The sequence below is a fragment of the Panicum virgatum genome, chromosome 9N (genome assembly GCF_016808335.1).
Source record: "Panicum virgatum strain AP13 chromosome 9N, P.virgatum_v5, whole genome shotgun sequence".
Lineage (NCBI taxonomy): Eukaryota > Viridiplantae > Streptophyta > Magnoliopsida > Poales > Poaceae > Panicum > Panicum virgatum.
Window position 1 is genome coordinate 25874117 of NC_053153.1, and position 72089 is coordinate 25946205.

The window sequence follows — 72089 nt, forward strand, 5'->3', positions numbered from 1 at the left end:
CTCTGTTCTGAGTGAACTCAGAAGTTCCGGATTGACAAACCCGGAAGTTCCGAGTTCACCTACTGTCTAGTCCAAATCTGGAAGTTTCGAATTTGAAACCCGGAAGTTTCGGGTTTGGCAGACAGTGAATTTTATCCGCTGCGTTTGAGTGAAAATTTGTAGGTGCGCCTATTCACCCCCTCCCCCCTCTAGGCGACATCAAGGTCCTCTCAACTCTCCATACCTTTGGTGTTGTTGTCGTCGCCTGATGGAGTTCCTGACGATGACACCTTCTTCCGCCATACTTTCTTCGTGGCGGGTTTTGTTTCGATCTCTTTCTTCTCCGATTCCAAAAATTTCTTACGCTGGATCCTCCATTTCCCATTCCTGTGGTTATGCACCCTGATTTTATCATGAAGTTGTAGACGTTCTACGAATTCGACGAGGGCATCAATTGATGGGTTTGATGGCTCCTCCAGCTCTTTCTTGGATTTTCACCAGTTGACTGTCTTGACCTGGGAGCATTGTTCGACCTTCGGTCGGAAGGCGAACTTCTCCATCTGCCCATTGATGTTGAGCTGGATTTTACCGGCTCCCACATCAATGTGAGCATTCGCCGTGCTCAAGAATTGCCTCCCAAGGATAAGACGGGTCTTGGTATCGACTTCCATGTCAAGAACGACGAAATCAACAGAGATGAAGAAATTCCATATTCTCACCGGAATGTTCTCCGCAATCCCCACTGGATAATAGACCAATTGATCCGCTAGCTGCAAGCACATGGCGGTCGGAGAAAGCGCAAGATGGTTAAGTTTATCATGAACTACCTTGGGCATGATGCTGACGCTTGCTCCAAGATCACAGAGAGCGTGTGTGAAGTGTTGGCTCCCGATTGAGCATGTGATCGTGGGGCATCCTAGATTCTTCTTCTTCTCCAGGAGAGGATCGAGTATAGTTGCGTTACACACATTTGTGAGTTGCACGACCTCGGTGGTGGGCAAAGTCCTCTTTTTTCCAAGGATATCCTTGATATACTTGGCGTACATCGGAACCTGCATAGCGTCTAGAAGCGGTATGTAGACATAAAGCTTCTCAATTACTTCGACGAACTTGCCGAATTGTTCGTCGACCACCGGCTTCCTTATCTATTCCGAAAATGGTAAGGTAGTTGTATCGTGATACTCCCGTAAAGTTCTAGGGGGTTCCATAGTTGCTTCCTGGCAGCAGTTGTGTTGGAATCCTCGGCCTCCTCCTGTTCTTCGTCTTCAATGGAGGTATTGCTAGCAGTTTAGGTCTTCCGTCGAGATTCTACATCTTTAGGAAATGGTGGCTCCTACATGGACTTACTAGTCCGCGTAGTCACCGCACTAACATTTTCCTTCGGGGGGACTTCCGGTTGCCCGAGCAGTTATTCCGAGTTAGTGTTAGGACAAGATGAGGCTAACTGGGCTACTTGAGTTTCCATCATTTTATTAAAGCTCAGTTGATTCTTAATAATAGAATTGAGCCCCTCTAGTTTCGCGTCCATTGATTCAAAAATCTTGTCATTAGCAAGAAATTTTTTACTAATGTTGTCATTGATTCGTTTTTGGCCGTACACTAGATCTTTTAATGTAGGTTGAAAATTGTTATTAAAGTTCATACCTTGCTGTTGGCCAAAGGGGAGGTTGGGCTTGGAGTTCCAACCCTGTTGGGGATGAAATCCTGAATTGTTGGAATTGTTCGTTCCAACGAAATTCCCTTCCTCCTGAGTGAGCGGGTAAGAGTTGCCCATATGTCCGATCTCTCCACAAGTCTCACATGTCATGCGAGATTCCATAATCTGGCTGGCCTCCTGGTGCGGAGACTGCAGCCTTTTCATGAGAAGGTCCATCTTGGCGGCGAGAATATCGACACTACCGATATGGTGAATTCCCTTGTGGGGTTGCTGCCTATCTCCTTTCCAACTCTGGTTGGCAGCAATCTTCTCCACCAGCGCCTTCGCTCCAGTGATGTCGAGCGCCAGAAAAGAACCACCCGATGTTGCATCAATGTGATTCTAGGCTGGCATGTTCAGGCCATGGAAGAAACTCTGAATAATCAGCCATTCTTCCATGCGTGGTGTGGGCATGCTGCGATGTATTCCTGAAATCTCTCCCAGGCTTCTAGGATGGTTTCATTCGGGAGTTGCTGAAATCGGGAGATCTTGCTCCGAATGGCATTCGTCTTGCCCACTGGGAAGTACTTGGTCAAGAATGCATTAGAACAGACATCCCAAGTAGCGAAGTCTGCTTTATTGGAAACAATCGAAGACGGACGTTAGCCATCGTAGCGCCTCTGTGGTTGATGGTACTACTCACTTCCAGGAAATTCTGGAGATGAGCGTTGGCATCCTCAGATGCCTTACCGCAGAAAGGATTTGCTTGAACCATGTTCACCAGTCCAGACTTGAGCTCAAAGCCATCATTGCCTTGGTCACTGTTCATTCCAGTAGCGATGTGGCTGCTGGATGGGACATAGTCCTCACGAAGAGTCTTAGCCATGGGTGTTGCTGAAGTGGATGAACTGGGATTCCAAGTGAGTCTCTTCTGAGGTGGGACGACGCGGCATCTCACAGTTCTCCCAATTCTTTCTGGATTCGGATTGAAGTTTGATGATAGATCGAAACTGGCCATGCACTGCTCTGCATCAATCAGAAGAGAGAGAGAGAGAGAGAGAGAGAGAGAGAGCACAATGGTAAACCCGCTAAAACTAGCGGTGATAAAACAGTAAAGTTTATCACACAATTCTACGATAACTTAGCCAATTGCTTCCCCGACAACGGCGATAGAAATACTTGTTGGTGTCTCTTATGCTCAATATGAAATGGTATTTCATAAGCGCACAGAATCACTAGTGTAGCACTTCACCATGGAGTATTCTAGGGTGTCATGAAAATCCTTAGGGAAGCACTATGGTAAAGTATATCGTAAATCGTAGTGACAACCTCTATTGATTATATCGACCGACTAATTCAGTAGGGGTAAGCCAGATAAAACGATAGGATAAATGGCCAAGCAATGATTGTTTAACACAGGAAACTCTATACCTTAGAGAGGTTGCAGCTGGGAGGACAACAAGTGAGAAAGTACACCTGATACACTTCTAAACTACTGAGCTAGCCTCGCTAGAACAGACCTAAACTTCTTCCTTGATGATGAGAACCTTGAGCTTATTTTGGCGGCCTCAAAGAAGGACTCAGATTGGGATGAGAAGGGAGTCCAACGACAGTTGGCAACTACTGCTATGAAAACACCCAAACGTGGTTGACTACAAAGATCGGACAAGGCTGTCACCACTTGCCGACTACCATTGTGATACCGTGGGTTGGAACACACTTTCTAGCTAGTACTAAGTCAGACACCACGTCTCCACTCGTACTAAGATTTCTCTTGAGGCCTTCCAAAGAAATCCCCCTCAACCAAGCAAACTAACTTGAGCTCACTAGTCTGGGCGAGAAAACCCATAAGACAAGCTCTGACAAACAAGAAGGATAACTTAAACTGAACTAGAGGTAAAATACTTCCGCAGACAAGTACTCGTACTCGGAAAGGTAAATAATGACTTGCGGAAAGTAAAGCTGACTCGAAGTAAATAAAGAAGATTACTTATAATAATAAAGTCAAAGGAAAAGATACAAGAGCTTATACCAAGCTCCGATGACGACTGTCGATCCCTGAGACAAGCTCGACTCGACTCTAACTCCCAACTACTAACCTACTCTAGAAATGAGAGAAGAGAGAACTACTTTTGGTGTGTGTTAGAAGTGAGGATGGGATGCCTATTTATAGTAGTTCAAGGTCGGTAGGCCTGGTACTGCAGGTGTACGTTACCCTTGCTTGGCTTCGACTTCAGGCGAAAGGGCATCACCAGAGGCTGATAGGCATAGTTATTAGAACCGGACCGGCAATCAAACCGCTAGCATGCTCGGTTCACTGGTTCATTGGTCTGACTGGTTGAACCAACGGTTCAAAACGGTTCAAATAGATTAAGTTTAAGCATACAACACACGGCACAAAGTGGTGCATTGGTAACTTCCATGGCTGGAAACGAAGCATATGGGTTCAAATCCCCTGTCCGCCCACTTTTGCCCATTTAATATCCCGCAGGCGCCCCTCTCCCTCGTGTTCCTCTCCCTGGCTCGGCTCAAGGCCGGTTTTCTTTGGTTCAATTGAATAAAAACCGTCCGGTTTTCCGTAAAAACTGCCGATTCAATCGGATATTCCTCGGTTCGCTTGCAGACTGATCTCTTTACGTGGACCGAACTGACGGAGTCTTCGGTTCCCGATTCAACCGACTGGACCTGCCGGTCTGGTCCGGCCCTAATAATTGGGCTGACAAGTGGGGCCGGGGAGCCTCCCCTAGGCCGACCAGCCTGGGGGTGTTGCCATCTGGCCACCGCCTTCAGATGGATGCTCCTGATCCCTCCTGGATATCGGTTCCATTGGTGCTTGGTCCAAAGACAGTTTTCTAGGTCAGTCGACCCGGGAGAGGCCGGACGGCCTACCTACGGAGCCCGTTGGCCCTCCGTTTTGCCGACGTTGTAGATCAACACTCCACATTACTCCAGGGATGGGTATCACCGATGTTTGCTTCTCTGGGCACCGACTTATGGGTCCTTTCGGTTGATGCCCATGCCTTTCGGGTCCACCGAATGAATCATGGGCCAATCCCTGGTTTAGGGGCATTGTGAGCATGTCACGGTTCTCCTGTAGCAAGGATCCACCCATGTATGTTGAGGTCTTAGGGCGGCCGGCACGGTCGAGGCTGGACGGCCTGGATTTTCTCCGTTTTCGTCCATTTTTGGGCTGTGATCTCGCAAGTCCAACTCATACAAAACTTGTGGAACTTATTAGAATTAAATAAAATATGCATGAAACATAGTGCAAAAGCTCATTTTATTCCCGAGAAGTTGACGGTCGGAATGTGAAATAATGGTCGTCAACAGTGATGTTGCTGGTTCTAGTTCTGCTACTGCTGTTGGTTTTAGTGCCGGGCTTGGTGTTTCTTCCTCCTTACATAGGAGATTATCTGATAGTTCTTTGCTGCATGCCGCTACTTTTTTATGCTACTCTAGCTGCTACTTTGAACTGTCTGACTACCTGAAAAGTGATACTGTTAACCAATTCGACAATTGACTTCAACATTTTAAACTGGTGGCATGAGCATAAACCACTACAACGAATCACAGCAACCCCAACAGCCGAGCACTGTCGGAAAATATAGGGAAACTGTCGGGACTGTTATTTCTTGACAGCTAGCTGTCGGAGATTACCTGTCAGGGTTGCTCTATCGGGAATAGAAATTAAACTCTGACAGCCTTGTCGGTGCTGAGTTTTTCCAACAGTGAGGACTGTCGGAGAAGCATTGTCATATTGACCAGGATGGGTGTCGGCAGAGACTGTTCCATGACTGCACTATCGGATAATAATGCCCTCTTTCCCGATAGCCATCACACCATTTTGGCTGAAACAAACAACGAGAGCAATGTTGGATATCTATTCCCTGACAGGGCCCCTGTCGTGGAATTGTTTATTGTCCTCTGACAGCATTGTTGCCCATACAATTATAGCAAGGCCCCGTATCAAAAAAACTATGACAGCACTGCCATAAAATGGTTTTGTATCATTGAACTTTTTATATTTCCAAAATATCCATATATTTGTATCAAATTGAACTATCAGCTAATGGACACCTAACACAGAACATATCATAATAATCATACATGTTCATGTAACATTGCAGATATCAAGCAGTATAGAGATATCATGTCCTTGCATCATTAGAGAATAAAAGCAAAGTTATGTTTGTAGTCTTTCACAAGTAAATAAAGAATTTGAAATCTAACATTTAAAACAAGTGATAGATAAACGACTAATATTATCTACGGATAAGTTCCAATATGACTAAAATGTTACTGCATCCTATTAGAAAAAATCATCTCCTCCATTGTCAGTTGTATCCCTGTCCCTCATGTGGCTGCTGTGATAGTTTGTTGTAGGAGTCCATTGGTCTCTGATGGAAGGTCCCCACATTCTCTCCAGTACGTTTGTAGAACTTCGTTGCATTGATTCCTGCAAAAAGAAAAGCCAAGAGCTGTGAAATCATTAAATCTTGTGCACTGATGAATGAATAAATTCAAATGACTTGACAAAGATTTGTTATTATTACCGGCTGAAAAGTGTTCTGCCGGGCTGAATACCGGAAGGTATTTCCATCCATTCTCTGTAAATCTACACTAGCAGAATTGTTTCCACTACCATCCTTCACCAAAAAGAAAATGCATTGGTGCAATTTCTTACCAGTACATATGTGGGACAATAATGAAGTGTAGTAAAAACATAACAATAGCACATTGTAACCTGTTGATAAGGCATTGGAAAAGCTTGTCCAGTAACATGTCCAAATGAATTTCCATTCATTTGATGTGGCACAACATTTACAGAGTTGATATCCATGCCGCCCTTCAGACAATATTTAGAGAGTGGTGCAAGATCTTTCAGATTTATGATAGGTGACACTCAAGATATTTTAGGGTCAGACAATGCACTCCTTCACTATTAGCACTTGGACGAGAAAATGCTAGATTGACAAATTCTTGTGCTTTTTAGCACCAATTTGAATTAGGACCACTAACACTCCAATCATCATACATCCACCTACGATCCCTGCTCATAGGTGCTTCTGTTATTTGCAAATCTAACATTTGGATGAAATTAATAATAACAAATGTCCAATGTTGCTCTATGTGCATAAATTGTAAAATTTCCAAAATCTAATACGCAACTAATTAATCACAGCATTGGAATATCTTAATTAATAAAAATAATTCAAAGGTAGCAGTAAGCTTAAGTCCAATACAACTGCATTATGGTGGGGAAGAAAACCCAAACTCTATCCCAGCTAGTCAAAATGCCACTAGAATCTGAAGTTATGCATATGCCAAATTTGTACTAGTAAAAAAAAACACAATTGTGTGGCAGATTTACTCACATGCTGCCCAGCGACCTTCGAGTGATCAAATTCAGAGATGGGGTCAACAGGTATGTGCAGTTGATATCTGCCTGTATTTAAGAGTAAAAGTTACACACAAACAAACTATCGAAACTTAGATATGTTGATGCACATATTTAATTCATCACTGTTAGAAGAAAAAGAAATCTAATTAATGGAGATTTTGTATATTCACAAGGATCTAATAATACCTCGCTACAAGAATTCACCAAATGCCCAAGAAGAAAAGGATTCGATCAAACAATTACTTCAGGAATGCACCTAAACTCCAATCTGTATGTGGCTGTGACGGACAATGGAAGGAAAGTGCCTCCTTGCAATCAACCCAAGCGAGGGAAAAAAGCAGCGCCTCCCTACAATCAACCCAATCGGGACAAAAAAACTGAAGATGATCTCCTCGCAGGCGCCACCAATGCGAGTCAGGGCAGAATCAAAGGGTGCGACGGTGGGAGTTGCGATTCTAAGAAACCCTTATGTCCCTTACCTCGAGGACTTCTGGGGGGCGGCTCAGGGAGGGAAACGAAAATTTCCTTCACATATACGGGGGACAGCGGTTAGTATCCCTAAACCCTCGGAGCACAACTCTTAGGGATGGAAACGAGATTTATTTTGGCGGGGAATAGAGGAAATTGGTGCTCCATTGCCCTGTATCGCTAGCAATTGGCGCCATCCACAAGGATATGGGTGTGGTTTCTCCCGTATCTCTGCTTTTGCTAAAGTTTTTTCACCCCGAATCTGTGAGTTGGAGTCCAAGTTTAATAATATGTTGCCTGGGACATTGGAGTCGGATCTATCTTTCCTGTCTATACAGCTATTAATAATTTTCTAGAAGGATACATGGTTGCATAAAACATATAGGTGAAACAGTTTAATGCAAAAGGAATATTATATTGTCTAGTGCGATAGGATTTGTATCGCTCAAGTAAATTTAACCAAAAATTCGTGTTAAATTCATGCGTTACAAATAGTTTGTGAATCTTGCAATGATAATTTCAATTCAATCATTCAATCATTTTTCAAACATACTAAACCTTCACACACGCGCACGCATCTCACACACGCACTCACTCACACATAGACATGAGCAGTTATTTTTCATGCTGGACCACGTGTTAGAGATAGATCTCCGAGTATCACAATGAAACTATCTGCAAGGAAGATAGAAAGTCAGACTCCAATTAGGATTCATATATAATCCTACAAGAACTCTACCCTAACTACTAGCATGTAATCGACTAGTATTCCACCCTTGGAGTATATAAAGGATGGCAGGGGTACTTAAATCGGCAGAATCAGCTCAAGCCTAAGCTAGGGCAACTCAACACCCAAGCGTAGAGCGCAATATACAACATTGCAAATATAACGTAGGATATTACGCTTTACGTTCAATTTCCAAATACGGCAATTCCTCACCAAACAATCTCCTACTTTGAAGTATCCCTAGGTAAGCTGGCGGTAAAAATAACGACACCACACCCTAGAGGTTTCACTCTATTTTAGTTGAAAATAATTCAAATAATAAATAGTCGGATCGGGCTGGGGCTGGCCTGAAATTATTTGGAATCTAGTTTCCTCTTACTAGGCTCAGCCCTATAGCAGGTGTGGACAGGCTAACATCGAGCAGTTTCAGACTGGGTCCATAGACCGCCAAACCAAATTCTAAAATGTTCAAAATTAACAAAAAAAATGAAAGTTAAGAGTTCTTCATCACATGAGAATTTTAAAAGATTTAAAAAATATATAAATATCATGGTTTAACTTTTCACTTAAAACATCTAAATATACAAAGTAGATTTATAAAAGCAACATTAAATTCACGAAAATATTCTAATAGGTTCAAATTAGGTCTAATATAGCATATTTGGAATTTCAGCTTTACTAATTAAGACACAGATGTAAATAAATAATAAAAATTTTAATGCTTAGATAATTTAAGAGTAAATCCTCTTTGGTTTGGCCTGACTAATTGGAATGCCTGTTCATCTTGTTAAAATAAAATAATTTCTATGTCGAGGTCACCGACATTGGCTCCGTTCGGCTGGTCTAAATCCGGCTGCTGGCTGCTCTGGCGGGCTACTGCATGGCTGCTGCTAGCTCCAGTCAAAAGCAGTTGCCAGCAGGCCAGCCGAACACAGTGATTATGATAGCGTCGTGGTGAGGGTATCGGGCTCCAACGATAGGTTGCTTGTTCAATCCCCTCCGGAAGCACATGCAGCCGATTTTTATTTTGTAAGATTGAATCAAAGGTTTCTGTAGCTTCCGTAACTCAATTGCAATTCCAGATAATGTGGCCATAGATAATCTTTATCCATAAAAGGGTGTCGAGGCCATAGATAATATGAAATTAATTAACCTTGAAGAAGGGTATCGAGGGCAACTACAACAGGCCTGTCAACAGTGGCAGATCTACAGGGGGGCTAGGGGGGCTCTAGCCCCCCTACCACCTGGGACACCCTGGAGCCCCCCTAGAATTTTTTGCGCCATCAATGGAGGAAGGGGGTGCTCAGGACTTCAGGAGCTCGAGGAAGAAGAAGCTTCAGCCCCCCTATACTTTATTCCTGGATCCGCCCCTGCCTGTCAACAGTGGCGGATCTACAGGGGGGGCTGTAGTCCCCCTACCGCCTGGGATACCATTGTCACACCCGGTTTTAAAAACAAAACCGAATGCATAGCTATATGTATGCCAGGATCAAGTTTCATACATATTGAGACATCATAAGTGAATAATCAGTAACAGTATCATGAAAAAGAGAAAAAAACAAATAAAAGACTATCAGAGTTATACAGCTTATCCTGGAAACGAAGGCTTCATACTTCACAGGCAATCGACTGGGGGTTGCGTACGCCTAGAACTCAGCATCATCTTCAAAAAGACTTCATAAACCTTCTCCTTCTGAGCAGCAATAAGCAAGGGTGAGTACACTTATGGTTGGTACTCAGCAAGGCCACAAGAAATAACCAGAAAATGATTTAATTCCATCTTTAAGTTTATTAATCATGTGAGGGTCCAAGCCGCTCTTGACCGTGAGCACGGCTAACCGGTTAGTTTTAACTCTGCAGAGGTTGTACACTTTCACCACAATTCGCGTAAAAGTTCCGAAGAACTTTGAACCCAACCACGCATATGTGCTGATCAGGCACAATACCACACTTCCGAGGTGTGATTGCATAGGGACGCTACGAGGCCTTTACAAAGAATTCCTATATGTATGTGTTGGTCCCTGCCGTGCGGTCCCTCAGAAGACGCAGCTTCCTTCACCCGCTCCACAACACAAACTCATAACCACCAAGCGGAACAACCCCAACACAACATATAGTTCATCTAATTACTTAGCCAAGACCAGAGCCCATTAGTATTGTGGTTGTACGGTTTTCTTGGGTGGTTCTCCATGTTCCAATTAAATCATATCATCTTGTGAATAAAGCATAGATAGAAAGATGGTTAGGGTCACTTGCCTTTCTCCAACGAAAAGCTACTCTTACTGCTCTTCAGCTTTTGCTCACTTGGAACTCTTGATCTTTAACTTCGAACAACGATCCTTCTACTCGGAACAATCTTCGGGCAAACATACAAAGCAAACAACAAGATACATCTAAGAACAATACACCAAAACAAAGAAAGGCTTCAAAAGAACATACTAAAGGATAGAGCTCGCAGCTAAGGTTATGAGAGTGCAAGAAACACGGAAAACGGAGCTAAAACGGCGATTCTATGGAATAAACGATGCTTCAGGGATCTAGTCGCGATTAACTAAAAGGTTAAGGACTAACAGAAAAGATTTGCAAGACACAGAAAACTGTGCTCACAGAGGATAACAAGGTCATAAAACTATCGCACACGTTGCAAGGATCACGTGAGCGTGAGAATCGATGAAAACGGAGTTAAAACGTGAAAGATGTGGCTAAAACAAGGTTCTAGGGGCTTGTTTGTAAAGAAACAGAGCTTCCAGGGGCTAGATCTGAAGAAAACAGGGGCTAAAACGAAATTAAACCTAAACTACAGGGGCTAACATGCAAAAACACGAGTTCTGGACTACGGGCATGATTTTTCTAAAGATCAGGGGTTTTACTGTAAAGATTTGGACCAAAACCTAATTAGTTTTGTATAGAACGAGACCGCGGGTTGATTTCGGAAAACGTAGAGGGCTCTTTTGCAAAAACACCAAGGCTGACCGGTACCTGGCTTGTTTGACTCGGGTAAGATCTAATCTGCACCGTTGGATCTAGATCTGACGGTGTGGAGTAGGTCAGAGCGGCTCGGACTAGGCTCAGCTGGGTCGGCGGCTCGGCTTGGACGGCTGGCGGCTCGGAGCGCGCGACTTAGGCGAGCGAGACGGCTCGGCGGGTCCGGGCGGGGCCGGTAGCGGCGCACGGTCGCCGGCGGTGAGGGGCGCGGCGGCGGGTCACCGGAGCAGATCGGAATCGGCCGTCCGGGGCTCGATTTCGAGCGCGGCTAGGTTGGAAAGCGAGCGCGCAGCACGACGGACTCGAAGGCGGAGCTTGCGCGGGGTAGGGGCGAGCAGAGTAGGCTTGCGGTGGCGTAAGGCGGAGGGGCGGCGCCGGCGAGCACGCCCGGCCGAAACGGAGCGAGAGGGAGGGAGAGAATGGCCCTGCGGGCTTCACTACCTGGGTGCGAAGCTTCGGGCAGCTTGAGGTCGACGGAAACCACGCGGCACGGCGGCGAGGGGCGGCCGAGGCGCTCCGGCGAGCTAGGGTTTCACGCGAGGCGGCAACGGCTGCGACTAGGGGATCAAAGGGGCACGGGGAGACGCTTTATAGGGCGGGGCGGGGCCACCTTGGCGTCCGCGCCAAGGCGCGGACGGCTCGGCGAGGAATCAGGGCGCGACCGGACTCGGGGAGAGACCTGGTCCGTCCCGATCTAGGGGATGACCCCGACAGGCGGGCCCCGCCTGTCGGTGGGCTGCGGGAGGGGGAGGCCGGGACGGGCCGGAGTGAGAAGGTGGGCCGGCGGTTGAAGTTGGGCCGCGGGAGAGAAAGGGGGAAAGGAAACGGGCTGGGCCGGCTGAGGCGTTTTGGGCCGAAAGAGGCTTTTTTTTTCTTTTGCAAGAGATTCAAACAAATTCAATTTGAATTCAAATTCAAAGAATCCAAATTCAAATTGAACCACAACATTAAAACAATGCAAGGGTAGCATGAGTGCAACACACAATCCAACTTCATTTTAATTTTTTTTAATTCAAACAAACTTTATTTATTTTTACTAAATTCCCTGTGAAGAAAAGAAAATGTTGAGAAAATTTTAAAACTATGAGAAAATTGTTGTTTTATTTTTAATTTTAATCACATCCTGAAATTCAAAAATTTCAGGGTGTGACAACCATGGAGCCCCCCCAAGAATTTTTTGTGCCATCAATGGAGGAAGGGGGTGCTCAGGACTTCAGGAGCTCGAGGAAGAAGAAGCTTCAGCCCCCCCTATACTTTATTCCTGGATCCGCCCCTGCCTGTCAATTGTAAGAACAGAATACGCAATAGCATTGGCACAGCATGATTCATGGGGGGAGGTGTGCGGTCAAGGAAAACAAACCCGACAGGACAGTCACACGTGTTAACATCAACTACAACAGTATTGTCGATGGTATTACAAGTGAGAGGCCTGTTGCCTACTATTTTTTTGTACGTGATAGCACTCTTGCATATTACTTTGGCTCTCGTAGAAAATTGCACCTGGTGTAGTGAACTAATATATCCTGTTCTTTTAATCCTAGCTAGTGATGTTATGACTGTGCCTATTTCTACAATATCAAAAGAATCTGCTGTTAGCACAACTGGCAGGATCATTGAGGAGCGATGACAGCGTCTACGCCCTGAGATGATGGAGATGCTGGCTCTGGTGAAGGATTGGGAGCTAGGAGATGCAAGACTTTGTGATGCAGCGAAGAATCAAGAACTTGAAGATTCTTTATTTCCAGAATTTGTATCTTGCTGAAGAATCTATGTAGTAACTGTTGTAATGGAACAATTTAAACCATTATAATGGAACAATTTAGAGTTGGCAGTACTCTTTTCCTTTATAGGGTTATCTCCTCATGAGGTGGGAGGTATTAACTACAAAAGGTTTTTAATGATGCAGCAAATAGTAACAACTCAATTTAGTCTATGTTGTTCTCAATATGTTTGTTTGAATTTTTGGATGTGTATGTTTGAAAGTTTGGATGTGTAAGTTTTAATCTGTGAAAATTTAATCATTTTGCTTGTGAAATTGAGATAGACGGTGAAATTTTGAGATTGTGATGTGATAAAAAGGTTGACGAGCCTTGGGCCAGCATGGCACAAGTAGGATTTCAGGCCCATCCGGCATGGCCAACAGGCCTTTGTGCCTTGCCTAGGCCGTGGCCTCGGCACGTGGGCCGGCACGATTACTAAATCGGGCCAATCGGGCCAGGCCTCATGTCGGGCCAAGTCGGCCCATGCCGTGCTGTGCGGGGCGGTCCGAATGACCAACTATAATCCCATGCATGGTGGTGGTAGCGTGTATGCATGTGTGTAGCTGTCTCGCTTATCCTGAAAGTCTCCCTTCATTTGGCCGTTTGCAGACACACAGAAACAGATAGCGTAGTGGGCGCTCACGAGCTCAAGCTGCCGCCACGCTAAGATGTTGGCAACAGCCGCAACAGCTGCTTTTGGGACGCGTTTGCATGCTAGTCGTCAACGACGGACGGAACGGAAGGCAGAGTGCCCTCAATTTAAAATTGGCTTCAGTCAAATACTGCTGGCTGCCGCACAAGAGAATTCTCGGCATCTTGCTGCTCAATACTTAGAGAGATGTTACGGTGCTTGAAAGGAACTACTGATTCCTCCCACTGCAATTTATCTGGAGCGTTTATTTTAACAACATGTGCTTTATTTTAATCCGGGGTAGTTTAGTCATTAGACCTCACCTGCTCCGAAAGAGAGAGAATAGGTAAGGATGTCTCGACTAGTGCAGCTGCGAAGGGATGAAAGATTTCTTCTGCCTTGTTTATTCGGTCCGCATCACATGAAACCTCTTACCACCGTACTTACAAGCACCGTAACTAGCGTCACACGCAAATGGAGAATGTGACTCCTAAAACCCCCTTAGTACTGGATCCGGACCCGGTACTCACAAACCGGGACTAGTGCCATTGGTTATTACTCCCTCCGTTCTAAATTCCTAGTTCGTTTTGGTAAATTTAGATATACAAATTATGTTATATATACATCTAGATAAACACTATGGGCACGTTTGGCAGAGCTCCGGCTCCTCTGGTGGAGCGGATTCTCTGGTGGAGCTGGAGCCGTTTTGCAAAACGTTTGGCAAAACAGCTTCACCGGTTGGATTGAGGTTGTAAAATGTCTAAATTGCCCTTCTCTTTATTTTTCTCTTCTTTTTTCTTCTTTTTTCCTTTTCTTTCTCTTCCTTTTTTCTCCTCTTATTCTCTTTTTCTTTCCCTTTTCATTCCCCCCCCTCCTCTACTCTTATCGATTCACTCCCCTCCCCTGTCCTCGTCACCTTCCTCGCGCCCCCTCTGCTCCTTGCGCCTCCGTCCATGCCTCCGCAGCACTCTTGTAATGAACATGGCACCATTTATGCCATTTCGAGTGATTTTGGTGATTGAATGACAACGCAATCAATGAGACTAATATGATTGTTAAGATGACCATTCTCAGGCTTTTAGGTTCAAGTGATGACAAAGACAAAGAGAAGATAGGCAAAGTTAGGCCCGAAGGGCTGCCCCTACGGGGGTTCCGCTACCCGGTTAGCGGATGGGGGTCGAGGGGGAGCCGCCCCTCGCGGGTCTCAGGGCAGCTCCCTGAAAGCACCGGAAGAACCGACGCATGAGCATCGGTGCATCCGATGGTTGTCAAAAAAACCGACGCCATGGTATTTTGGTGCAGAAGGGAATCGAAGCCAAGTCAGCTTATAGGCACCGGATGAACCGATGGTTCAAAAAGGGACATCGGTGCATTGGGCGTACTGTGTTCCAGAGATGATGCAAGTCGCGCAAGAGCCAAGTCTTCAGCACCGGTTGAACCGGTGAAGCATCGGTGCATACCATCGGTGTAATGACGTCAGCAGAAGAGGAGAATGCTGCGAGTGACCGGTTTAACCGACGGGAAAGCATCGGTTCAACCGGTGATCACTGTGTCAGCTGTCAGGAGTTCAACGGCTACTTCGGGTATTAGAGTGACTAGATCAACCGACGCTACCCCAGACAGAGGCATCGGTTCATTCGATGATACGCAGATTTTCTGCTGGCCGTTAGAGCAACGGCTACAAGACTTGGTGGCCTATATATACACCTCACCCCGGCCATTTGAAGTTTGCTGGAGTTGCTGGACATCCCACACACACCCAAGAACATCTCCAAGCCATACAAGAGCATCAAGATCATATCCTTAGCCCTTAGCACACTTTGAGAGTGTTGTGTAAAGGTTAGCTCTTAGTGAGTGTGATTGCAAGGCCTTGAGGCCTTTGTGCTGTGGTTCTCTAGTGAACCAAAACAAGAGCTTGGTGCGCCGGTACCTTGGAGCTTTGAAGCTCGCCGGTAACGTCATCGACCCTCCGACTTGGTGTGGAGCGGTGACGACATCTTTGTGCGGGGGACGTGGAGACCCCCATCCTTCGTGGAGAAGCTCCTTAGTGGAACCCGGGGCTAAGGTGACCGTGATTGTGTTCATGGAAGAGACTTGGTGGCCGAGTAGCAATACTCTTAGTGAGTGCTACAACCGGAGTATTTGGTTCCCTCTAGTAGCAGTTGGTCTATTCTCCTGGATGCAACCAGTGTAGTCTCTGTTGCAACTGCAAGATGGGTGTATGTTTTACAGAGAATGCACTCACCCTCATAGTTGCAATTGTGATAGTTCTAGGTACAATTGGATTGTGTCCATTTGCAACTCGGTCAGTTCGTGATGCCACTAGTTCACATCTAACTGTATCCGGGTCGGTCTCAGTTGCAACAGGTTCATGTCCGAATTGCAATCAGTTTCTACCAGTAGCAATTGATTTGTTCTTGCAGTTGTATTTGGTGTAATCTCTTGGTTGCAACTACAGGATGGGTGCATTTTGTATAGAATGCACAATGTTACATTTTAAACTCAGGTCGTCGCCCATTGTTACACTAGTGTTCGCTGTGAACCTAAGCAATTGACCGACTTCACTAGCAAGTTGGTTCACTTGACAAATAATATACATGTTTGAGTCATCCACCATATATACAAAGTTACAAATATGCAAAACGTTATGAGCTTTCCACCTTAATAAGTATGATACATACACGAATCTTCCTATGAAAAAAGGGCATTGAAACCATACGCAAAGTAAAAGAAGACAAAAAGGTACAAAAGGAAGGCATGATTAAAGACCAAGCAAGCAGCTAATCTCTTTCCAAGTTGAACCCGTGGTTCAAAAACAAATCAGTCCACGAAGCCCATGAAGGGATCCTCAAGCATCATCACAAATTAATGCATGGTCAAAAGATCAAGGTTTTAAGATACTTCAACCATGCATGGCCTCCGATCCTGCACTACAAATAACCATCGAACCTCCCATTAGCATTTCATCTCATATTTCCCTCTTCCCTCCATATACCTGCTGCTTAGCTAGCTTAGCTCGCCATGGCTACCGGTAAGCTCTTAGCTGCTGCTCTTATTGTCCTGTTAAGCATTGGAATAACCAATGCTATTAGGGTGGTAAACCATGCCACTGCTGATGGCCAAGGCAGAGGTGGGGGTGGCGGTAGCGGAACCGGAAACGCCTATGGCTCAGGCTCTGGATCTGGCTATGGCTCCGGCAATTCCTATGATAGTACTTCTCAGGGTACTTCTTCTGCTAGTGGATCTGGTGAGGGTTCTGGTGGTGGCGGTTGGCAAGGTTATGATCAATATGCCTCAGGTCACGGAGGAGGGGGTGCATCTGGCTCAGGCCATGGTGACTCCGGTGATTTTTACAGTAATGGGGCTTCCTATGCAAATGGGCGTGGGGGCGGCGGTGGCTCCGGAGGAAGTTTTGGCAACGGCCAAGGGTATGGTGATGGTTCAGGAAATGGGCAAGGTTCTACCTACAGCAATGGACCATATGGTTCAAGCGACGCCAATAGTGGAGGAAGCGGAGGTGGAAGGGGTGGTGGTCATGATGGTGGATTTGGCGGTGGTTTTGGCAAGGGGTCAGGAAGCAGCAATGGAGCTACTTGGGGTGGCTACAATGATGGCACTGTCAGCGAACCACCACAAGCGGTTAGCGAACCACCACAGGCGGTCAGTGAATCACCACAGGCGGTTAGCGAACCACCACTGGCAGTCAGCGAACCACCACTGGCTTATTAATGTCTTTTATTTTGGTGCAATGTCAGCCTTGGGTGACATGTAGTTATTCCGTTGTTTGAGCATATATATTTTTCTACAAATAAACCATGCCATCTGTTAGTTACAACTTACGTCTAGGTTGTACTAATTAAATGTGGGTATGATGCATGCTGACCGATGTCTCAAAGCATGTTTTAGTTGTGATTCCTTAATCCATGGATATGAATGCTTTGCTTTGATCAAGAGGTAATGAAATTTGATTTGCTTGGATATTAATAGAAAAATCCATCTATTTTTATTGTGTTCATGGTTCGCCTTGGTCTGATTTTGTAACTCTGTTGAAGGCTCATTGTCGCATGCAGCCTCCGGAATTCCTAAAATTTTGTTTTTAAAGGAGCGAGAGATACCCAAGAATTGATCTAATTGAGAATATATCATTTTTTTTGTTGCATTTCATGTACATCTAGGGTAATTTTTGGTTCAACCAAAATTAAGTGTATCAATATAACTTCTTCTGGTTAGAAAAAAATAATAAAATTATTGTACACATATGCTAAGGTGACCGTACATAATCTCTCTTAAGATTTTTGTGATGCATACTAAACAGGCTTTTAAATATTGTCTAATGGTTACGATGTCCTTTTAATTAAGTAATTCAGGAGGTGTATGGATTCAAGTGCTAATTCCCCAAGTTGTTAAACGTTAAAACTAGTCTATCCAAACAGAAGTGCTAATAATAAGGTGGGCTAAACTTTAGCTAAGAGACTCAAAAACTTGTATGAATACAAGTAGGTGCTAACATCTATCATTCAACCACTACTCCAGAAAGGATCTTCGGTCCAACACATTAGTCCTAGTCGCCGTTGTATTCGGGACTAATGAAGGCTTTAGTGGGTCCAACAGCTAGAGGGCTGCAGGGAGCTTTAGTCCCGGTTGGAGCTACCAACCGGGATTTAAAATTCATCCTTTAGTCCCGGTTGGTGGCTCTAACCAGGACTAAAGAATTACCCTTTGGTCTCGGTTGTTTGCTCCATCCCGGACTAAAAGGGTGTTTAGTCTTGGTTGGTGGCTCCAACCAGGACTGAAGGGTCCTTCATGGGTTAATTTAAAATAAAAGGAAGGCATCCCATCAAAGTCACATATGATGTAAAGGTGGGGTTGTAATAAAGAAGTTGCGTGCGAGGCAAGATATCTCGAGTTCAAGTTATGCATGGGTCGCGCATAATACAATTTTTGGAAAAATTGGATCTGTACCATTAAAAGGTCCTAAAGTTAGATTTATACCATCGTGACCCACGTGTAATTGACTCATGTGAGCCCCACATGTCAGTTTGTGTGTATATATATACTTTGGAATCTTTTAATAGTACAGATCCAATTTTTCTAATATTTTTTGTCTTCCACATGTCCTTTAGTTCCGGTTATTGGACCGGGACTAAAGGATCTTGACCTTTAGTCCGGAATTCTAGTCCCCATTTGAAAACCGGGATTAAAAGGAGTTGCCCGGTACTAAAGGTCCATTGTGTACTAGTGAACTTTAGTCCATCCAAAGGTACCCTCAATCACTAATCATCTTTAGTGAGTCTACCGGCGATACGAACTTGACGCAGCTATAAGAACCGAGACCATTCCTTGCTAATCTTGAGCTTGGTTGTCTCTTTTTACGATAGCAACCTCCTTCTCTGTACACGAGGCGGCTCAGGCTTGAGAGACGGCCCTACTAGAAATTTACTGCTAGTTGGCACGTTAGGACCTTGTTCAACAAGCCGTCTGTCTCCTCAGCAGATAAGGCGATGGATGGTGTGGATGCATGATGAGGACGCAAAGTTGAACAGCCCAGCTAGCTGTTTGTCTTACAGGCGATGCTGATCGACGGAGTGCGTATCTTGTAGACTAAGAAAGTAAGAATGATGCAGCATGTGCATGGGCCTTATACTCAGCCACTATACTACTGCTTCTTTTTTTTTTTGAGTCACTAGCGCTGCCCATTATAGGCCCGCACTGGTATAGAAGTTACAAACACCATCAGGGTGGATCGATAAACCAAACGTGTCTACCTAGACTAGCATAAATAGAGCTTCTAGTTAGCCTGTGAGCATCCACGTTGGTACTCCGGTTCGCGTGGACAATCTCGAAAAAGAGAAAATCCTCCTGCCTCGCTTTGATGTCCCAGATCACATGGCCATAAATCCCCATCGCTTCCTCCTTGAAGCTTCTTACAATATTATTGCAATCACTCGCCATCCTGACCCAGTGACCCTTTACAAGCAGAGATCGCTGGCCAGAGCCAGTCCCTCTCCCTGCATGCCACGGCTTCCAGCATCTCTGGTTCTGTTGCACCCGCTAGTGCCCACTACGTAAGAAACGATCAAAGAAGACACTCTAATTGGAGACACATATTTCGGAAGCTTCTCCAAAATAAATTCCCAGACGCGTCTTTATAAAACGCGTCTCCAATATGTTTTCCCAAGCATTCGGAAAACAAAACGCGTCTCGAATTAGCATTACCAGAGACGCGTCTAGATAAAACTGCGTCTCCAATATAGTTATTGCAGACGCGTAAAACCGCGTCTCCAATGATTATTATTGCAGACGTGTAAAATCGCGTCTCCAATGACACCACATCAGTGACACAAATTTGCAAACGGAAAATGATTTCGTCTCCAATATGCTTCTATCCGCGTCTGCAATTAGGGATTCTGACATAGTGGTCAACGCAGAGGCTCCTAGAAAATTCCCATTGGAATCTCTAGCTGCTGGCGCCACCGACCCAGTGCTCAGATTTTTTGAAACGGCTGCATCAACATTTATGTTGGCAATCCCAGGTGGAGGAGGTAACCATCATCTACTGTCGCTCGCGGCGCTTGCTTCTTCTTTTCTCTTGGGGGCACAGTCAAACCCAAGTCGGTCACGAATCTATCCACAAAACTGTGAGTAAATAAAGGGCTCTGGAAAGAATTTTCAAGCACCGCTGTCCTTCTAGCATACCAAATTGCTCACATGGTAACTGTTACCTGTGTACCGTCATCACCTGGTAAAATAGAGAACAATTCCATCAACCAACCCCTGGCATCCTTCTCTTGAATGGTCCCAATGTTCTCCACTACCTCCTCACGTTCAAGAGCCCATACACATTTTGCCAAATTACACTCCTAGGAGTGCATGCTTCCAAGAGTCAGGCTCCCCACAAATTCCACACGAATTCTGCATTGCCATATTCCTGTGGTTAAGAACATCACCCGATGGGCGGGAGTGATGCGCTAGCCGCCACAGGAACACTCAGATTTTAGCTAGTATATTAACCTTCCAGATCGCTAACCATTCTTTTTCTGCTGCTCTTGCATCAGATGTGCTCGATCTGTCCTCCAGCCAGGCCCTTATTCTTTGCCTATCGTCCACTAACATTTTGTATGCTGATCGGACTGAGAAGCTTCCTCTCCTTTCATAGTGCCAGGCCCAAAAATCCTGCTGCCATCTCATGATGACGGGAATGTTGCATATTACCTCCACAACCATGGGAGTAAAAAGATTTGTAACTTCTGTTGATCCCATGAGGTTGTAGTCGGATCGATGAGTTCGCTTACTTTTTGTGGTGGGTTCGTCCTAGCCCTCGGCAAGGGACGAAGCAGACCATCTCTTGGAAGCCAATTCATACTCCATATGTCGATTTGCCAAATTAGACCCTACTTTAAAACCTCATTCCCCAATAGCGCACCATATCTAAGAGGGTGAACCTCCCACCTCAGCCTCTAGAAACTCCACCTCCCCAAAATAAACAGCTTTCAGGATTCTTGCACTTAGAGAGGTCGGATATTGCAGTATGCGTCACGCCTGGCAAGCTAGTAAGGCTAAATTAAAAAGCTCAATGTCCCTAAAGCCCATGCTGCCCCATTGTTTTGGTTTAGTCATATCGTCCCACGCGACCCAGGCATGTTTTCCATTTACCATCTTTACTACCCCACCAGAAGCTGCGGAGAAGACCATTTATATGATGGCATAGGCCTCTGGGTAGCGTAAAGCATGACATCGAATAGGTAGGGGTCGCCTGCGCCACCACTTTGATCAGCACTTCTTTGCCTCCCGCAGACAGCGATTGCTCAAGCCAACCCTGCACTTTTGTCCATACTCGGTCTTTTAGATATTTGAATGCTCCATTAACTGAAGAACCAACATCCGATGGCATCCCCAAGTACTTGGCACTCAGATACTCGTTGTGAACATCTAGTAGATTCATGATCTCTTCCCGTATACCATGTCGCAGCCCTTAACAAAGTGTATAGAAGACATATCCATATTTACTTGTTGGGGCGAGGCCTGGCAGTAGATGTTGAGGACATCAAGGATCTCCTGAGCATTCTCCCTATCCGCCTTGAAAAACAGCAGGCTGTCATCCGCAAAAAGAAGATGGCTCACCCATGGAGCTGATGGAGCCACTTTAATTCCCTTGAGTACCGATGACTGATTTCTAGATTTTATGAGGCACGAAAGGCGCTCTGCTGCTATCAAGAACAACTAGATGGAGATCGGGTCCCCTTGATGAATTCCTCGAGAGGGATTGAACTTTTCTAATCTTTCATTGTTAAATAATATTGAGAAAGAAACAGTCGTAACTAACCTTATAACCATCTCCACCCAAATTCTGTGAAAACCCAAACGCATCATGATGGCCTTGAAGTACTCCCATTCGACGCGATCATATGCCTTCTTCATATCAATCTTTAATGCACAACACCTCTGATCACGGGCTCTCTTGCTCTTCATAAAATGGAGACACTCATATGCCGTGATAATATTATCGGTGATGAGACGGCCTGGAACGAAGGCCGACTGCTCCTCCAAAATAATCTCTGGAATGATCATTTTCGACTTGTTTGTTACCACCTTTGAAGCAATTTTATATAACACATTACATAAGCTGATTCACCTATACTGTCCTAACTCCTCGGCATTTGCCACCTTCGGAATCAGAACAATCATTGTGTCATTGATCATGGCCGGATCATCCTCACCTTTCAGCAACCTACGCACCACTTGGGTTACCTGCTCCCCACACAAGTCTCAGTGCACTGGAAAAATGAGCCGGGAAGCTGTCAGGCCCATGGGCTTTCGTCATAAACATTTGGAACAAATCCATCTTCACCTCTTTCTCCTCAATCGGGGAAATAAGCTGTTGATTTATATCTACTGTCACTTTAGGAGGCACAGTATCCAGAACCTCAGCCACATTTTCCACAACCTCTGATATGTACAAATCCTTTTAAAAGGACATGGCAAGATTCGGGAGCCCGCATATCCTTACACTGCGTTCGGCAGGCTGGAGCTGGAGTGGTGTGAGAGAAAAATACTGTTGGGCTGGCTGGAGCTGGAGGCTGGAGCTGGAGCGGTGTGAGAGGAAAGTACTGTTTGGCTGGAGCTGGAGCAACAAGCCGAACGCAGTGTTAGTGAGTTGGCCATCAGGCTTTGTGATTTTATTTTTCCTTCTCCTCTGACTCGCTCTTAAGTGGAAAAAAAGAGCATTCTTATCACCTGGTGACAGCCACTAGATCCTCGACCTTTGCTACCACATGATTTCCTCGCGGTGATTGAGTTCAACAATCTTATCTGTAACACCCAAATTTAAACTTGTTTGAATTCAAATGAAATTTGTTCAAATGGTGTTTGAGTTTGAAAAAAACAAAATAAACAAACTCTCTTTTCCTTTCCAACCCAAACCAGCCCACCATCTCCTCTCCTTTTTTTTCTTTTTCCCGCTCGGCCCAACATCCCAGCCGACCCAACAAGCCCAACCCGCCTCCCCTCTCCACCTCTCTCTTTGTCTCACTTCTAGGTGGGGCCCGCCTGTCGGCACCATCCCCTACCTCCGGCCACCTCTCTCCCGTGCCGCAAGCTCCGCTCCCTTCCTTCCCTCGCGTCGCGGCATTTATTTCCCGTTTTACTCCGAGTTTGAATACCCCTTAAGAGCCGTCATCACCCACTCTCGCGCCCCCTTCCCTCTCGCACGGAAACGCCGCGGCAATCACTGCCGTGATTGCCGGCCACCGAGCTCGCCGCCCCCTCCCTCGCTCATGGCCGCACCAACCCCTCACTCCCTCTATAAAACCCTCACCCAAGCTCACTGCTCTCCCCTTTACACTCCATGCCAACGCTCCCTCACTCACATTCAACAGCACCGTGCTGCCGCCTCTGAGCTCTGCCGCTCAGAGCGCCGCCGCCGTCGATCCGCCGTACCGCCATGCCCCTTCGCCGCCCGTTCGTCGCCGAAGCTAGGTGAGGTGGTGAGAAAGCACCAGCCTCTCTTTTTCCTCTCTCTCTCTCTCTCTCTCTCTCTCTCTTGCTCTATCCCGGCAGTGATTCCTCGCCGAAGCCATCACTCTGCCTCTCGCCGCCGAGCACCCACTTCCGGCCACCGCCGCACCTCCTGGACCCCTTAGCCGCGTTCGCCGTCGCCCCCTCTCCCTCCCCAGCCAAACCCCGCCTCGAACCTAGCCCCGGAGCACATTTTCGGTGTACTCTGGTGGTCCGCCGCCGCCTCTGCTCGTCGCCGGTGCGTAGCACCGCCCGCCCGAGCCGCCAGCTCCGCCCAGCGCCGAGCCACGCCGTCACCAGAGCCGCCAGCCATCCCCGCCGAGCCGTGAGTCGACGCCTGAGCCGCTCGACCCGTTTCGCGCCGTCGGATCAAGATCCGACGAACGAGATCAGTCCAGATCGGGTCAATACCGGTCAACCCGAGCCGCCCCCGTCCTTTTTCCTAAAGAGCCTCTGATCTTTAGGGAAATCAACCTGCAGTCCTGAATAGTTCAAAAATAATTAGGCTTAAGCCCTTTCTTTTCTGTTTAGACCCCTAACCTTTCCAATATTAGAACCCGCCGTCCAGGAGCACCATTTTTGTGTGCAAGCCCCTGTGTTTAGTGTTTAATTAGGTTTTAGCCCCTGGTTTCTTTGTAGCTAGCCCCTAGAAGTTTAAAACTCTCACAAACAAGTCCCTAGTGCACTGTTCTAGCCATATCTTTCACGTTTTAACTCCGTTTTCAGCGATTCTTGCGCTCACGCGATCCTTGCGTCGTGCTCAACTTCTTTTTCAACTTTTCCAGTACTGTTTTTACTATTTTGTACTGTTTCTTATTTTGTATTGTTTGTTTTTCTTGTGTGATCGTGTAGACGACGTGCCGTCCGTGGGTGAACAAGAGCAAGCTTACGAGGAAGATTTTCAGCAGTTAGCCGAGGAAGGCAAGTGGCCTTCCCCCTCTGAGTTTTATCCTATTAACATCATGTTAATTCACTTTACTTTATTATTATATTGCATAAACTTGATGGGATAGCCACTAAGGATTTACCTAGTCTTTTCACCCAAACCTTGGAACACCCGTTATAATAATTTTGTTGGGTAGAATTGTTTAGATGCTTTATCTTGGGATGGCTATGGTTATAATCTTTGAAACATTAAACATGATTTTATTTATGTTGTTATACTTGTTTTATTTACAAGATCATGTTGGTTAATTGGAACATGGAGAACCACCCAAGAAAATCGTACAACCACATTGTCACATGGCTCTGACCTTAGCCGATTAATTAGGCGCGTAGTTAACTGATGGCCTTACCGAAAGGGCAAGGAGGGGGTCGGTGCTGGGGTATAGCCCGGTCCTCTTGGGGTGGCAGCCTTTGCTAAGGTGCTAACCATTAGGGAGGGTTATGGTCCACTCCGCTATTGAAACTCTAGCGGGCTGTTGGTTCTCTGCGTGTCTTTGTAAAGGCTTCATAGTGGACCCCTCGCCACTCACCAAAGGAAGTGTTTAAGGGCCTTGCAAACCCGGGCGACACAGGGAAACACGAATTGTGGGGAAAGTGTACAACCTCTGCAGAGTGTAAAACTGATATATCAGCCGTGCTCGCGGTCATGAGCGGCTTGAACCCTCACATGATAATTGAACTTGAAGAATAATTAAATTATAGTTCTTGGTTATGTAATGTTGGTTCTTTTATGATCTTTATGCTTAAGTGGGTTGGTATAAACTTATACCTAGTAATTAGGTGCTGCTAATAAAATTTGACCAACTAAAATGCTAACTGCTATAAACTTAGTCTTTCCTTGATGGCCTTGCATCTTCACCCCACTTGCTGAGTACCAACCATAAGTGTACTCACCCTTGCATAATTGCTATTCAGAAGAGAACAATGAAGTGGAGTACTTCAGTGACTTTGAGGAGTTCTAGGAGCATTCACCAGTCATTGTTCCTGTGGGAGTTTATGAAGATATGCTGAAGACTTCATATAGGTTATCGGTGAAACATTAAGACCTTCGTGTCTATCTATCGGAGTGTGTAATAAAGTACTTATCTCCTTTTATTTACATTGTTGAAACATTGTCTTTGATATATTCACTGATGACGTCTTCCATACGTGTGAAACTTGATCCTGGCGTACATATGTGATACATCTGGTGTTTTTTTTTTAAACCGGGTGTGACACTATCCGTGATTTTCACCTCAGCGTGCAATGGCGGATCTAGAAATGATTAAAGGGGGTGATTTCTTATTCCTCTCCCTCCCTTTCTTCTTCCTCTCCTTCTTCCTCCTCCTTTCTTCTCAAAAATGGAGGGGGAGGGGCTCAAGGGGGGCTCCATTGTTTTTTGGGGTCTACCCAGTGCTGCATCTGCCACTGTCAACGTGGGATGGCCCCGTCCGCGAGGGATCAACATAGAGCCTTTCCAGCTCTTCTTTCAGCTTCTTTAGTTCAAGAGAGACATGTCCGAAGCTGTTTCTCCCCTAGCCAGAGAGACCTTTCGCCACCGTCGCCAGCTTGCCATGCAAGTCATGCAACGTCATCGCCTTCCCCTCCTTCTGCCACAGATGTGCCATTGATGAGGCGAAGTCCTGATGTGTCTCCCACATAACTTCGTATCTAAACAACTTCTTCCTCACCATTCTGTTCGTGCATGTGTCCTGTCGCTATCGCAAACGAATGGGCCCATAATCCGAAGCTGCTGCCACAAGAGTTTCCACAACAGCATTCGGCTAAGTCGCACTCCACTCTGGTGATGCCAGAGCCCGATCTAGGCACACCCTACAGAATGAGCCACTAGCCACTCATTTCTCGAATGTCCAACTATGGCCTGTAAAGCCTAATTCATAGAGGCCACATACATCAACCATCTCCCAAAAGCCCATGGTGTGTGCATGGCTCCTCTCCTACACAACCACATGCTATAGATTCAAAAGTTTAATTCCAAGCTATATCATACTCTTCAGTTGCTCCAGCATATATGATCCAATGAGCATAAAATTTTTACTACAATTCAAGAATACAATTATCAGCTCACCATAAAAATTTTAGTATAAATGTACCACGAAAAATGTAGTTATAAATTAATTACGAATTTTGGGCTTTCTATTATCGTGATACTGTCATTTAAGTAGTGTATTAGTTTGGGTATCAGAATGTGTGACTCTTTTTGCTATATTTATTGTGGTGAAATGAGAGGTAAAATTATTTATTAGGGGGAGCACAATTAGCCGGAAGCTTAATGTATTTAAGAAATGAGGAGATTTGGATTTTATTTGTGTGGTAATTATTAATAGACTTCATGGTATTTTTTAAAAGAAAGTAGTGGTTCTATTAAAATGTACCGTGTTATTATGGAGGTAGCATGAGAAGGTATAGAAAAACGGTGGTATGATATTATTTTTTTAGCAAAATAGGATCCTACATTGAGCAAATTATGAAAATGCATTGAATTTAAAATTTTGTTGTGTAGCGAAGTTTTAGGTTTTAAAATTTTGAGCATTTTTGTAGAAGTGCATTAAAGCTGTAGATTTTGAAAGAATGAGCAACTTTTGTATTGAATATTTTTTTATTTGCAGATATTGGTGTCCAAATCATGGATAGAACGGATCGTATGTAAGCATTTGTGCAAACTACTGAAAGTGTTTTGAATTTAAAATTTGCTCTACAAGTAGTTTCCAATTTTTTTTATCAAAACAACTTTTGGTTTTGACGTGTTTTGGTATTCAAATTGTACTATAATGTTGTCCGTCAAGAAATAACGAATGGAACGGGTCCTAGTCCTATTTAATGAGAATCCGAGGGTTTTCCGAAAATAATTCCTGAGAGGATCAAGACGGCGGGTTAATTTTATGACAACTTAAGGTTTTATTGAAAATTTCCCTGAACCCGGAAGGTTGGACTGCGAGTTGCTTTTGATAAAAATTATGGGTTTCTATGAAAAAATAAATGAGAGAAGACTCAAGTGCGGGTTTATTTTCTAAAGGATGATGGTTTATTTATAAAATGACCTGGAATCGTACGATCTGGACCATACACCCGGCCGATCAGATGTCCACGCTGGCCGGCCACCTTTTAGTGCAAAAATCGTATTGTGAGATTGGGTTCACAATTCACATGCATATCTGTTTCGACCCAGGGACTCCTGTGCCGCGCTGCGGGCTGTTTTTGACTGAACAAGTTAACAAAGGAGCTTCTCTCCTGCCGTTGAAGAAGGCATGAGAAGATGTAACTTTAGCACCCTGCCGAGTACCGTTTCTAGCATACAATGCAATCCTCTGTGCAGACACGCATTGTCCATCGGTTTGACCAAAGTTTTCGCTCGACCTTTCAATGCTGGAATTCAGTGGTTTCCCTACGGTTCATCTGTTTCCCTAGGAAAAACTCAGGCCATGTTTAGATCTTTACCTGTAAAGTCACATCGAATGTTTTGACACATGCATGGAGTACTAAATGAACTCTATTTACAAAACTTTTTGTATAGATGAGCTGTAAATCGCGAGACGAATCTAATGAGCCTACTTAATCCATGATTTGAAACAGTGATGCTACAGTAACCACATGCTAATTATGGATTAATTAGCATCATTAGATTCGTCTCGCGATTTACAATCCATCTGTGCAAAAAAATTTGTAAATAGACTTCATTTAGTACTTCAAATTAGCAAGATTCCAACGCAAAATTTTTACATGTAAAGAACTAAACGCGGCCTGAAGTGCTTTAGGGACAGTTTACTTCCCTACAATTCATTTTCAAAAATCGTAGGGAAACCCAGCTTTCTCTAGAGATGTTACGTTTCCCTAGAGGCAAATTGAAGTGTAGTCCTCCACCCATGCCATGCATCCTGCTGCCAGATATCCCTACAAAAATTCACGTGGACGGTAGGGAAAGAGTCAGATGGGGGCTAAAGTAAGGGCGCGTTTAGTTCCCAAAAATTTTCACCCAAAAATTTTCACCTCCCCTTTAAACACATGTATGAAGCACTAAATGTAATTAAATAGAAAAACTAATTACACAGTTTGGATGTACATGACGAGACGAATCTTTTAAGCCTAATTAGTGCATGATTAGCCATAAGTGCTACAGTAACCCACATGTGCTAATGACGCGGTCAAAGGCCTCAAAAGATTTGTCTCGTGGTTTCCAAGTGAGTTCTGAAATTAGTTTTTTAATTAGTGTCCGAAAAAGTCCTCCCGACATCCGGTCAAAGTGCTGATTTGACTGACCGCCAAAACATTGCCGCTCTCACGCGGTCTCACCGTTCAAATTTTTAGCTTGTCACTTTTTTGAAGCAAACTCGTCTCTCCCCTCTCATTCATCCCCACGCAAACTCTCTTCTCTCTCTCTCTCTCACATCCCAACTAGGCCTCATATCCTGGTGGAGTGGTGGCCTGGGTGGGTTCCGGGGCAGGCGTCGCGGTGGCCGTTGTGGCTCCGGCGAGCTCATGGTCCCGAGCTCGCACAGCTGCGGCGTACTAGGTGGAGGAGCGAGTGGCACAGCTGCTGATCCGGCACCGCATCCCTGCGGTTGCAGCGAGCTCGTCTCGTTCGGCGGAGTGGAGCGGCGGCTCCGGCTCCGGCGAGCGAGCGGCATGGTGCGCGGGGCCAGCAGTCTAGACGACCGAGCGGCTCGCAGTCTGGTACGCTCATCATGTGTTTGTTGATATGCCTTGAAGCTGTTCTAGGAGTCATCTCAAATCTAGGCATCTGTTCTTCGATCTAATCTTGCTCTCTTGTGTTCTGAGCAACAGTTCTCAACTTTGTAGGTGGTTATGATAGGTAGTAAAGAAAGAAATAATAACATACAGGCATAACAGTGATGGACATGCCTTCTTTAATCCTGTGTAGCAATTTGTACACGCGGGTCTCTGAAACCATAATGCTTTCATATCGAAATCTGTTCATTTTTACCTACGCGCCTAAACTCCAATTTTCTGCATCTTATCAGGTATGACTTATGAGGCTGTGGGAGCTTCTTCCAGTCTGCAATTGAGGAGCGGAGGTGCTTTGGATGCAGAGGAACGTGCAGTTTGTTATGTTTTTAAATCATCTGTAAATAGAGCTATGAGATCCTTGTGATGACTGATAGCGTCTGAATTTGGAGGACTATTGACATCAATGAAATAAATTTAGCCCCATTTTTTTGTACAAAATATGAGTTGCAACAGATGCTTATGTTCCTGTTGATGTGATTGAATTCAAATTTAAAGTAATTTTGGATGTGAATTCAAATATGAATGTATTAGAATTTAAATAGATATTTCCTTTAAAAGAGGTTATTTGGTGTTAACATTTTCTTCTACGACAGGCCATAGAATCCTAGGGAAACACCTTTCCACGTAGGATATGCTAGTACCATGTCACAAAGTTTCCCTAGGAACTCAAATCCTAGGGAAATAATGTTTCCCTACGGTTTCTCATGAAAACTGTAGGGCACACTTTCCTTTCCCGTCGAAATGCCCCCTAGGAAGCTTTCCTTACCAAAATTCCTAGGGAAATGCTTCCCCTACTGTTTTTCACCCTTTCCCTAGGATTTTAGACCCTTGGGAAACCATCGAATTCCAGTAGTCGTATGTGTGGTGATGAATCCGATGCGGGTGGGCATGCTGCCAAATGAATAATGGAAGTGCTACTAGTCTTAGGGTAGTTTAGTGCTAGGTAGCTAGGTTTTCTGGTGAAGGGAGCGGCAATATCTCTGTCCATGGCGGCGACGGTGGCGAGTTCTTCTTCATGGCAGAGTCTTTTGCTTGTGCGGAGCGGGTCCAGCGGGGGGCTGTGTCTACCTGTGCTATTCCTCCGGCGACGGATGGGAAGATGATGGATCCTGGTTCATCCTCGGTGTGATGGGCTGCTTCATCTTCTTCTTTTCCGACATCATCAGCGACAGAGAGGAGATCTATCACATCCCTGGGGCTGCGCCCTCTGTCTGTGTCGCTGCTTTGGTCACTAACGCTGGACTTCGGGCCTACTCGTCGGCAGTGGTGGACTGCTCTTCCTCTTTCTATTTCTACATGAAGGCGGCTGATATTCTTTCTGCATTTATGATGCATGTTGGAGAGTCCAGGCGCTGGTTCATGCGGCGTATACATGCTTTGGAGTTGTTCATGGAGAAGGAAGGCTGATCGATCTGGTCGTGTTGCTCGTTGCTGGTGGCTTGGAGCTCAGAGACTTGCCTCATTATGGTGGGTGTTGTGATGTAGTTTCCTGTTCTTCCACGGTGTTTCTTGTAAAACTCTAGGGATGTACTGTGCTATCTTATTAATTTATATAACTCTTCTCCCAAAAAAATGAATAATGAAAGTGCAACAAATGTACACGAGCCGACAACAGATACCATAACAACTGGACATGTACACAGAAATTTGAGAGACTCAGCATGACACAACGGTGATGGAAGGATAATAATCCCGTCAAAATTTTATACCCTGTAGGAGATAAATGGTGATGCATTGGTTTTCTCGTAGAAACTGGATCTCGTACGAGACACAGTTTCTTCCTCCCTTTCTTCTCTCTGACACTTAATATAGCGTCACCATGATCTAAAATTCTTTGGGGCGGCACTCCAATCAATTCTGTGGACACCATTCTAGTTGGAGTATTCGGTTCCCTCTAGTAGCAGTTGGTCTATTCTCCTGGATGCAACCGGTGTAGTCTCTGTTGCAACTGCAAGATGGATGTATGTTTTACAGAGAATGCACTCACCCTCATAGTTGCAATTGTGATAGTTCTAGGTACAATTGGATTGTGTCCATTTGCAACTCGGTCAGTTCGTGATGCCACTAGTTCACATCTAACTGTATCCGGGTCGGTCTCAGTTGCAACAGGTTCATGTCCGAATTGCAATCAGTTTCTACCAGTAGCAATTGATTTGTTCTTGCAGTTGTAATTGGTGTAATCTCTTGGTTGCAACTACAGGATGGGTGCATTTTGTATAGAATGCACAATGTTACATTTTAAACTCAGGTCGTCGCCCATTGTTACACTAGTGTTCGCTGTGAACCTAAGCAATTGACCGACTTCACTAGCAAGTTGGTTCACTTGACAAATAATATACATGTTTGAGTCATCCACCATATATACAAAGTTACAAATATGCAAAACGTTATGAGCTTTCCACCTTAATAAGTATGATACATACACGAATCTTCCTAAGAAAAAAGGGCATTGAAACCATACGCAAAGTAAAAGAAGACAAAAAGGTACAAAAGGAAGGCATGATTAAAGACCAAGCAAGCAGCTAATCTCTTTCCAAGTTGAACCCGTGGTTCAAAAACAAATCAGTCCACGAAGCCCATGAAGGGATCTTCAAGCATCATCACAAATTAATGCATGGTCAAAAGATCAAGGTTTTAAGATACTTCAACCATGCATGGCCTCTGATCCTGCACTACAAATAACCATCGAACCTCCCATTAGCATTTCATCTCATATTTCCCTCTTCCCTCCATATACCTGCTGCTTAGCTAGCTTAGCTCGCCATGGCTACCGGTAAGCTCTTAGCTGCTGCTCTTATTGTCCTGTTAAGCATTGGAATAACCAATGCTATTAGGGTGGTAAACCATGCCACTGCTGATGGCCAAGGCAGAGGTGGGGGTGGCGGTAGCGGAACCGGAAACGCCTATGGCTCAGGCTCTGGATCTGGCTATGGCTCCGGCAATTCCTATGATAGTACTTCTCAGGGTACTTCTTCTGCTAGTGGATCTGGTGAGGGTTCTGGTGGTGGCGGTTGGCAAGGTTATGATCAATATGCCTCAGGTCACGGAGGAGGGGGTGCATCTGGCTCAGGCCATGGTGACTCCGGTGATTTTTACAGTAATGGGGCTTCCTATGCAAATGGGCGTGGGGGCGGCGGTGGCTCCGGAGGAAGTTTTGGCAACGGCCAAGGGTATGGTGATGGTTCAGGAAATGGGCAAGGTTCTGCCTACAGCAATGGACCATATGGTTCAAGCGACGCCAATAGTGGAGGAAGCGGAGGTGGAAGGGGTGGTGGTCATGATGGTGGATTTGGCGGTGGTTTTGGCAAGGGGTCAGGAAGCAGCAATGGAGCTACTTGGGGTGGCTACAATGATGGCACTATCAGCGAACCACCACAAGCGGTTAGCGAACCACCACAGGCGGTCAGTGAATCACCACAGGCGGTTAGCGAACCACCACTGGCAGTCAGCGAACCACCACTGGCTTATTAATGTCTTTTATTTTGGTGCAATGTCAGCCTTGGGTGACATGTAGTTATTCCGTTGTTTGAGCATATATATTTTTCTACAAATAAACCATGCCATCTGTTAGTTACAACTTACGTCTAGGTTGTACTAATTAAATGTGGGTATGATGCATGCTGACCGATGTCTCAAAGCATGTTTTAGTTGTGATTCCTTAATCCATGGATATGAATGCTTTGCTTTGATCAAGAGGTAATGAAATTTGATTTGCTTGGATATTAATAGAAAAATCCATCTATTTTTATTGTGTTCATGGTTCGCCTTGGTCTGATTTTGTAACTCTGTTGAAGGCTCATTGTCGCATGCAGCCTCCGGAATTCCTAAAATTTTGTTTTTAAAGGAGCGAGAGATACCCAAGAATTGATCTAATTGAGAATATATCATTTTTTTGTTGCATTTCATGTACATCTAGGGTAATTTTTGGTTCAACCAAAATTAAATGTATCAATATAACTTCTTCTGGTTAGAAAAAAATAATAAAATTATTGTACACATATGCTAAGGTGACCGTACATAATCTCTCTTAAGATTTTTGTGATGCATACTAAACAGGCTTTTAAATATTGTCTAATGGTTACGATGTCCTTTTAATTAAGTAATTCAGGAGGTGTATGGATTCAAGTGCTAATTCCCCAAGTTGTTAAACGTTAAAACTAGTCTATCCAAACAGAAGTGCTAATAATAAGGTGGGCTAAACTTTAGCTAAGAGACTCAAAAACTTGTATGAATACAAGTAGGTGCTAACATCTATCATTCAACCACTACTCCAGAAAGGATCTTCGGTCCAACACATTAGTCCTGGTCGCCGTTGTATTCGGGACTAATGAAGGCTTTAGTGGGTCCAACAGCTAGAGGGCTGCAGGGAGCTTTAGTCCCGGTTGGAGCTACCAACCGGGATTTAAAATTCATCCTTTAGTCCCGGTTGGTGGCTCTAACCAGGACTAAAGAATTACCCTTTGGTCTCGGTTGTTTGCTCCATCCCGGACTAAAAGGGTGTTTAGTCTTGGTTGGTGGCTCCAACCAGGACTGAAGGGTCCTTCATGGGTTAATTTAAAATAAAAGGAAGGCATCCCATCAAAGTCACATATGATGTAAAGGTGGGGTTGTAATAAAGAAGTTGCGTGCGAGGCAAGATATCTCGAGTTCAAGTTATGCATGGGTCGCGCATAATACAATTTTTGGAAAAATTGGATCTGTACCATTAAAAGGTCCTAAAGTTAGATTTATACCATCGTGACCCACGTGTAATTGACTCATGTGAGCCCCACATGTCAGTTTGTGTGTATATATATACTTTGGAATCTTTTAATAGTACAGATCCAATTTTTCTAATATTTTTTGTCTTCCACATGTCCTTTAGTTCCGGTTATTGGACCGGGACTAAAGGATCTTGACCTTTAGTCCGGAATTCTAGTCCCCATTTGAAAACCGGGATTAAAAGGAGTTGCCCGGTACTAAAGGTCCATTGTGTACTAGTGAACTTTAGTCCATCCAAAGGTACCCTCAATCACTAATCATCTTTAGTGAGTCTCCGGCGATACGAACTTGACGCAGCTATAAGAACCGAGACCATTCCTTGCTAATCTTGAGCTTGGTTGTCTCTTTTTACGATAGCAACCTCCTTCTCTGTACACGAGGCGGCTCAGGCTTGAGAGACGGCCCACTAGAAATTTACTGCTAGTTGGCACGTTAGGACCTTGCTCAACAAGCCGTCTGTCTCCTCAGCAGATAAGGCGATGGATGGTGTGGATGCATGATGAGGACGCAAAGTTGAACAGCCCAGCTAGCTGTTTGTCTTACAGGCGATGCTGATCGACGGAGTGCGTATCTTGTAGACTAAGAAAGTAAGAATGATGCAGCATGTGCATGGGCCTTATACTCAGCCACTATACTACTGCTTCTTCTTTTTTTTGAGTCACTAGCGCTGCCCATTATAGGCCCGCACTGGTATAGAAGTTACAAACACCATCAGGGTGGATCGATAAACCAAACGTGTCTACCTAGACTAGCATAAATAGAGCTTCTAGTTAGCCTGTGAGCATCCACGTTGGTACTCCGGTTCGCGTGGACAATCTCGAAAAAGAGAAAATCCTCCTGCCTCGCTTTGATGTCCCAGATCACATGGCCATAAATCCCCATCGCTTCCTCCTTGAAGCTTCTTACAATATTATTGCAATCACTCGCCATCCTGACCCAGTGACCCTTTACAAGCAGAGATCGCTGGCCAGAGCCAGTCCCTCTCCCTGCATGCCACGGCTTCCAGCATCTCTGGTTCTGTTGCACCCGCTAGTGCCCACTACGTAAGAAACGATCAAAGAAGACACTCTAATTGGAGACACATATTTTCGGAAGCTTCTCCAAAATAAATTCCCAGACGCGTCTTTATAAAACGCGTCTCCAATATGTTTTCCCAAGCATTCGGAAAACAAAACGCGTCTCGAATTAGCATTACCAGAGACGCGTCTAGATAAAACTGCGTCTCCAATATAGTTATTGCAGACGCGTAAAACCGCGTCTCCAATGATTATTATTGCAGACGTGTAAAATCGCGTCTCCAATGACACCACATCAGTGACACAAATTTGCAAACGGAAAATGATTTCGTCTCCAATATACTTCTATCCGCGTCTGCAATTAGGGATTCTGACATAGTGGTCAACCCAGAGGCTCCTAGAAAATTCCCATTGGAATCTCTAGCTGCTGGCGCCACCGACCCAGTGCTCAGATTTTTTGAAACGGCTGCATCAACATTTATGTTGGCAATCCCAGGTGGAGGAGGTAACCATCATCTACTGTCGCTCGCGGCGCTTGCTTCTTCTTTTCTCTTGGGGGCACAGTCAAACCCAAGTCGGTCACGAATCTATCCACAAAACTGTGAGTAAATAAAGGGCTCTGGAAAGAATTTTCAAGCACCGCTGTCCTTCTAGCATACCAAATTGCTCACATGGTAACTGTTACCTGTGTACCGTCATCACCTGGTAAAATAGAGAACAATTCCATCAACCAACCCCTGGCATCCTTCTCTTGAATGGTCCCAATGTTCTCCACTACCTCCTCACGTTCAAGAGCCCATACACATTTTGCCAAATTACACTCCTAGGAGTGCATGCTTCCAAGAGTCAGGCTCCCCACAAATTCCACACGAATTCTGCATTGCCATATTCCTGTGGTTAAGAACATCACCCGATGGGCGGGAGTGATGCGCTAGCCGCCACAGGAACACTCAGATTTTAGCTAGTATATTAACCTTCCAGATCGCTAACCATTCTTTTTCTGCTGCTCTTGCATCAGATGTGCTCGATCTGTCCTCCAGCCAGGCCCTTATTCTTTGCCTATCGTCCACTAACATTTTGTATGCTGATCGGACTGAGAAGCTTCCTCTCCTTTCATAGTGCCAGGCCCAAAAATCCTGCTGCCATCTCATGATGACGGGAATGTTGCATATTACCTCCACATCCATGGGAGTAAAAAAGATTTGTAACTTCTGTTGATCCCATGAGGTTGTAGTCGGATCGATGAGTTCGCTTACTTTTTGTGGTGGGTTCGTCCTAGCACTCGGCAAGGGACGAAGCAGACCATCTCTTGGAAGCCAATTCATACTCCATATGTCGATTTGCCAAATTAGACCCTACTTTAAAACCTCCTTCCCCAATAGCGCGCCATATCTAAGAGGGTGAACCTCCCACCTCAGCCTCTAGAAACTCCACCTCCCCAAAATAAACAGCTTTCAGGATTCTTGCACTAAGAGAGGTCGGATCTTGCAGTATGCGTCACGCCTGGCAAGCTAGTAAGGCTAAATTAAAAAGCTCAATGTCCCTAAAGCCCATGCTGCCCCATTGTTTTGGTTTAGTCATATCGTCCCACGCGACCCAGGCATGTTTTCCATTTACCATCTTTACTACCCCACCAGAAGCTGCGGAGAAGACCATTTATATGATGGCATAGGCCTCTGGGTAGCGTAAAGCATGACATCGAATAGGTAGGGGTCGCCTGCGCCACCACTTTGATCAGCACTTCTTTGCCTCCCGCAGACAGCGATTGCTCAAGCCAACCCTGCACTTTTGTCCATACTCGGTCTTTTAGATATTTGAATGCTCCATTAACTGAAGAACCAACATCCGATGGCATCCCCAAGTACTTGGCACTCAGATACTCGTTGTGAACATCTAGTAGATTCATGATCTCTTCCCGTATACCATGTCGCAGCCCTTAACAAAGTGTATAGAAGACATATCCATATTTACTTGTTGGGGCGAGGCCTGGCAGTAGATGTTGAGGACATCAAGGATCTCCTGAGCATTCTCCCTATCCGCCTTAGCAGGCTGTCATCCGCAAAAAGATGATGGCTCACCCATGGAGCTGATGGAGCCACTTTAATTCCCTTGAGTACCGATGACTGATTTCTAGATTTTATGAGGCACGAAAGGCGCTCTGCTGCTATCAAGAACAACTAGATGGAGATCGGGTCCCCTTGATGAATTCCTCGAGAGGGATTGAACTTTTCTAATCTTTCATTGTTAAATAATATTGAGAAAGAAACAGTCGTAACTAACCTTATAACCATCTCCACCCAAATTCTGTGAAAACCCAAACGCATCATGATGGCCTTGAAGTACTCCCATTCGACGCGATCATATGCCTTCTTCATATCAATCTTTAATGCACAACACCTCTGATCACGGGCTCTCTTGCTCTTCATAAAATGGAGACACTCATATGCCGTGATAATATTATCGGTGATGAGACGGCCTGGAACGAAGGCCGACTGCTCCTCCAAAATAATCTCTGGAATGATCATTTTCGACTTGTTTGTTACCACCTTTGAAGCAATTTTATATAACACATTACATAAGCTGATTCACCTATACTGTCCTAACTCCTCGGCATTTGCCACCTTCGGAATCAGAACAATCATTGTGTCATTGATCATGGCCGGATCATCCTCACCTTTCAGCAACCTACACACCACTTGGGTTACCTGCTCCCCACACAAGTCTCAGTGCACTGGAAAAATGAGCCGGGAAGCTGTCAGGCCCATGGGCTTTCGTCATAAACATTTGGAACAAATCCATCTTCACCTCTTTCTCCTCAATCGGGGCAATAAGCTGTTGATTTATATCTACTGTCACTTTAGGAGGCACAGTATCCAGAACCTCAGCCACATTTTCCACAACCTCTGATATGTATAAATCCTTTTAAAAGGACGTGGCAAGATTCGGGAGCCCGCATATCCGTACACTGCGTTCGGCAGGTTGGAGCTGGAGTGGTGTGAGAGAAAAATATTGTTGGGCTGGCTGGAGCTGGAGGCTGGAGCTGGAGCGGTGTGAGAGGAAAGTACTGTTCGGCTGGAGCTGGAGCAACAAGCCGAATGTAGTGTTAGTGAGTTGGCCATCAGGCGTCCTCAGCTTTGTGATTTTATTTTTCCTTCTCCTCTGACTCGCTCTTAAGTGGAAAAAAAGAGCATTCTTATCACCTGGTGACAGCCACTAGATCCTCGACCTTTGCTACCACATGATTTCCTCGCGGTGATTGAGTTCAACAATCTTATCTGTAACACCCAAATTTAAACTTGTTTGAATTCAAATGAAATTTGTTCAAATGGTGTTTGAGTTTGAAAAAAACAAAATAAACAAACTCTCTTTTCCTTTCCAACCCAAACCAGCCCACCATCTCCTCTCCTTTTTTTTCTTTTTCCCGCTCGGCCCAACATCCCAGCCGACCCAACAAGCCCAACCTGCCTCCCCTCTCCACCTCTCTCTTTGTCTCACTTCTAGGTGGGGCCCGCCTGTCGGCACCATCCCCTACCTCCGGCCACCTCTCTCCCGTGCCGCAAGCTCCGCTCCCTTCCTTCCCTCGCGTCGCGGCATTTATTTCCCGTTTTACTCCGAGTTTGAATACCCGTTAAGAGCCGTCATCACCCACTCTCGCGCCCCTTCTCTCTCGCACGGAAACGCCGCGGCAATCACTGCCGTGATTGCTGGTCACCGAGCTCTTCGCCTCCTCCCTCGCTCACGGCCGCACCAACCCCTCACTCCCTCTATAAAACCCGCACCCAAGCTCACTGCTCTCCCCTTTACACTCCATGCCAATGCTCCCTCACTCACATTCAGCAGCACCGTGCCGCCGCCTCTGAGCTCTGTCGCTCGGAGCGCCGCCGCCGTACCGCCATGCCCCTTCGCCGCCCGTTCGTCGCCGAAGCTAGGTGAGGTGGTGAGAAAGCCCCAGCCTCTCTTTTTCTCTCTCTCTCTCTCTCTTGCTCTATCCCGGCAGTGATTCCTCGCCGAAGCCATCACTCTGCCTCTCGCCGCCGAGCACCCACTTCCCGCCACCGCCGCACCTCCTGGACCCCTTAGCCGCGTTCGCCGTCGCCCCCTCTCCCTCCCCGGCCAAACCCCGCCTTGAACCGAGCCCCGGAGCACATTTTCGGTGTACTCTGGTGGTCCGCCGCCGCCTTTGCTCATCGCCGGTGCGTAGCGCCGCTCGCCCGACCCGCCATCTCCGCCCAGCGCCGAGCCACGCCGCCACCAGAGCCGCCAGCCATCCCGCCGAGCCGCGCGTCGACGCCCGAGCCGCCTCGACCCGTTTCGCGCCATCGGATCAAGCTCCGACGAACGAGATCAGTCCAGATCGGGTCAATACCGGTCAACCCGAGCCGCCCCCGTCCTTTTTCCTAAAGAGCTTCTGATCTTTAGGGAAATCAACCTGCAGTCCTGAATAGTTCAAAAATAATTAGGCTTAAGCCTTTCTTTTCTGTTTAGACCCCTAACCTTTCCAATATTAGAACCCGCCGTCCAGGAGCACCATTTTTGAGTGCAAGCCCCTGTGTTTAGTGTTTAATTAGGTTTTAGCCCCTGGTTTCTTTGTAGCTAGCCCCTAAAAGTTTAAAACTCTCACAAACAAGTCCCTGGTGCACTGTTTTAGCCATATCTTTCACGTTTTAACTCTGTTTTCAGCGATTCTTGCACTCACGCGATCCTTGCGTCGTGCTCTACATCTTTTTCAACTTTTCCAGTACTGTTTTTACTATTTTGTACTGTTTATTATTTTGTATTGTTTGTTTTTCTTGTGTGATCGTGTAGACGACGTGCCGTCCGTGGGTGAACAAGAGCAAGCTAACGAGGAAGATTTTCAGCAGTTAGCCGAGGAAGGCAAGTGGCCTTCCCCCTCTGTGTTTTATCCTATTAACATCATGTTAATTCACTTTACTTTATTATTATATTGCATAAACTTGATGGGATAGCCACTAAGGATTTACCTAGTCTTTTCACCCAAACCTTGGAACACCCGTTATAATAATTTTGTTGGGTAGAATTGCTGAGATGCTTTATCTTGGGATGGCTATGGTTATAATCTTTGAAACATTAAACATGATTTTATTTATGTTGTTATACTTGTTTTATTTACAAGATCATGTTGGTTAATTGGAACATGGAGAACCACCCAAGAAAATCATACAACCACATTGTCACATGGCTCTGACCTTAGCCGATTAATTAGGCGCGTAGTTAACTGATGGCCTTACCGAAAGGGCAAGGAGGGGGTCGGTGCTGGGGTATAGCCCGGTCTTCTTGGGGTGGCAGCCTTTGCTAAGGTGCTGACCATTAGGGAGGGTTATGGTCCACTCCGCTATTGAAACTCTAGCGGGCTGTTGGTTCTCTGCATGTCTTTGTAAAGGCTTCATAGTGGACCCCTCGCCACTCACCAAAGGAAGTGTTTAAGGGCCTTGCAAACCCTGGCGACATAGGGAAACACGAATTGTGGGGAAAGTGTACAACCTCTGCAGAGTGTAAAACTGATATATCAGCCGTGCTCGCGGTCATGAGCGGCTTGAACCCTCACATGATAATTGAACTTGAAGAATAATTAAATTATAGTTCTTGGTTATGTAATGTTGGTTCTTTTATGATCTTTATGCTTAAGTGGGTTGGTATAAACTTATACCTAGTAATTAGGTGCTGCTAATAAAATTTGACCAACTAAAATGCTAACTGCTATAAACTTAGTCTTTCCTTGATGGCCTTGCATCTTCACCCCACTTGCTGAGTACCAACCATAAGTGTACTCACCCTTGCATAATTGCTATTCAGAAGAGAACAATGAAGTGGAGTATTTCAGTGACTTTGAGGAGTTCTAGGAGCATTCACCAGTCATTGATCCTGTGGGAGTTTATGAAGATATGCTGAAGACTTCGTATAGGTTATCGGTGAAACATTAAGACCTTCGCGTCTATCTATCGGAGTATGTAATAAAGTACTTATCTCCTTTTATTTACATTGTTGAAACATTTTCTTTGATATATTCACTGATGACGTCTTCCATATGTGTGAAACTTGATCCTGGCGTACATATGTGATACATCTGGTGTTCTTTTTAAAACCGGGTGTGACACTATCCGTGATTTTCACCTCAGCGTGCAATGGCGGATCTAGAAATGATTAAAGGGGGTGATTTCTTATTCCTCTCCCTCCCTTTCTTCTTCCTCCTTTCTTCTCAAAAATGGAGGGGGAGGGGCTCAAGGGGGGCTCCATTGATTTTTGGGGTCAGTGCTGCATTCGCCACTGTCAACGTGGGATGCCCCCGTCCGCGAGGGATTAGCTTGGAGCCTTTCCAGCTCTTCTTTCAACTTCTTTAGTTTGAGAGAGACATGTCAAAAATTGTTTCTCCCCTAGCCAGAGAGACCTTTCGCCACCGTCGCCAGCTTGCCATTCAAGTCATGCAATGTCATCGCCTTCCCCTCCTTCTGCCAAAGATGTGCCATCGACAAGGCGAAGTCCTGATGTGTCTGCCACATAACTTCGTATCTAAACAACTTCTTCCTCACCCTTCTGTTCGTGCATGTGTCCTATCGCCATCGCAAACGAATAGGCCCATGATCCGAAGCCGCTACCACAAGATTTTCCACAACAGCATCCGGCTAAGTCGCACTCCACTCCGGTGGTGCCAGAGCCCGATCTAGGCACACCCTATAGAACGAGCCACTAGCCACTTGCTTCTCGAATGTCCAACTATGGCCTGTAAAGCCTAAGTCATAGAGGCCACATACATCAACCATCTCCCGAATGCCCACGATCTGTGCATGGCTCCTCTCCTACACAACCACATGCTCCGATCGATGCAAAACTTCATTGAAATCACCAACGCATACCCACGGTTTGAGTTGATGATGACTTGATAAACTTAAGCACATCCCACGTTTTAAACCCCTCGCTTGTTTGTGCTTCCCCATATACAGGAGTCAACCGCCATTTGTTGCCATTGGACTCGGTAACAATGGCATCAATGTGATATTGCGAGTACGGTAAAATCTCCAACCGTATTTCATTGTTCCAAACAAACCAAGGCCACCACTGTGGCCCAAATTGTTGACAGCAAAAGCATTAGCATAACCTGAAGTATTTTTCAAACCTTCAAACCCGTGCCTTGTGGATTTGAGTTTCTAGAATGCAGAACACGATCTTGGCATATTTCTTCGCCATGTTGCGAAGCTCCTTCACTGCCGCAGCATTGCCCAACCCGCGACAGTTCTAACTGAGAAGACTCATCGAGTCTGACGGCTATCCTCACGGGAGCCCACCTTAATCTTTGATGGTGATGCACCAACACCCGTACTCCCCTTCTTCTGCTTCCTCTAGTCTTTTGCCATCTCTTTCTCACCAATAAGCCCTAGCAATCAGAAAATGAACGCTCTCGCACACCTGATCCGCCTTCGTTGCCAAGGCCGGGAAGTTGAGCCAGTCAGCCTCTTATAGTCATCCTGAGCATGAGAGGTAGGGAGGGAGCGGAGGAGCGGCCGGAAAAACCCTCGTCGGCTGGAGCACCATCGAAGTCATCGCCGAAACCCTGCCTATCGACAGGTCTTGTGAACCACGGTCATGTTTTGGTACTATGTGTCATCACTATACTACTGCTAGTGCTTATTACAAACTCTAGCATGTGAGCTTCACTGTTATGGGCCTTATGTTGGTAAGCATCGTCCACTCCGGCTGGCGGCCCGATTAGCTGTACACGGCCTTGACCATTTTTTGTTGGAAGAAGTCCTATTTATCTCCCTGGATTGTGGGCCAAGTTTATGTTTTCACCTTAGACTTGAAAGACCGGATATTTTAACTCCTCAAACTCGCGATACTGGACAAATGACCTCCTTCATTGGTTTTTCTTAGTAGTTTTTCTCCTTTTCTTTTATATTTATTTTGGATTAATCTTTGAGAAATTATAGTAATCACAAAAAATCATAAAATTGAAAATCAAATATTTTGCACTCCACATGAGTATATGCATGCAATAAACTTGTGATATGATATAATTTGTTAAAAAAATTTATTGTACTTTTAGATATACATTTTTTTGTAATTAATTCGTACCTACATTTTCTGTGGTCCAATTATGGTGAAACTTTTATGGTGTTCTAATCATTATATGATTGATGTGTAGTAAATATTTCATGCTCATTGGATTGTGTATTCCTGAGTTATAGATTCAGAAGTTTAATTCCAAGTTTTATTAGACTCTTCGGTTGCTCAAGCATATATGATCCAATGAGCCTAAAATTTTTACTACAGCTCAAGAATACAATTATTAGCTCGCCATAAAAAATTCAGTATAATTGGACCACGAAAAATGTGGATATAAATTAATTACAAATTAGTATATATCTAAATTTGAAAAAAATAATAATAAATTATATCATATCATATGTTCACCACATAGATCTACTCATGTGGATTCCAATAAAATTGGATTTTATGTTTTATGATTTTTTGTGATTTACTATAATTTCTCAAATATTTATCCAATATATATATAAAAGAAAAGGAGAAAATCACTAATAAATATTACTTAAGGAGGTCATTTCTGAGGTATCGCGAGTCTAAGGAGCTAAAATACCCTGTTTTCAAGTTTAAGGTGGAAATATAAGCAGTCTATAGAGGTAAATGGAACTTTTTCTCTTTTTTTTTCTCGGAGGTAGAAAGCTGCGCTGGGCCCAATATCTGATGCCTGCCTTGAGCCCACCCAGCACCAGCAAGCGGGGCGCCGCTACGGACGGACCCCCCGACAAATCCACCACCGCAATTCAGCCGTCGTCACCGCGAGGAAAAAGGGGTTCGCGGTGCCGTGCCGTGCCGTTCCATGGCATGGCATGCAGACCTTACGTACGCACGTGACCGGACCAGACACGCCGCGGCTATAATGACGACGACGTCCGCCCGCGGCGCGCGCTGTTGGCTGTTGGCTGTTGCTCGCCAGCTACAACCTGCTTGCTTGCCTTTGACGACGTGACTCCACACCACCAGCACCGCCCCCGACCGGACCCGACCCGACCCGGGACCTAACGCCGCGCACTCAGGCCGCGCCCGCCCCCGGCCACCACGCCCAACCACGTGCACGGCGGCCGCTGCCACGTCACCTCGATCGGCTGCTGGGCTACTCGGCACCACACGACGACGGAGAGCTAGCTAGCGCGACATCGGCTGGCACGCACGCTACCACCCCTCTCGTCGCGTTGCGCTCTGGCGGCGTGCGCATCCAAGAGCTAGGGGCCCGAAACGGAAGGCGCGCCCGCCCGCAGAGGCGCAGACATTATCCCCGCTTGCTCTCGCGTGTTCTTGTGCTGGCCTTTTAACCTCTAGTACAAGCGTCGATAAAACCCGCGCTGCGCAATCTCTGCGGTGGAAGAATCTTGAATGGTCATCAATGAACGAACTTGAAAAGGAAAGCAGAGAGCGACTACTAGTCCATCTGATCATCAGAGACGCATCGATTACTACTGAAAAATGTAATTTTCCCTACAGTTTTAAATTCTAGGAGTTCCATTTTGACGGTGAAGGAAGAGCGCCCTTGGAAACCATCCAAAGTAGTGGATGTACATACACCTGCAACTGCTAGAACACTCCTGCTTCCAAATCTACAGATAGCAGTATAGCACTCCGGCCCAGCAGTGTCCAGCACGCAGCTACACCCTATGCGCGTGTGTATATCCATGTGCTATTCTACATCTTAGGTGTAATAGTTTATTCTATACCAATAGCTAAAATAAGTAGAATTAGTTTACTGAATAAATTTTCAGTGGTTCAGTAATCGGTGGGCTATCACTAAACATAGTTCAGTAATTTGATAAATTTAGTTTAGTATTTTGATGATTACTTTTACTAGTAATCACTGCTAGAAAATCCCTCATTTGTACCGGGCATCCGCCCGGTACCGCCTGGCTAGTACTAAGTGGGCCGCCACTTAGTACTGGTCAGGCCGCCTGGTACTAAAGTGCCTACCACGCAAGCGCGGCAGGTGGATTACTTTAGTATCGGTCGGTACGGTCGGTGATACCGACCGGTACTAAATGTCTTTTTTTTCTTTTCTGTTTTTTCATTTTTTGGGTTTCAACTAATTCATATTTGTATATGTTTGCGTATTGTATTCATGTACATCTGTGTATTCATATTTTTGTACATCTGCGTATTCGTATATATTCGTGTCTAGCATATTATAGAATACATTTATTATAATTACATAAACTTGAAATATTATATGTACTTCTATATATATGTTAATAATGAACTCGGGATTCATAAGATATTTACAAGTCGTTGTGCACATAAATTTTGTCCGATAAATTTTTACAAGATACTAAGTGTCCCTAGGCGCCTCATCATCATCGCTGATGTCCTTATTCGGATCCGCTCGACCCACACTTATCTTAGGATCTGCATAAAATTCTCCATTTGGATTTATGACCTCATCTAGGAGGAATCCACATATTGATTCTTGAATTGCTTTGATTCTCTGCAGTTGGATGAGGTCTTCTGCCATACAAGAAATCTGTCAAGTGCAAACACCAGTATTTTGAATTAGTACCTAGATGAAACTAAATGCAAGTAATTATTAGTAATTTTGTTCTACGTACTCTGAAATCGTGTTGTGACATCGAGGTGCGGCAGCATCATCATGTACTCACATACGTAGTAGCCACATAGGTTGTTTCCTGGTGCCTGTCTCATAATCTATATATACATATACATAGATGTGTTATGAAATATTTATATTGGCTAAAAGGGTTCCAAAATTATTATGGATATCTAAGAAGTTGGAACTTACATTTATCTTGGGCAAATACATTCAAAATCAAGCCAAGTCAGTGGGGTTAAGTGAAAACCGGAAGTTCCGGTTTTCCAAACCCAGAAGATCCGGATTTTAATCGGTATATCACTATTCAGCCCGTGACATACCTTTTCACCCCTCATTCTTTCACCCACATACTGACAGACACTAGTACTATTTGAGAGAGGCAATTTTGGGGCGATTCGGGGCTTTGACCAAATATTTCAAGGGACAAAGGTGGAGTCTTGGTGATTCAAATCCAGAGGTTCCGGATCCATCCTCCGAAATCGATTTCAAATCCATCCCACCATGTGCAACGGTACAAAATCAATCTTTTTTGCCTGATCTCTCTACCTAGGATTGATTTGTTCGATTCCTTTGGTAGAACATCTACATTTAGACCATAGATGATGCCCCTAGCAAAATATTCATGTTTCTATGGTCGATTTAGATGATGTTCAAATTCTAGGGTTTTCTGGGCAAACCCGGAAGTTCCGGATTTCATACCCGGAAGTTCCGGATTCACCCAGAGAGCTGAAATCCAGTTTTCATCTTCCAAACTTCTCAGTTTCTTTTACCCAGAATCATTCCTATCCTAAAATATAGATGTCTCTGTTGTTCCACAGATAACTCAGATGAGGAAAGGTTTGTTTTGAGGAGGAGGAGCAAAAATCCTAATGTTTCTATTGGGACAAGGAGATCTATGAGGCAACTCTCCAGAGGCACCTTACATATTGCAGATGAGCCTGAAATTCAAGAAGAGAACAATGGCAGTGACACTTCTAGTGATGATGTGGAGGAAAGTGATCTAAACTATCAGGAATCACCTTCCCATGGGACAAAGAGGAGTGGTAGGCAAATGAGGGGCAGCAGCAGCAGTGGTGGCCATGGGGTTGGCAGTGGTGGTGCTCAACCCGATGAAGAAGAGGAAGAGGAACAAGAGGTACAGCAGACCGGTCAGCCACTCTTTGTGACTGGAGAAATGTTGAGAAAGCCAAGTATTCCCCATGATTATATCATGATTGATTATATGAAGAGGGGAATGGCAGACAAAGTAAGAAAAAAAAGATTGAAGAACCCTTTGTGTGCTAAGAAAGGAAGAAGTGTTGATTATAGATTTCAAATCAAGTTCCATCTAGACTTCTATGTGAGTGCAATTCTTAGCAAGAAATACAAGGTGGCACGCTCCCAATATATGGATTGGAAGAAATTTGAGGATATGGAGGATCCTATATTCAATGAGATCATCAATGCTTGCAAGCAGAAGCACATCTATAGGATCATGAGCTTCAGGTATGATTGGAACATTGAAGTCATAGCTCAGTTTTATGCCACTTGCTATTTCGAGACACGTGGAGATGTGAGATGGGTCCATTGGATGACAGAAGGCAAATGGTACAAGATTAACTATTTTGAGTTTGCTTCCATGTTCGGTTTTGAGAAGAGTGATTATGAGCGTCCTAGACTTCACATTGGGTCTACTCTTCCCAAAGAAGACGTGAAAGACATGTACTTGCCCGGTCGTGAATGGAAGTATGGAGAACCTAAAGGACTCATTCCATTCTATGCTTATCTCAACAAGTTCTTTAGGAAAACACTTACTCCTAGAGAGGGTGATGCTCAATATCTCATCATATGCAAAGAATTTGTTGCTTGCTTTAACTCCTAGTGAGCCAGAGTTCAGTGTTTTTGATTACATATGGGAGGAAATCAAGTCCATATCTGAAACCCTCAAAAGTGTTGTGGTTTTGGTGCTTATCTCATGTTCATTATTGATTAAAAGACCCACAAAAGGTGTGATTACATACATCCACCTGTTGACATCAAGAAGGATTCACACCCCGGACCCATTCTTGCTGAAATTATGGCATCTAGAGAGTAAGCTGCTGCTCAAGGGGACAATGATGCAGCTCCACACGCTCCTACACACGCTCCTAGTGCATCACATGCCCCTACTCACTCCCATTCTAGGCGTGGTGGCTCTAGAGCTCAAAATTGGGAAAAGCCTCCCTCTCCAATTAGAAAGATGTTTAATCTAATTTTTGGAATGTGCAAGTCCACAAATGATGTGGTGCACAAGGAGAGGCAAAGGAGAAAGAAAGACACCTTGAGGCTCAAGAAAATGCAAGATGCAATGTTGCCAAATGATCCTCCCTCTCCTATTGGCTCTGAAGGACAGCAAAGCGAGCTTGAAATTTGCAGCAAATGAATGCTAGATATCAGCAAGAAGATTATATGGGGCAGCTCTATGGTAGTGGGACAACTTCTTATGTTAATCCTACCTTTGTGGATCCCTCGAGTGCTCCTTTCATGCCACATGCAGCTCAGTATCCACAACCTCCATCCTATGGGTTTGATGCCTTTGGCGCTCGGATGTTTGACCAACATGTTGGTGATGTAGGCCAAGGGACTAGCGGGCAAGGTGGAAGAAATGATGATGAGGATGATGACCAGCAGTAGAAGCTCCAGATGAACTCCCCATAGACCCTTCTTGGTGATGGATGACAAAGGGGGAGAAATTATAAAAGATTAAAGCTTCTACTTAGATTTCAGTGTTTCTGGTCAGGCAAACCCGGAGGTTCCGGGTTTCCAAATCCGGAAGTTCCGGATTTGGGTGTGGGATGCCACATGCCTTGTAATAAATTCGTTTTAGATCATATGGACTTGAGAACAATTTGTAATGTGTGATATTGTGTGGTGAACCATGTTTAGATGCTTTAAACTAAGATGTGATGCTTGTTAGTGTGATAAAATATGATGGAATGATGATTTGTTGTTTTCAGGCCAGTTCTGCCTAGCAAATCCGGAAGTTCTGGATTTGGAACCCGGAGGTTCCGGGTTTGGGCAGACAGAACTGACCTGCTTCTTTTATCTTACTATTGTCTGAGATGTTTGTCATATGCATCACGTATTACATGCTCACACATTTATTTTGCACTCCACGGATGCTAAGATTTAGGGGGAGCTCTTTGTTTTCTTGTGAACATGTGCAAAAAGGCATTAAGGCCAAATTGTTTGAATACCATTCAAATGCACATAGTGAGGGGGAGCTCCTACTAAATCTGAAAATTCAGAAACTAGATTTGATTATATCTTTTTGTAAGGTTTAATCGGTGTTGTCATTAATCACCAAAAAAGGGGGAGATTGAAAGGGCATCTAGGCCCCTAGTGTGTTTTGGTGGATTGATTGACACCACGATTAAAGGACTAACCATCTTATTGAGTATATGAGCAGGAATTGATTATCATATTTATGATATATGCGATATAATGTAATAATGTTCTAGACAAGGCTCATATGACAAGATGAATGCCACGACATGATCTAGTATGAGAATGATAACAAGCAATGTGTATTGTGCGAATTGGGATATGTGATATTGATGAAGAATTCACTCCCATATCTAAATGAAGCTTGTTGAAGTATGTGGTACTCAAAATGACAAGCCAAAGTATTGTGATTGAGACAAGGTTGTATGCTTATGCATAGTCTCATATATTGGAAAACTTGTCATAAGAATTGCATGTGATATTTGATGATCAAGCAACTATGAAAGAAATGGTTTTCACTATAATGGCAAAAATCAATGTGAGTTCAAGAGGGCTCTTGTGAATAAATGGATGGGATCGAAAGGTGAGTCTCTAGAGGCTACGTAAGCATAGGCTTAGCGTGGCAAGAAGACCGATAATGATCAAGTCCAAGAATTCTAGGAGACAAGGAGAATTTCATTTTGACAAGTGTTATTTATTAGAGAAGAAAAATAGTTTGTGAATCAAAATGGATTTCATTGTGAGTTAAATGTGATACAAGCCTATGTGAAGCTATATATGGTGCAAGGATGAAGAGTTGGAATTCAGGAATGGGTTTCTAGTAACTAAGCTTGGAGAAGGACAAGTGTGGTTGTGCCGAGGAACCGATGCTAGGGTGACGAAATGTTCTTTGGGTTCAACTTGAAGAATCTTGGTCATGTATGGTGTTCATGTTGGCAAGTATCAATCTTTCTAGAATCTTATTGTGAAGACGGTGACTTGAACTAGAAGTGGATTTCATTCAAGGATAATGGTTCAAAGTCACTAGCTCAAGGAAGATGTGCTCAAAGTAAATAAGCCAAGTTGGATGCAATCCTCAGATTGTGATTGATTAACGCACGACATAAGATGAAAATGAGAAGCTAAAGAAGTTGAAATGTAATTTATCTTTGATCTTGAGTTTAGATATATCGTACTGTCAAGAGGGATGCATCACAATGGTCTTTGGTATAGTCTCAGTACTCAAGTAACCCAAGTTAGTTGTGAGAGACACAAAAGGCCTCAAGTGCACATTTGACTGTTCTGCCAGGGCAAATTCAGAAGTTCCGGATTTGGCACCTAAAGAACTAATGGCTAGTTGGTTTGAAAACCTGGAGGTTCCGGGTTGTAGAATCCGGAAGTTCCGGGTTCTAACTGTCACATAACGGCTAGTTTTGTTGGGACCGGCTATTTATACCCCTTAGCCCCCTCCTTGGTGGGCTGCTGTTCCAGGCTCTATTATGTTAATTGCTAGTCATCCCAAGAAGTTTGGTAGCCAAAGTTGAGCTCTCCCCAACCTCTCTTTGTGAGATTGTGAGATTAGAGAATATCTTTGAGTTGGGTTGAGAGAGTGAATGCTTGAGAGCACTAAAGAGCACAGCAAACCTTGAGCACTTGAGCTTAGCCAAGATTTGTATGATTCACATTTGTTACTCTTGGAGGTGAAGCCTCCTAGATGGCTAGGCGTCGACGACTAGCTCCCAAGGACATGTGGTGAGCAGCGGCAAGTTTGTTGCAGCACCGATCTTGTGCCACGAGGGCGCATGGTCATATAGTGGAAGGAGGAGATAGCTTGACCTTGGGGTCGATATAAGCTTCCTTAACGGAGACTAGGATTCATACATGGGTTCAGAGTTCACCTACTGAATAGTCCAAATCTGGAAGTTTCGAATTTGAAACCCGGAAGTTCCGGGTTTGGCAGACAGTGAATTTTATCCGCTGCGTTTGAGTGAAAATTTGTAGGTACGCCTATTCACCCCCTCCCCCCTCTAGGCGACATCAAGGTCCTCTCAACTCTCCATACCTTTGGTGTTGTTGTCATCGCCTGATGGAGTTCCTGACGATGAAACCTTCTTCCGCCATACTTTCTTCGTGGCGGGTTTTGTTTCGATCTCTTTCTTCTCCGATTCCAAAAATTTCTTACGCTGGATCCTCCATTTCGCGTTCCTGTGGTTATGCACCCTGATTTTATCGTGAAGTTGTAGACGTTCTATGAATTCGACGAGGGCATCAATTGATGGGTTTGATGGCTCCTCCAGCTCTTTCTTGGATTTTCACCAGTTGACTGTCTTGACCTAGGAGCATTGTTCGACCTTCAGTCGGAAGGCGAACTTCTCCATCTGCCCATTGATGTTGAGCTGGATTTTATCGGCTCCCACATCAATGTGAGCATTCACCGTGCTCAAGAAGTGCCTCCCAAGGATAAGATGGGTCTTGGTATCGACTTCCATGTCAAGAACGACGAAATCAACAGAGATGAAGAAATTCCATATTCTCACCGGAATGTTCTCTGCAATCCCCACTAGATAATAGACCGATTGATCCGCTAGCTTCAAGCACATGGCGGTAGGAGAAAGCGCAAGATGGTTAAGTTTATCATGAACTACCTTGGGCATGATGCTGACGCTTGCTCCTAGATCACAGAGAGCGTGTGTGAAGTGTTGCCTCCCGATTGAGCATGTGATCGTGGGGCATCTTGGATTCTTCTTCTTCTCCAGGAGAGGATCGAGTATAGTTGCGTTACACACATTTATGAGTTGCACGACCTCGGTGGTGGGCAAAGTCCTCTTTTTTCCAAGGATATCCTTGATATACTTGGCGTACATCGGAACCTGCATAGCGTCTAGAAGCGGTATGTAGACATAAAGCTTCTCAATTACTGCGACGAACTTGCCGAATTGTTTGTCGACCACTGGCTTCCTTATCTATTCCGAAAATGGTAAGGTAGTTGTATCGTGGTACTCCCGTAAAGTTTTAGGGGGTTCCATAGTTGCTTCCTGGCAGCAGTTGTGTTGGAATCCTCGGCCTCCTCCTATTCTTCGTCTTCAGCAGAGGTATTGCTAGCAGTTTAGGTCTTCCGTCGAGATTTTGCATCTTTAGGAAATGGTGGCTCCTACATGGACTTACTAGTCCGCGTAGTCACCGCACTAACATTTTCCTTCGGGGGGACTTCCGGTTGCCCGGGCAGTTATTCTGAGTTAGTGTTAGGACAATCTGAGGCTAACTGGGCTACTTGAGTTTCCATCATTTTATTAAAGCTCAGTTGATTCTTAATAATAGAATTGAGCCCCTCTAGTTGCGCGGCCATTGATTCAAAAATCTTTTTATTAGCAAGAAATTTCTTACTAATGTTGTCATTGATTTGTTTTTGGCCGTACACTAGATCTTTTAATGTAGGTTGAAAATTGTTATTAAAGTTCATACCTTGCTGTTGGCTGAAGGGGAGGTTGGGCTTGGAGTTCCAACCCTGTTGAGGACGAAATCCTGAATTGTTGGAATTGTTCGTTCCAACGAAATTCCCTTCCTCCTGAGTGAGCGGGTAAGAGTTGCCCATATGTCCGATCTCTCCACAAGTCTCACATGTCATGCGAGATTCCATAATCTGGTTGGCCTCCTGGTGCGGAGACTCCAGCCTTTTCATGAGAAGGTCCATCTTGGCGGCGAGCATATCGACACTACCGATATGGTGAATTCCCTTGTGGGGCTGCTGCCTATCTCCTTTCCAACTCTGGTTGGCAGCAATCTTCTCCACCAGCGCCTTCGCTCCAGTGACATCGAGCGCCAGAAAAGAACCACCCGATGTTGCATCAATGTGATTCTAGGCTGGCATGTTCAGGCCATGGAAGAAACTCTGAATAATCAGCCATTCTTCCATGCGTGGTGTGGGCATGCTGCGATGTATTCCTGAAATCTCTCCCAGGCTTCCAGTATGGTTTCATCCGAGAGTTGCTGAAATCGGGAGATCTTGCTCCGAATGGCATTCGTCTTGCCCACTAGGAAGTACTTGGTCAGGAATGCATTAGAACAGACATCCCAAGTAGCGAAGTCTGCTTTATTGGAAACAATCAAAGATGGACGTTAGCCATCGTAGCGCCTCTGTGGTTGATGGTACAACTCACTTCCAGGAAATTCTGGAGATGAGCGTTGGCATCCTCAGATGCCTTACCGCAGAAAGGATTTGCTTGAACCAAGTTCACCAGTCCAGACTTGAGCTCAAAGCTATCATTGCCTTGGTCACTGTTCATTCCAGTAGGGATGTGGCTGCTGGATGGGACAGAGTACTCACGAAGAGTCTTAGCCATGGGTGTTGCTAAAGTGGATGAACTGGGATTCCAAGTGAGTCTCTTCTGAGGTGGGACGACGCGGCGTCTCACAGTTCTCCCAATTCTTTCTGGATTCGGATTGAAGTTTGATGATAGATTGAAACTGGCCATGCACTGCTCTGCATCAATCAGAAGAGAGAGAGAGAGAGCACAATGGTAAACCCGCTAAAACTAGCGGTGATAAAATAGTAAAGTTTATCACACAATTCTACGATAACTTAGCCAATTGCTTCCCCGACAACGGCGCCAGAAATACTTGTTGGTGTCTCTTATGCTCAATATGAAATGGTATTTCGTAAGCGCACAGAATCACTGGTATAGCACTTCACCACAGAGTATTCCGGGGTATCATGAAAATCCTTAGGGAAGCACTATGGTAAAGTATATCGTAAATTGTAGTGACAACCTCTATTGATTATATCGACCGACTAATTCAGTAGGGGTAAGCCAGATAAAATGATAGGATAAATGGCCAAGCAATGATTGTTTAACACAGGAAACTCTATACCTTAGAGAGGTTGCAGCTGGGAGGACAACAAGAGAGAAAGTACACCTGATACACTTCTAAACTACCGAGCTAGCCTCGCTAGAACAGACCTAAGCTTCTTCCTTGATGATGAGAACCTTGAGCTTATTTTGGCGGCCTCAAAGAAGGACTCAGATTGGGATGAGAAGGGAGTACAATGACAGTTGGCAACTACTGCTATGAAAACACCCAAACGTGGTGGACTACAAAGATCTGACAAGGCTGTCACCACTTGCCGACTACCACTGTGATACCGTGGGGTGGAACACACTTTCTAGCTAGTACTAAATCAGACACCACGTCTCCACTCGGTACTAAGATTTCTCTTGAGGCCTTCCAAAGAAATCCCCCTCAACCAAGCAAACTAACTTGAGCTCACTAGTCCGGGCGAGAAAACCCATAAGACAAGATCTGACAAACAAGAAGTATAACTTAAACTGAACTAGAGGTAAAATACTTCCGCAGACAAGTACTCGTACTCGGAATGGTAAATAACGACTTGCAGAAAGTAAAGCTGACTCGAAGTAAATAAAGAAGATTACTTATAATAATAAAGTCAAAGGAAAAGATACAAGAGCTTATACCAAGCTCCGATGACGACTGCGGATCCCGGAGACAAGCTCGACTCGACTCTAACTCCCAACTACTAACCTACTCTAGAAATGAGAGAAGAGAGAACTACTTTTGGTGTGTGTTAGAAGTGAGGATGGGATGCCTATTTATAGTAGTTCAAGGTCGGTAGGCCGGTACTGCAGGTGTACGTTACCCTTGCTTGGCTTCGACTTCAGGCGAAAGGGCATCACCAGAGGCTGATAGGCATAGTTATTAGGACCGGACCGGCAATCAAACCGCTAGCATGCTCGGTTCACTGGTTCATTGGTCAGACTGGTTGAACCAACGGTTCAAAACGGTTCAAATAGATTAAGTTTAAGCATACAACACACGGCACAAAGTGGTGCATTGGAAACTTCCATGGCTGGAAACGAAGCATATGGGTTCAAATCCCCTGTCCGCCCACTTTTGCCCATTTAATACCCCGCAGGCGCCCCTCTCCCTCGTGTTCCTCTCCCTGGCTTGGCTCACGGCCAGTTTTCTTTGGTTCAATTGAATAAAAACCGTCCGGTTTTCCGTAAAAACCGCCGATTCAATCGGATATTGCTCGGTTCGCTTGCAGACTGATCTCTTTACGTGGACCGAACTGACGGAGTCTTCGGTTACCGATTCAACCGACTGGACCTGCCGGTCCGGTCCGGCCCTAATAACTGGGCTGACAAGTGGGGCCGGGGAGCCTCCCCTAGGCCGGCCAGCCTGGGGGTGTTGCCATCTGGCCACCGCTTTCAGATGGACGCTCCTGATCCCTCCTGGATGTCGGTTCCGTTGGTGCTTGGTCCAAAGACAGTTTTTGTGACACCCCGGCCCAGGGCTTAATAGGATTAATAGGATACTCATACTAACAAGTTGCAACTTCTTTTCCGGAAGCCGGTCTCCAAAGAACTCCGAGGTTAAGTGTGCTTGGCCCGGAGAAATTTGGGGATGGGTGACCGACCGGGAAGTTCTTCTCGGGTGCGCACGAGTGAGGACAAAGTGTGCAGAAAAGACTGGTGTTGGTCTGTGAGTACAGTCTATGTCCTAGAAAGCAGCCAGATGTAAGCGGGCCCGGCCTTGGGGAGGCGGGATGTTACAGAATGATATAAGAGCCGACTCTCGCGGTTTCACGGGCACGTACGGGCGTAAGTGCGGAGGCATGAGCACGGGCGCGTGGGGGCGCAGATGCCACCGGCATGTGCACGGGCGCGTGGCGGGTCAGTGCACGGGCGCGTGGCGGGTCAGTGCACGGGCATCAGGGATGTGCCGTTGGCACTGGACGCACGGACGTGGCACATGGGCTGCTGGCACTGGACGTACGGGACGTGGCCAAGAGAGGACATTTCTGGCTTGGGATTGATCGACGAGGATGTCGGTCTCTTAAGGGGGTGAGCATGTGACACCCCGACCCAGGGCTTAATAGGATTAATAGGATACTCATACCAACAAGTTGCAACTTCTTTTCCGGAAGCCGGTCTCCAAAGAACTCCGAGGTTAAGCGTGCTTGGCCCGGAGAAATTTGGGGATGGGTTACCGACAAGTACTCTTTTCCTTTATAGGGTTCTCTCCTCATGAGGTGGGAGGTATTAACTACAAAAGGTTTTTAATGATGCAGCAAATAGTAACAACTCAATTTAGTCTATGTTGTTCTCAATATGTTTGTTTGAATTTTTGGATGTGTATGTTTGAAAGTTTGGATGTGTAAGTTTTAATCTGTGAAAATTTAATCATTTTGCTTGTGAAATTGAGATAGACGGTGAAATTTTGAGATTGTGATGTGTTAAAAAGATTGACGAGCCTTGGGCCAGCACGGCACAAGTAGGATTTCAGGCCCATCCGGCATGGCCAACAGGCCTTTGTGCCTTGCCTAGGCCGTGGCCTCGGCACATGGGCCGGCACGATTACTAAATCGGGCCAATCGGGCCGGGCCTCATGCCGGGCCAAGTCGGCGCATGCCGTGCTGTGGCGGGCGGTCCGAATGACCAACTATAATCCCATGCATTGTTATGGTGGTGGTAGCGTGTATGCATGTGTGTAGCTGTCTCGCTTATCCTGAAAGTCTCCCTTCATTTGGCCGTTTGCAGACACACAGAAACAGATAGCGTAGTGGGCGCTCACGAGCTCAAGCTGCCGCCACGCTAAGATGTTGGCAACAGCCGCAACAGCTGCTTTTGGGACGCGTTTGCATGCTAGTCGTCAACGACGGACGGAACGGAAGGCAGAGTGCCCTCAATTTAAAATTGGCTTCAGTCAAATACTGCTGGCTGCCGCACAAGAGAATTCTCGGCATCTTGCTGCTCAATACTTAGAGAGATGTTACGGTGCTTGAAAGGAACTACTGATTCCTCCCACTGCAATTTATCTGGAGCGTTTATTTTAACAACATGTGCTTTATTTTAATCCGGGGTAGTTTAGTCATTAGACCTCACCTGCTCCGAAAGAGAGAGAATAGGTAAGGATGTCTCGACTAGTGCAGCTGCGAAGGGATGAAAGATTTCTTCTGCCTTGTTTATTCGGTCCGCATCACATGAAACCTCTTACCACCGTACTTACAAGCACCGTAACTAGCGTCACACGCTAATGGAGAATGTGACTCCTAAAACCCCCTTAGTACTGGATCCGGACCCGGTACTCACAAACCGGGACTAGTGCCATTGGTTATTACTCCCTCCGTTCTAAATCGTAGTTCGTTTTGGTAAATTTAGATATACAAATTATGTTATATATACATCTAGATAAACACTATGGGCACGTTTGGCAGAGCTCCGGCTCCTCTGGTGGAGCGGATTCTCTGGTGGAGCTGGAGCCGTTTTACAAAACGTTTGGCAAAACAGCTTCACCGGTTGGATTGAGGTTGTAAAATGTCTAAATTGCCCTTCTCTTTATTTTTCTCTTGCTTTTTTCTTCTTTTTTCCTTTTCTTTCTCTTCCTTTTTTCTCCTCTTATTCTCCTTTTCTTTCCCTTTTCATTCCCCCCCTCCTCTACTCTTATCGATTCACTCCCCTTCCCTGTCCTCGTCACCTTCCTCGCGCCCCCTCTGCTCCATGCGCCTCCGTCCATGCCTCCACAGCACTCTTGTAATGAACATGGCACCATTTATGCAATTTCGAGTGATTTTGGTGATCGAATGACAACGCAATCAATGGGACTAATATGATTGTTAAGATGACCATTCTCAGGCTTTTAGGTTCAAGTGATGACAAAGACAAAAAGAAGATAGGCAAAGTTAGGCACCGGAAGAACTGACGCATGAGCATCGGTGCATCCAATGGTTGTCGAAAAAACCGACGCCATGGTATTTTGGTGTAGAAGGGAATCGAAGCCAAGTCAGCTTATAGGCACTGGATGAACCGATGGTTCAAAAAGGGACATCGGTGCATTGGGCGTACTGTGTTCCAGAGACGATGCAAGTCACGCAAGAGCCAAGTCTTTCAGCACCTGTTGAACCGGTGAAGTATCGGTGCATACCATCGGTGTAATGACGTCAGCAGAAGAGGAGAATGCTGCGAGTGACCGGTTTAACCGACGGGAAAGCATCGGTTCAACCGGTGGTCACTGTGTCAGCTGTCAGGAGTTCAACGGCTACTTCGGGTATTAGAGTGACCAGATGAACCGACGCTACCCCAGATAGAGGCATCAGTTCATCCGATGATACGCAGATTTTCTGCTGACCGTTGGAGCAATGGCTACAAGACTTGGTGGCCTATATATACGCCTCACCCCGGCCATTTGAAGTTTGCTGGAGTTGCTGGACATCCCACACACACCCAAGAATATCTCCAAGCTATACAAGAGCATCAAGATCATATCCTTAGCCCTTAGCACACTTTGAGAGTGTTGTGTAAAGGTTAGCTCTTAGTGAGTGTGATTGCAAGGCCTTGAGCCTTTGTGCTGTGGTTCTCTAGTGAACCAAAACAAGAGCTTGGTGCGCCGGTACCTTGGAGCTTTGAAGCTCGCCGGTAACGTCATCGACCCTCCGACTTGGTGTGGAGCGGCGACGACATCTTTGTGCGGGGGACGTGGAGACCCCCATCCTTCGTGGAGAAACTCCTTAGTGGAACCCGGGGCCAAGGTGACCGTGATTGTGTTCATTGAAGAGACTTGGTGGCCGAGTAGCAATACTCTTAGTGAGTGCTACAACAACGTGGATGTAGGTGTGCCTTTATGGCTAACCGAACCACGGGATAAACACCTGCGTCAAGAGTTTGCTATCTCCTATCCCGCTCATTAAGCTTCCGCATTTCATACTAGCAATTTATATGCCTTTACTTTTATAGAGTAGTTTCTTGAATAGAAAAGGCTATAGGTTGCTAAACTCTTTTGGGATAGGGGTTTCACACTAGAACAACCATAGTTGCACATCTAGATAGCTTGTTTTAGTTTAAGTTTTGTGCAAACTAGTTGGAGCCATAGGTCTAAGTTTTTAGAGTGCCTAATTAACCCCCTCCCCCTCTTAGGCTAGAGCACCCGATCACTTTCAACTCTCCGCCGGCCTCCCTCACGCTCACCTCCAAGAAGCACGCCCCCCTAGGCCGGAGGTCAGGACGGCGGCCCATGTCCATCTCGGCTCCAGTTGCCGCTAGGCCTAGTAGGCCTCTCGTGCCGCCGGCGGCTCAGCCTTCGGTGCAGCAGCCGCTGCTGGCCCCGCTCCGCCGCGCCTCGGGCTGCCCCCGCGGCGAGCTCGCATCAGCCGCTCTGCTTCCCTGCGCTCTCGCCGACTCGCCCTACCGCGCCTCAGGCTGCCGCCGCCGCACAACCTCCCTTCGCCGCGACGACGTCCCACCGGCCATCCTCCTCCCCACGAGCCGGGGGCAGAGCTGGCAACTGGCGTTGTGGAGCGCTCGGAGCCGGATGGAGCCACGATTTCGTGGCTCTACCAACGCTAAAGTGCTCTAGTGAGCGAGTTTTGCGTGGCACTGGAGTCGGAGCTAAGGATGAAGACCCCGTTTGGTGGGGCTCCGGCTGGAGCCAGTCTTAGAGCCTTGCCAAACACAACAGGCTGCCTCGCAGTCGCCACCACGAAAACACAACACCAGGTCGATGGACTGATAGTCCGATACTAAAACGTGCCTATAGTATTCTTTTAGGGTTGGTTCTTTTACTAAAATGGTTTTGGTTTTTCTTTTCCCTTTTAATTATTGGTTATTCTTTTAACGTTGCACTGCTATACATACCTTCTGCGTCGCTGCTTTGGTCACTAACGCTGGACTTCGGGCCTACTCGTCGGCAGCGGTGGACTGCTCTTCCTCTTCCTATTTCTACATGAAGGCGGCTGATATTCTTTCCGCATTTATGATGCGTGCTGGAGAGTCCAGGCGCTGGTTCATGCGGCGTATACATGCTTTGGAGTCGTTCATGGAGAAGGAAGGCTGATCGATCTGGTCGTGTTGCTCGTCGCTGGTGGCTTGGAGCTCAGAGACTTGCCTCATTATGGTGGGTGCTGTGATGTAGTTTCCTGTTCTTCCACGGTGTTTCTTGTAAAACTCTAGGGATGTACTGTGCTATCTTATTAATATATATAACTCTTCTCCCAAAAAATGAATAATGAAAGTGCAACAAATGTACACGAGCCGACAACGGATACCATAACAACTGGACATGTACTAAGAAATTTGAGAGACGACTCAGCATGACACAACGGTGATGGAAGGATAATAATCCCGTCAAAATTTTATACCCTGTAGGAGATAAATGGTGATGCATTGGTTTTCTCATAGAAACTGGATCTCGTACGAGACACAGTTTCTTCCTCCCTTTCTTCTCTCTGACACCTAATATAGCGTCACCATGATCTAAAATTCTTTGTGGCGGCACTCCAATCAATTCTGTGGACACCATTCTAGTTGGAGTATTCGGTTCCCTCTAGTAGCAGTTGGTCTATTCTCCTGGATGCAACCGGTGTAGTCTCTGTTGCAACTGCAAGATGGGTGTATGTTTTACAGAGAATGCACTCACCCTCACAGTTGCAATTGTGATAGTTCTAGGTACAATTGGATTGTGTCCATTTGCAACTCGGTCAGTTCGTGATGCCACTAGTTCACATCTAACTGTATCCGGGTCGGTCTCAGTTGCAACATGTTCGTGTCCGAATTGCAATCAGTTTCTACCAGTAGCAATTGATTTGTTCTCGCAGTTGTAATTGGTGTAATCTCTTGGTTGCAACTACAGGATGGGTGCATTTTGTATAGAATGCACAATGTTACATTTTGAACTCAGGTCGTCGCCCATTGTTACACTAGTGTTCGCTGTGAACCTAGGCAATTCACCGACTTCACTAGCAAGTTGGTTCACTTGACAAATAATATACATGTTTGAGTCATCCACCATATGTACAAAGTTACAAATATGCAAAACGTTATGAGCTTTCCACCTTAATAAGTATGATACATACACAAATCTTCCTATGAAAAAAGGGCATTGAAACCATACGCAAAGTTAAAGAAGACAAAAAGGTACAAAAGGAAGGCATGATTAAAGACCAAGCAAGCAGCTAATCTCTTTCCAAGTTGAACCCGTGGTTCAAAAACAAATCAGTCCACGAAGCCCATGAAGGGATCTTCAAGCATCATCACAAATTAATGCATGGTCAAAAGATCAAGGTTTTAAGATACTGCAACCATGCATGGCCTCGGATCCTGCACTACAAATAACCATCGAACCTCCCATTAGCATTTCATCTCATATTTCCCTCTTCCCTCCATATACCTGCTGCTTAGCTAGCTTAGCTCGCCATGGCTACCGGTAAGCTCTTAGCTGCTGCTCTTATTGTCCTGTTAAGCATTGGAATAACCAATGCTATTAGGGTGGTAAACCATGCCACTGCTGATGGCCAAGGCAGAGGTGGGGGTGGCGGTAGCGGAACCGGAAACGCCTATGGCTCAGGCTCTGGATCTGGCTATGGCTCCGGCAATTCCTATGATAGTACTTCTCAGGGTACTTCTTCTGCTAGTGGATCTGGTGAGGGTTCTGGTGGTGGCGGTTGGCAAGGTTATGATCAATATGCCTCAGGTCACGGAGGAGGGGGTGCATCTGGCTCAGGCCATGGTGACTCCGGTGATTTTTACAGTAATGGGGCTTCCTATGCAAATGGGCGTGGGGGCGGCGGTGGCTCCGGAGGAAGTTTTGGCAACGGCCAAGGGTATGGTGATGGTTCAGGAAATGGGCAAGGTTCTGCCTACAGCAATGGACCATATGGTTCAAGCGACGCCAATAGTGGAGGAAGCGGAGGTGGAAGGGGTGGTGGTCATGATGGTGGATTTGGCGGTGGTTTTGGCAAGGGGTCAGGAAGCAGCAATGGAGCTACTTGGGGTGGCTACAATGATGGCACTGTCAGCGAACCACCACAAGCGGTTAGCGAACCACCACAGGCGGTCAGTGAATCACCACAGGCGGTTAGCGAACCACCACTGGCAGTCAGCGAACCACCACTGGCTTATTAATGTCTTTTATTTTGGTGCAATGTCAGCCTTGGGTGACATGTAGTTATTCCGTTGTTTGAGCATATATATTTTTCTACAAATAAACCATGCCATCTGTTAGTTACAACTTACGTCTAGGTTGTACTAATTAAATGTGGGTATGATGCATGCTGACCGATGTCTCAAAGCATGTTTTAGTTGTGATTCCTTAATCCATGGATATGAATGCTTTGCTTTGATCAAGAGGTAATGAAATTTGATTTGCCTGGATATTAATAGAAAAATCCATCTATTTTTATTGTGTTCATGGTTCGCCTTGGTCTGATTTTGTAACTCTGTTGAAGGCTCATTGTCGCATGCAGCCTCCGGAATTCCTAAAATTTTGTTTTTAAAGGAGCGAGAGATACCCAAGAATTGATCTAATTGAGAATATATCATTTTTTTTGTTGCATTTCATGTACATCTAGGGTTATTTTTTGTTCAACCAAAATTAAGTGTATCAATATAACTTCTTCTGGTTAGAAAAAAATAATAAAATTACTGTACACATATGCTAAGGTGACCGTACATAATCTCTCTTAATATTTTTGTGATGCATACTAAACAGGCTTTTAAATATTGTCTAATGGTTACGATGTCCTTTTAATTAAGTAATTCAGGAGGTGTATGGATTCAAGTGCTAATACCCCAAATTGCTAAACGTTAAAACTAGTCTATCCAAACAGAAGTGCTAATAATAAGATAGGCTAAACTTTAGCTAAGAGGCTCAAAAACTTGTATGAATACAAGTAGGTGCTAACATCTATCATTCAGCCACTACTCCAGAAAGGATCTTCGGTCCAACACATTAGTCATGGTCGCCGTCGTATTCGGGACTAATGAAGGCTTTAGTGGGTCCAATAGCTAGAGGGCTGCAGGGAGCTTTAGTCCCGGTTGGAGCTACCAACCGGGATTTAAAATTCATCCTTTAGTCCCGGTTGGTGGCTCTAACCAGGACTAAAGAATTACCCTTTGGTCTCGGTTGTTTGCTCCATCCCGGACTAAAAGGGTGTTTAGTCTTGGTTGGTGGCTCCAACCAGGACTGAAGGGTCCTTCATGGGTTAATTTAAAATAAAAGGAAGGCATCCCATCAAAGTCACATATGATGTAAAGGTGGGGTTGTAATAAAGAAGTTGCGTGCGAGGCAAGATATCTCGAGTTCAAGTTATGCATGGGTCGTGCATAATACAAGTTTTTGTAATAAAGAAGTTGCGTGCGAGGCAAGATATCTCGAGTTCAAGTTATGCATGGGTCGCGCATAATACAATTTTTGAAAAAATTGGATCTGTACCATTAAAAGGTCCTAAAGTTAGATATATACCATCGTGACCCACGTGTAATCGACTCATGTGAGCCCCACATGTCAGTTTGTGTATATATATATATATACTTTGGAATCTTTTAATAGTACAGATCCAATTTTTCTAATATTTTTTGTCTTCCACGTGTCCTTTAGTCCCGGTTATTGGACCGGGACTAAAGGATCTTGACCTTTAGTCCGGAATTCTAGTCCCCATTCGAAAACCGGGATTAAAAGGAGTTGCCCGGTACTAAAGGTCCGTTGTGTACTAGTGAACTTTAGTCCATCCAAAAGTACCCTCAATCACTAATCATCTTTAGTGAGTCTCCGGCGATACGAACTTGACGCAGCTATAAGAACCGAGACCATTCCTTGCTAATCTTGAGCTTGGTTGTCTCTTTTTACGATAGCAACCTCCTTCTCTGTACACGAGGCGGCTCAGGCTTGAGAGACGGCCCACTAGAAATTTACTGCTAGTTGGCACGTTAGGACCTTGCTCAACAAGCCGTCTGTCTCCTCAGCAGATAAGGCGATGGATGGTGTGGATGCATGATGAGGACGCAAAGTTGAACAGCCCAGCTAGCTGTTTGTCTTACAGGCGATGCTGATCGACGGAGTGCGTATCTTGTAGACTAAGAAAGTAAGAATGATGCAGCATGTGCATGGGCCTTATACTCAGCCACTATACTACTGCTTCTTCTTTTTTTTGAGTCACTAGCGCTGCCCATTATAGGCCCGCACTGGTATAGAAGTTACAAACACCATCAGGGTGGATCGATAAACCAAACGTGTCTACCTAGACTAGCATAAATAGAGCTTCTAGTTAGCCTGTGAGCATCCACGTTGGTACTCCGGTTCGCGTGGACAATCTCGAAAAAGAGAAAATCCTCCTGCCTCGCTTTGATGTCCCAGATCACATGGCCATAAATCCCCATCGCTTCCTCCTTGAAGCTTCTTACAATATTATTGCAATCACTCGCCATCCTGACCCAGTGACCCTTTACAAGCAGAGATCGCTGGCCAGAGCCAGTCCCTCTCCCTGCATGCCACGGCTTCCAGCATCTCTGGTTCTGTTGCACCCGCTAGTGCCCACTACGTAAGAAACGATCAAAGAAGACACTCTAATTGGAGACGCATATTTTCGGAAGCTTCTCCAAAAAAAATTCCCAGACGCGTCTTTATAAAACGCGTCTCCAATATGTTTTCCCAAGCATTCGGAAAACAAAACGCGTCTCGAATTAGCATTACCAGAGACGCGTCTAGATAAAACTGCGTCTCCAATATAGTTATTGCAGACGCGTAAACCAGCGTCTCCAATGATTATTATTGCAGACGTGTAAAATCGCGTCTCCAATGACACCACATCAGTGACACAAATTTGCAAAGGGAAAATGATTTCGTCTCCAATATGCTTCTATCCGCGTCCGCAATTAGGGATTCTGACATAGTGGTCAACGCAGAGGCTCCTAGAAAATTCCCATTGGAATCTCTAGCTGCTGGCGCCACCGACCCAGTGCTCTGAGTTTTTGAAACGGCTGCATCAACATTTATGTTGGCAATCCCAGGTGGAGGAGGTAACCATCATCTACTGTCGCTCGCGGCGCTTGCTTCTTCTTTTCTCTTGGGGGCACAGTCAAACCCAAGTCGGTCACGAATCTATCCACAAAACTGTGAGTAAATAAAGGGCTCTGGAAAGAATTTTCAAGCACCGCTGTCCTTCTAGCATACCAAATTGCTCACATGGTAACTGTTACCTGTGTACCGTCATCACCTGGTAAAATAGAGAACAATTCCATCAACCAACCCCTGGCATCCTTCTCTTGAATGGTCCCAATGTTCTCCACTACCTCCTCACGTTCAAGAGCCCATACACATTTTGCCAAATTACACTCCTAGGAGTGCATGCTTCCAAGAGTCAGGCTCCCCACAAATTCCACACGAATTCTGCATTGCCATATTCCTGTGGTTAAGAACATCACCCGATGGGCGGGAGTGATGCGCAAGCCGCCACAGGAACACTCAGATTTTAGCTAGTATGTTAACCTTCCAGATCGCTAACCATTCTTTTTTCTGCTGCTCTTGCATCAGATGTGCTCGATCTGTCCTCCAGCCAGGCCCTTATTCTTTGCCTATCGTCCACTAACATTTTGTATGCTGATCGGACTGAGAAGCTTCCTCTCCTTTCATAGTGCCAGGCACAAAAATCCTGCTGCCATCTCATGATGACGGGAATGTTGCATATTACCTCCACAACCATGGGAGTAAAAAAGATTTGTAACTTCTGTTGATCCCATGAGGTTGTAGTCGGATCGATGAGTTCGCTTACTTTTTGTGGTGGGTTCGTCCTAGCACTCGGCAAGGGACGAAGCAGACCATCTCTTGGAAGCCAATTCATACTCCATATGTCGATTTGCCAAATTAGACCCTACTTTAAAACCTCCTTCCCCAATAGCGCGCCATATCTAAGAGGGTGAACCTCCCACCTCAGCCTCTAGAAACTCCACCTCCCCAAAATAAACAGCTTTCAGGATTCTTGCACTTAGAGAGGTCGGATCTTGCAGTATGCGTCACGCCTGGCAAGCTAGTAAGGCTAAATTAAAAAGCTCAATGTCCCTAAAGCTCATGCTGCCCCATTGTTTTGGTTTAGTCATATCGTCCCACGCGACCCAGGCATGTTTTCCATTTACCATCTTTACTACCCCACCAGAAGCTGCGGAGAAGACCATTTATATGATGGCATAGGCCTCTGGGTAGTGTAAAGCATGACATCGAATAGGTAGGGATCGCCTGCGCCACCACTTTGATCAGCACTTCTTTGCCTCCCGCAGACAGCGATTGCTCAAGCCAACCCTGCACTTTTGTCCATACTCGGTCTTTTAGATATTTGAATGCTCCATTAACTGAAGAACCAACATCCGATGGCATCCCCAAGTACTTGGCATTCAGATACTCATTGTGAACATCTAGTAGATTCATGATCTCTTCCCGTATACCATGTCGCAGCCCTTAACAAAGTGTATAGAAGACTTATCCATATTTACTTGTTGGGGCGAGGCCTGGCAGTAGATGTTGAGGACATCAAGGATCTCCTGAGCATTCTCCCTATCTGCCTTGAAAAACAGCAGGCTGTCATCCGCAAAAAAAAAGATGGCTCACCTATGGAGCTGATGGAGCCACTTTAATTCCCTTGAGTACCGATGACTGATTTCTAGATTTTATGAGGCACGAAAGGCGCTCTGCTGCTATCAAGAACAACTAGATGGAGATCGGGTCCCCTTGATGAATTCCTCGAGAGGGATTGAACTTTTCTAATCTTTCATTGTTAAATAAAATTGAGAAAGAAACAGCCGTAACTAACCTTATAACCATCTCCACCCAAATTCTGTGAAAACCCAAACGCATCATGATGGCCTTGAAGTACTCCCATTCGACGCGATCATATGCCTTCTTCATATCAATCTTTAATGCACAACACCTCTGATCACGGGCTCTCTTGCTCTTCATAAAATGGAGACACTCATATGCCGTGATAATATTATCGGTGATGAGACGGCCTGGAACGAAGGCCGACTGCTCCTCCAAAGTAATCTCTGGCATGATCATTTTCGACTTGTTTGTTACCACCTTTGAAGCAATTTTATATAACACATTACATAAGCTGATTCACCTATACTGTCCTAACTCCTCGGCATTTGCCACCTTTGGAATCAGAACAATCATTGTGTCATTGATCATGGCCGGATCATCCTCACCTTTCAGCAACCTACGCACCACTTGGGTTACCTGCTCCCCACACAAGTCTCAGTGCACTGGAAAAATGAGCCGGGAAGCTGTCAGGCCCATGGGCTTTCGTCATAAACATTTGGAACAAATCCATCTTCACCTCTTTCTCCTCAATCGGGGCAATAACCTGCTGATTTATATCTACTGTCACTTTAGGAGGCACAGTATCCAGAACCTCAGCCACATTTTTCACAACCTCGGATACATACAAATCCTTTTAAAAGGACGTGGCAAGATTCGGGAGCCCGCATATCCTTAGTGAGTTGGCCATCAGGCGTCCTCAGCTTTGTGATTTTATTTTTCCTTCTCCTCTAACTCGCTCTTAAGTGGAAAAAAAGAGCATTCTTATCACCTGGTGACAGCCACTAGATCCTCGACCTTTGCTACCACATGATTTCCTCGCGGTGATTGAGTTCAACAATCTTATCTGTAACACCCAAATTTAAACTTGTTTGAATTCAAATGAAATTTGTTCAAATGGTGTTTGAGTTTGAAAAAAACAAAATAAACAAACTCTCTTTTCCTTTCCAACCCAAACCAGCCCACCATCTCCTCTCCTTTTTTTTCTTTTTCCCGCTCGGCCCAACATCCCAGCCGACCCAACAAGCCCAACCCGCCTCCCCTCTCCACCTCTCTCTTTGTCTCACTTCCAGGTGGGGCCCGCCTATCGGCGCCATCCCCTAACTCCGGCCACCTCTCTCCCGTGCCGCAAGCTCCGCTCCTTTCCTTCCCTCGCGTCGCGAGATTTATTTCCCGTTTTACTCCCAGTTTGAATACCCCTTAAGAGCCGTCATCACCCACACTCACGCCCCCTTCTCTCTCGCACGGAAACGCCGCGGCAATCACTGCCGTGATTGCCGGCCACCGAGCTCGCCGCCCCCTCCCTCGCTCACGGCCGCACCAACCCCTCACTCCCTCTATAAAACCCGCACCCAAGCTCACTGCTCTCCCATTTACACTCCACGCCAACGCTCCCTCACTCACATTCAGCAGCACCGCGCCGCCACCTCTGAGCTCTGCCGCTTGGAGCGCCGCCGCCGTCGATCCGCCGTACCGCCATGCCCCTTCGCCGCCCGTTCGTCGCCGAAGCTAGGTGAGGTGGTGAGAAAGCCCTAGTCTCTCTTTTTCCTCTCTCTCTCTCTCTCTCTCTCTCTCTCTCTCTCTCTTGGTCTATCCCAGCAGCGATTCCTTGCCGGAGCCATCACTCCGCCTCTCGCCGCCGAGCACCCACTTTCGGCCACCGCCGGACCTCCTGGACCCCTTAGCCGCGTTCGCCGTCGCCCCCTCTCCCTCCCCGGCCAAACCCCGCCTCGAACCGAGCCCCGGTGCACATTTTTGGTGTACTCTGGTGGTCCGCCGCCGCCTCTGCTCATCGCCGGCGCGTAGCGCCGCCCGCCTAAGCCGCCAGCTCCGCCCAGCGCCGAGCCACGCCGTCACCAGAGCCGCCAGCCATCCCGCCGAGCCGCGAGCCAACACCCGAGCCGCCTCGACCCGCTTCGCGCCGTCGGATCAAGATCCGACGGACTGGATCAGTCCAGATCGGGTCAATACCGGTCAACCCGAGCCGCCCCCGTCCTTTTTTCTAAAGAGCCTCTGATCTTTAGGGAAATCAACCTGCAGTCCTGAATAGTTCAAAAATAATTAGGCTTAAGCCCTTTCTTTTCTGTTTAGACCCCTAACCTTTCCAATATTAGAACCCGCCGTCCAGGAGCACCATTTTTGTGTGCAAGCCCTTGAGTTTAGTGTTTAATTAGGTTTTAGCCCCTGGTTTCTTTGTAGCTAGCCCCTAGAAGTTTAAAACTCTCACAAACAAGTCCCTGGTGCACTGTTTTAGCCATACCTTTCACGTTTTAACTCTGTTTTCAGCGATTCTTGCGCTCACGCGATCCTTGCGTCGTGCTCTACATATTTTTCAACTTTTCCAGTAATGTTTTTACTATTTTGTACTGTTTCTTATTTTGTATTGTTTGTTTTTCTTGTGTGATCGTGTAGACGACGTGCCGTCCGTGGGTGAACAAGAGCAAGCTTACGAGGAAGATTTTCAGCAGTTAGCCGAGGAAGGCAAGTGGCCTTCCCCCTCTGTGTTTTATACTATTAACATCATGTTAATTCACTTTACTTTATTATTATATTGCATAAACTTGATGGGATAGCCACTAAGGATTTACCTAGTCTTTTCACCCAAACCTTGGAACACCCGTTATAATAATTTTGTTGGGTAGAATTGCTTAGATGCTTTATCTTGGGATGGCTATGGTTATAATCTTTGAAACATTAAACATGATTTTATTTATGTTGTTATACTTGTTTTATTTACAAGATCATGTTGGTTAATTGGAACATGGAGAACCACCCAAGAAAATCGTACAACCACATTGTCATATGGCTCTGACCTTAGCCGATTAATTAGGCGCGTAGTTAACTGATGGCCTTACCGAAAGGGCAAGGAGGGGGTCGGTGCTGGGGTATAGCCCGGTCCTCTTGGGGTGGCAGCCTTTGCTAAGGTGCTGACCATTAGGGAGGGTTATGGTCCACTCCGCTATTGAAACTCTAGCGGGCTGTTGGTTCTCTGCGTGTCTTTGTAAAGGCTTCATAGTGGACCCCTCGCCACTCACCAAAGGAAGTGTTTAAGGGCCTTGCAAACCCGAGCGACACAGGGAAACACGAATTGTGGGGAAAGTGTACAACATCTGCAGAGTGTAAAACTGATATATTAGCCGTGCTCGCGGTCATGAGCGGCTTGAACCCTCACATGATAATTGAACTTGAAGAATAATTAAATTATAGTTCTTGGTTATGTAATGTTGGTTCTTTTATGATCTTTATGCTTAAGTGGGTTGGTATAAACTTATACCTAGTAATTAGGTGCTGCTAATAAAATTTGACCAACTAAAATGCTAACTACTATAAACTTAGTCTTTCCTTGATGGCCTTGCATCTTCACCCCACTTGCTGAGTACCAACCATAAGTGTACTCACCCTTGCATAATTGCTATTCAGAAGAGAACAGTGAAGTGGAGTACTTCAGTGACTTTGAGGAGTTCTAGGAGCATTCACCAGTCATTGTTCCTGTGGGAGTTTATGAAGATATGCTGAAGACTTCATATATGTTATCGGTGAAACATTAAGACCTTCGTGTCTATCTATCGGAGTGTGTAATAAAGTACTTATCTCCTTTTATTTACATTGTTGAAACATTGTCTTTGATATATTCACTGATGACGTCTTCCATATGTGTGAAACTTGATCCTAGCGTACATATGTGATACATCTGGTGTTCTTTTTAAAACCGGGTGTGACACTATCCGTGATTTTCACCTCAGCGTGCAATGGCGGATCTAGAAATGATTAAAGGGGGGTGATTTCTTATTCCTCTCCCTCCCTTTCTTCTTCCTCTCCTTCTTCTTCCTCCTCCTTTCTTCTCAAAAATGGAGGGGGAGGGGCTCAAGGGGGGCTCCATTGTTTTTTGGGGTCTACCCAGTGCTGCATCTGCCACTGTCAACGTGGGATGGCCCCGTCCGCGAGGGATCAACATAGAGCCTTTCCAGCTCTTCTTTCAGCTTCTTTAGTTCGAGAGAGACATGTTCGAAGCTGTTTCTCCCCTAGCCAGAGAGACCTTTCGCCACCGTCACCAGCTTGCCATGCAAGTCATGCAACGTCGTCGCCTTCCCCTCCTTCTGCCACAGATGTGCCATTGATGAGGCGAAGTCCTGATGTGTCTCCCACATAACTTCGTATCTAAACAACTTCTTCCTCACCATTCTGTTCGTGCATGTGTCCTGTCGCTATCGCAAACGAATGGGCCCATAATCCGAAGCTGCTGCCACAAGAGTTTCCACAACAGCATTCGGCTAAGTCGCACTCCACTCTGGTGATGCCAGAGCCCGATCTAGGCACACCCTACAGAATGAGCCACTAGCCACTCATTTCTCGAATGTCCAACTATGGCCTGTAAAGCCTAATTCATAGAGGCCACATACATCAACCATCTCCCAAAAGCCCATGGTGTGTGCATGGCTCCTCTCCTACACAACCACATGCTATAGATTCAAAAGTTTAATTCCAAGCTATATCATACTCTTCAGTTGCTCCAGCATATATGATCCAATGAGCATAAAATTTTTACTACAATTCAAGAATACAATTATCAGCTCACCATAAAAATTTTAGTATAAATGTACCACGAAAAATGTAGTTATAAATTAATTACGAATTTTGGGCTTTCTATTATCGTGATACTGTCATTTAAGTAGTGTATTAGTTTGGGTATCAGAATGTGTGACTCTTTTTGCTATATTTATTGTGGTGAAATGAGAGGTAAAATTATTTATTAGGGGGAGCACAATTAGCCGGAAGCTTAATGTATTTAAGAAATGAGGAGATTTGGATTTTATTTGTGTGGTAATTATTAATAGACTTCATGGTATTTTTTAAAAGAAAGTAGTGGTTCTATTAAAATGTACCGTGTTATTATGGAGGTAGCATGAGAAGGTATAGAAAAACGGTGGTATGATATTATTTTTTTAGCAAAATAGGATCCTACATTGAGCAAATTATGAAAATGCATTGAATTTAAAATTTTGTTGTGTAGCGAAGTTTTAGGTTTTAAAATTTTGAGCATTTTTGTAGAAGTGCATTAAAGCTGTAGATTTTGAAAGAATGAGCAACTTTTGTATTGAATATTTTTTTATTTGCAGATATTGGTGTCCAAATCATGGATAGAACGGATCGTATGTAAGCATTTGTGCAAACTACTGAAAGTGTTTTGAATTTAAAATTTGCTCTACAAGTAGTTTCCAATTTTTTTTATCAAAACAACTTTTGGTTTTGACGTGTTTTGGTATTCAAATTGTACTATAATGTTGTCCGTCAAGAAATAACGAATGGAACGGGTCCTAGTCCTATTTAATGAGAATCCGAGGGTTTTCCGAAAATAATTCCTGAGAGGATCAAGACGGCGGGTTAATTTTATGACAACTTAAGGTTTTATTGAAAATTTCCCTGAACCCGGAAGGTTGGACTGCGAGTTGCTTTTGATAAAAATTATGGGTTTCTATGAAAAAATAAATGAGAGAAGACTCAAGTGCGGGTTTATTTTCTAAAGGATGATGGTTTATTTATAAAATGACCTGGAATCGTACGATCTGGACCATACACCC

General features: G+C 45.3%; 3 protein-coding genes, 1 long non-coding RNA gene and 2 other non-coding genes across 6 annotated transcripts; all 6 read left to right on the top strand.

The window, feature by feature from the left end:
- Positions 1 to 2071: 2071 nt before the first annotated feature.
- Positions 2072 to 2177, top strand: LOC120693608. The gene has a single exon (XR_005683067.1). It is a non-coding gene; the product is annotated as a small nucleolar RNA R71 (small nucleolar RNA).
- A 14431-nt stretch (positions 2178 to 16608) lies between these two features.
- Positions 16609 to 17600, top strand: LOC120689670 (glycine-rich cell wall structural protein 2-like). Its single transcript, XM_039972031.1, has one exon. It carries the CDS (start codon positions 16609 to 16611, stop codon positions 17314 to 17316), a length of 708 nt encoding a protein of 235 aa, XP_039827965.1. The 3' UTR covers positions 17317 to 17600.
- An 11231-nt stretch (positions 17601 to 28831) lies between these two features.
- Positions 28832 to 29715, top strand: LOC120689671. The gene is made up of 2 exons (XR_005681383.1): positions 28832 to 29217; positions 29526 to 29715. It is a non-coding gene; the product is annotated as an uncharacterized LOC120689671 (long non-coding RNA).
- A 2235-nt stretch (positions 29716 to 31950) lies between these two features.
- Positions 31951 to 33047, top strand: LOC120689672 (glycine-rich cell wall structural protein 2-like). Its single transcript, XM_039972032.1, has one exon. It carries the CDS (start codon positions 32056 to 32058, stop codon positions 32761 to 32763), a length of 708 nt encoding a protein of 235 aa, XP_039827966.1. The 5' UTR covers positions 31951 to 32055; the 3' UTR covers positions 32764 to 33047.
- A 19781-nt stretch (positions 33048 to 52828) lies between these two features.
- Positions 52829 to 52934, top strand: LOC120693572. Its single transcript, XR_005683034.1, has one exon. It is a non-coding gene; the product is annotated as a small nucleolar RNA R71 (small nucleolar RNA).
- An 8150-nt stretch (positions 52935 to 61084) lies between these two features.
- On the top strand, positions 61085 to 62047 carry LOC120689673 (glycine-rich cell wall structural protein 2-like). Its single transcript, XM_039972034.1, has one exon. It carries the CDS (start codon positions 61122 to 61124, stop codon positions 61827 to 61829), a length of 708 nt encoding a protein of 235 aa, XP_039827968.1. The 5' UTR covers positions 61085 to 61121; the 3' UTR covers positions 61830 to 62047.
- Positions 62048 to 72089: the final 10042 nt, after the last annotated feature.

Coding starts and splice junctions, on each gene's coding strand:
- LOC120689670 (XM_039972031.1), top strand. CDS start 16,609: ATGGCTACCGGTAAGCTCTTAGCTGCTGCTCTTATTGTCCTGTTAAGC.
- LOC120689672 (XM_039972032.1), top strand. CDS start 32,056: ATGGCTACCGGTAAGCTCTTAGCTGCTGCTCTTATTGTCCTGTTAAGC.
- LOC120689673 (XM_039972034.1), top strand. CDS start 61,122: ATGGCTACCGGTAAGCTCTTAGCTGCTGCTCTTATTGTCCTGTTAAGC.